The 64,307-nt window shown below is 36.1% G+C and overlaps 2 protein-coding genes across 3 annotated transcripts; one reads left to right on the plus strand and one right to left on the minus strand.

Moving 5' to 3' along the window:
- The first annotated feature begins 7,120 nt into the window (after positions 1-7,120).
- Positions 7,121-13,531, plus strand: LOC121736609. Its single transcript, XM_042127916.1, has 7 exons — positions 7,121-7,215; positions 8,291-8,504; positions 9,203-9,356; positions 11,097-11,317; positions 11,731-11,871; positions 12,429-12,625; positions 12,986-13,531. Exons 2-7 carry the CDS (start codon positions 8,296-8,298, stop codon positions 13,438-13,440), a joined length of 1,377 nt encoding a protein of 458 aa, XP_041983850.1. The 5' UTR covers positions 7,121-7,215; positions 8,291-8,295; the 3' UTR covers positions 13,441-13,531.
- A 2,610-nt stretch (positions 13,532-16,141) lies between these two features.
- On the minus strand, positions 16,142-44,038 carry LOC121736651 (M-phase inducer phosphatase-like). Of its 2 annotated transcripts, none has more exons than XM_042127976.1 (6): positions 43,832-44,038; positions 20,072-20,537; positions 19,037-19,922; positions 18,764-18,915; positions 18,238-18,419; positions 16,142-17,537 (listed from the first exon to the last, which is right to left on the minus strand). In XM_042127976.1, exons 1-6 carry the CDS (start codon positions 43,879-43,881, stop codon positions 17,291-17,293), a joined length of 1,983 nt encoding a protein of 660 aa, XP_041983910.1. In that variant the 5' UTR covers positions 43,882-44,038; the 3' UTR covers positions 16,142-17,290. The 2 variants fall into 2 exon arrangements, with proteins under 2 accessions (XP_041983910.1, XP_041983911.1); XM_042127977.1 differs by lacking the exon at positions 43,832-44,038 and adding an exon at positions 21,123-21,205.
- Between the last annotated feature and the right edge of the window lie 20,269 nt (positions 44,039-64,307).

Consider the following 64,307-nt stretch of genomic DNA (forward strand, 5'->3'; position numbering starts at 1 on the left):
TTTTTTTTGTTTTAATGTGTGCTCATTATACTCAGCTCATTAGTGTATTTTTCAAAGTGGTTTTTGGTATTCGAAACATTACATTCAAGATAAAATGCCGCTCAGTATAAAAAATACATTTGCCAAATATTGAAAAAACTGCAGGACGTAACGTTGACACTCAAACAGATATTAGGTCGCTCAAAAATTATAAAGCTGCTCATTTTGTATTTTATGTAACTCAAATAAATAATTTCTAAGTTGCTGTTCTGTTAATTTCTCGTCACTTACTCTCAGTCGCTCAAATAGTAATTCTATAACCCAAATTTAGTAATTTTGACACCTAAAACTGTAATTTACAGTCAGTCGATTAAATACTACCCTTTATTTTATCAAACCTTTGTTCATCGAGTAGAAAATGCGGAGACTTATCTTTATTAAGTTCAAATACACATACACATTTAAGGCTGCTAAATTAAATATGACATTTCCAATAACGGTAAAGATTTTACTATAATCATCCCATTAAAATAAGTTTGACGTCTGAATCGTCGCTGCCAAATATCGAATTGCCGGAAGATACTACCAAATAAGCCGGTAATGTCGGACAGCCGGAGACTCTCCTAAATCGGCCGATAGAGTCGAAATGGCCGGAAGACGGTTCCAAATAAGCCGGTAACGTCGAATTATCGGAAGACGCTACCAAATCGGCCGATAGTGTCGGCCTGCCGGAGACTCTCCCAAATGGGCTGATAACTTAGGAATCTGCCGGAAGATGGTTCCAAATCTACCTCTAATATCGGAATGTGAAAAGTTTTCCCATATCGGCCGAATTTGGAATTGCCGGATCATATTCTCAAATCGGAAATTACTCATCTTACGGATGTTACGACACGGATGTCGGCCGGCGCAGGAATCTGTGGCTTATGCAACACGGTCAATGCTACGGTGACCATGTTGTTATAATAAGTCTAACTTATTAAAAATCTATAGTATAAATAAAAATAAATCTTCAATTTTGTTACACTCGCTTAAGCTCGAGAACGGCTGAACCAGTTTGGCTAATTTTAGCAGTGAAATATATTTTGTAGATGTCAACTTTGTATCATTATTCGTTCCTCTCCTTTTTTATTAAGAGGGGAATGATACAAAGTTCATCAGGTCATGTAGTAAATAATAATTTTTTGACTTTTGTCTTTTACTAAATAAAGAATTAAAGAGTCTGATTATGTATGGAGTGTTTACTACAAGGAGAGGAACGAATAATGATTACTTTATTTAATGAATATTTTTTTAGTAATTTTAAAAGGTACTTTTTATTGTTCAATTGTTGTAATGCTGACGTTATTGAGAGTGGGTGTGATGCTATGTAGAGTGTACCATTGTATGGTAGACAAGCTAAACCAACCAAAGTCAATTGATTTCGACGCTTTAGAGAGTCTGTCGTTAAATAGAGTGACGTTACATGGAGTTTACACTGTATGTTTTATTCTATCAGCTCGGTGAAGGTCGTAAGTGCGGATCTTCAACTAATACTCCTGAGTCCCGGCCTGTCCTTAGTATGCCAGCATCATGGTGTCCGTACTACTCTCGGAGTGAAAGTGCGTGGCGCGCCCTTCGGCCTTGCGGTGAAAGTTCGCGCCTCACCTGCCACCGCACCGCGGCAGCTCGCCAACGAGCTGGCTCACCTGATTGTAAGTGACTCTGTACACATTGTTCACGCACACGCAACTTATCTCCACCGCACACCGTCAGGTCGATAACGAGCACGCTGATCACCTGATTGTGATCATTACTACCTACACCTATCTTGTGATCATTACTCACACACATGTAGACACTCATAATAATATGAAACTTTTCTTTGTGTTACCAACATAAAAGTGCTACCATATTGGAGCAGACAGATCACCTGATTGTAAGCTCATTGTTCACATACGTGTTCGTGTTATCAGTGAAACAGTATCTTTTTTTTTATGAAATAAGGGGGCAAACGAGCAAACGGGTCACCTGATGGAAAGCAACTCCGTCGCCCATGGACACTCGCAGCATCAGAAGAGCTGCAAGTGCGTTGCCGGCCTTTTAAGAGGGAATAGGGTAATAAGGGAGGGTAGGGAAGGGAAGGGAAGGGAATAGTTGAGGGTAGGGAAGGGAATAGGGTAGGGGTTAGGGGATTGGGCCTCCGGTAAACTCACTCACTCGGCGAAACACAGCGCAAGCGCTGTTTCACGTCGGTTTTCTGTGAGAACATGGTATTTATCCGGTCGAGCCGGCCCATTCGTGTCTCTCCCACGTATCTCTGACAAATCACCTGATTGTAAGCGACTCCCGCACGCTATAAAGTTCAGGTCTCGTTTCTTTCGAGGTTTTCAATGGGGATCGTTTTTCTGTATGGGCGTAGCTAGGTACGGACAGGGGGGGCAGCTGCCCCACTCTACAAGAGCGATCGGAGTTTTTGGGATAAAAATTATTCTATGTCCCTTCCAAGGAATTTAAGTATATCTCCATACAAAATTTCATAAAAATCGCTTCAGCAGTTTTGATGAAATATGATAAGGAGGTGACAGACAGACAGACACACCTACGCATTTATAATATTAATATAGGAACTCTTTATAAGGGACACATACACACCCTAAACTACAATTTCAAGTTGGCCCGCATTTAAAAAAAAAGTAGCCCTGACCTCACTGCGACCCGTAAGGATCTATTATGAGAGCGACCTATGAGAGCTCGCACATTTTTCCAACTAAATTGTACAACTAAATAATTGGACACTGTTTAAGAACCGCGATTCCTTTTCGATTACCCACAATTAAAAAGTTGTCAAAATAAATTGTGAAACTACGCAATTTAGTTGTACTATAGTCGGCCAACTTGAAATTGTAGGTATATCTGCGGTGACCCGTACTGTATGTCCCAAAGGATTAACCAATGTATATTTTAGGGAATCCTGTATAACATTAAAATACACGGGTGTAACAAAACTAAGTGATAATACTTTAGGGTGTGTACACGTGACCCTTATACAGTGTGTAACAAAAATAAGTGATAATACTTTAGGGTGTGTACACGTGACCCTTATACAGTGTGTAACAAAAATAAGTGATAATACTTTAGGGTGTGTACGTGTTCCTTGTAGAGAGTTCACTGTGAAAGTAGCAGCTCTGAAAGACGAAAAATTTTTTTCACTTTTGTATGGGCAACGGCCCGAGCGTCACGAGTTTCCCCATACAAAAGTGAAAAAAAATTTTGGTCTTTCAGCGCTGCTACTTTCACAGTGAACTCTCTACAAGGAACACGTACACACCCTAAAGTATTATCACTTATTTTTGTTACACACTGTATAGAGTTCACTGTAAAAGTAGCAGCGCTGAAAGAGCTATTTTTTGGAGATTTGTATGGGCAAGCGCCCTAGCGTCATGAATTTGCACATACAAAATTAAAAAAAGTTACTCTTTCGGCGCCGCAACTTTCACAGCGAATTCTATGTAAGGGTTGAACACCCTAAAGTATTATTACTTAGTTTCGTTACACCCTGTAGAATATAGATATAGTGCATAATATAGCGAATATGATATCCTGAATACTGAATGTTATTATGGATGAACCCCACCTTTTATTTTGCCCGTTCACGCCCGAGTTGATTCCACCAACCCTTCATTAGGGTTGAGGACATATTACATAAGCGAGCGACTCTATTTTGTATTGTTTTTACACAAATTCTTGTTAAAACTCGAGAACGGCTATACAGTCTAGACTTTGAAATATTAATGGAAGTCCAAGGAACGTTTAAACGGTTAAAAAAGAAAATATGAAAAAATAGTAAAGGACATCAGGGCATTCTGGTCTAAAAATAAATAAATGCGCGGCTACAACTAAGAATATTTCCAAAATACTTTAGAGTATCATGTATATTGTATGTTTGTGTTCCTTGTAGAGAATTCACTGTGAAAGTTGCAGCGCCGCAAGACCAATTTTTTTCACTTTTGTATGGGGAAGCGCCCCAAGGCCCAACGCGACGTCACGAGTTTCCCCATACAAAAGTGAAAAAAAATTTGGTCTTTCAGCGCTGCCATCTTCACACTGAACTCTCTACAAGGAACACGTACACACCCTAAAGTATTGTCACTTAATTTTGTTACATCCTGTATTTGCTAGTAACATTTAGGGTCTACACAGACGGACCGCATTTCAACTGCAAATTGCAGTTCAAGTGCAATTTGAATGCAGTTGACACGACTGCAATAAACGCGCAGTTGGATTGCAGTTTTGTTGCAGTCGTGTGAACTGTTTGGTTTGCAGTTCTATTGTAGTCGTATTGCAGTCGTGTCAACTGCATTCAAACTGCACTTGAACTGCAATTTGCGGTTGGATTGCAGTTGAAATGCGGTCCGTCTGTGTAGACCCTTAATTAAGTTTTTTTTTCTGCGAGTGTCCACTGTTGATGATGATGACGGTCTGTTATAATAACTTGAAATTCAACATAGTAATACAAGATTACTGTTTTTGCGACTTTCGACTTTCTTTTTATGTTCTTGAATATTGGGAAGATTATACGGAATCGCACCGTGCACCGTATCTAGTGAAAGGGGCATCTTATGAGTTATGACAAATACTACGCCCAGCTAATAATAGATAATATACTACAACTAAAACTGAAGACATGAAAGGATGAAGCGGGTAAGTAACAATTTGAAAATTTACGTTTTTTGCATAGATGGAGGCATTAGGACCAGGAAAGCTAGATGATCATGTAGTAGATACAAGGCTTGTTCAAATTATAATAGTATAAATGAGAAATTGTTTTCATGTTGTAAAATTTTAGTTACCCACTTCGTCCACTCGTGTTTTTAACTATGGGACTTACACCCGGTTTCTGAAAGGCTGATCAACACTAAAATTAACTAACCGCCTGTTAAATCTCTTGTCAAGTAACAATTGGGTTGCTAGAAGCACGGTTAGTTAGTTTAATTTGATCAGCGCGTCAGTTGACGGTAGCTGTTTAATTTGACTCGAGAATGATATGACAACCGCCATTTTGGGTTTCCGAAACGCTTGTCAAGCCGTGATAATAGATTGAGGTTTGTCAAAAGCTGTGTCAACTAATCGGTAATTGTGGGTGGGTGAATTTATTTTTTATGTGAATCTACATTTTCTCTTTGAAACTACGTTACTATAAGGTTCGGAAACACATTTATTATGAAGTTTTAATAAAAAATCGTAAGAAACACGTCGATTATGCAAATAAACTGTTTATTTGCAGTACTCGTTTTATTTGCAAAAAATGTATAATATTATAAAATCAATTTCATTTTTATAATGAAGAAGAATTTAGGATTCGATATCGTCTGAAAAGTTGAAATTCGGAATTCTGACAAATGAACGAAAATAAACAAATCGCATATGTCAAATCAAAATGAGCACAGATTAGTTAATTTTCGTCTGATCAATGTTTCAAAAAGTCTCAGATTTGAAATTCCCAGAACATTTTTGAAAGCAATGACAGTCTGCAATTCCTTCTTTTCACATTTAATTTGCATTTTTGATAATTCGTTAATCCGTTAATCGTTAATTAACGAAGTTAACATTTTGATTAACGGATGAACTTTCAAGTTAACTTTTAAAAATATTAACGGATTCGTTAACTTCCGTTAATATGCAGAAGTCCGTTAATCGTTAATCCAATGCCTACTATAAGCGGTAAACCGCACGGCCGCGGCACCGCGGCGCGGCGCGAAAAGCAGGTTCAGACAGTTCTAGTTAGTATGAAACGACAAGTGCCGGGCGGGCGGACAACTCGGCACCACGGCACGGCAGCGCGAGTGAAACAAAAACAATACTAGATACATTTTCAGGTACGTGCGAGTGAGAAGAAGAAGAGATTAATTGTTTCGTTTTAAATTACTGTCAGTGGTCATTTACATGTTGATAAAGAAGAATGCATTGTAATTTAGTTCTAGGTAGAATACAATAATAATAGAAGTATTTTGTTTTGTCCCTCACCTGTTAACTTCCAGAACCTAAACCAACAGGTTTTGTATGTACACTATACGCAATGATATAAGTTATAACAATTTATAACTTATATATTACTTATATATAAATTGCGGAAGACAGTGAACGAAACACTTTTGTTTCGCTCCTCCACGACTGCGCCTCTCTGTTCCCGCGTTCGATGACATTGCATATTGGCTATACAGAGTGTAACGAAACTAAGGGATACTACTCGTACTTTAAGGTTGGTATGAGTCCTCTATATAGAGTTCACTGCAAAAGTAGCATCGTTGAAAGAGTAACTTTTTTTTCACCTTTGTATGGATATAGGTGCGTCCGTCCGTATATTCTGCCCTGAGATTCTGCCTATGAATAAATTTCTTCAATGGTACCATCGACGAAGTTGATTCCTATGCAATTGACAGACCAACGTTATTTGGTCGAATATGTCAATGGGGATTGTCCATTTTTTTTTATACTTTGCTCATTACAAAAACATTTCGAGGAATAAGGTAAGTGATCGTTTTTCTGTATATAAAAGAAAAAAATATCCATTAGTTACATAAATTTTTGAACAAATATGATTAACCTTAAATGGCGTTAAATTAGCAATAAATTCGACCAACATTACGTTTCGAACTTTTGGTAAGCTTCTCGTATCAGCTTTCACATAATGAGAACTTGCATTTGACGAACCAGCCATTATAAATAAGATTGAAAGAAAATTTAAAACACTACAGAGGTCAATTAGCCGCCGATGATGACGTCAGAGCGAAACTTTAAAAATTTATTGAGAAAAAACTAGCCAATGAATTTCAAAATTATTTAATTTATATATTCTTGAAATACCCTATTTTAACGAAAAAAAATACAAAAAGTACATGTGATTTTTTTGGGCAATGCCCATTCAATGTTAATTGTGATCTGTCAGCTGGGTTTGACGTAACGCAACCAAACTACTTAGGTCCCCGATTTGCATAGGAATCAACTTCTCTGATAGTACATACAAATTAACTGATGGTGCAGCCACCAATTTAACATCTTTGTATCTAAGATAACATTACTATTTTGTGTATACATAAAAATTCTAATAGCGTTTCCGCTCCGCGCACCGCCCCGCTGCCCGCTCCGCTCGTCTCTGTCCCCAGGCTGGTGTAGTGGAGCGTGGCCCAGCGTTATGGGCCTGATGTCGCCCAGTCTGCCGTGCACCGCCGACGTCCTCGCTATATAGGTCACCAGGTGAGTCTGAGAACGCGTCCTAATCATGGACACCAACAGGATTAGCATTTTTTTTGTCCTAAAGGCAGGTCATTGGAACCCTGATGTCACTGCGACCCTTGAGGATCTATTGTGACTCCTTCACATAAGAGTACCGTCCCCAACCCAATGCTGCTAATAAATTTTCTCTAAATTACTAATATCCCAATAGAGTCGTAGCGACCAAGGTGCCTGTTTCTGCTCTGTAGTAGAGCAGGACAGTCAAGGAGGTGCATTACGTGCCTAGCATGGTCAATATAGCGGTTTCTTTCTACGGGATAACAAAGTGACAGTGTTCGATTTGATATTTTAAAATTTCAAAAATGTTCTGTGTTCAAAATTCGTGAGATCGACGTAGTAATGTGGGTAGTTAAAAAAAAGTTTCTCACGGAAAATTAACGTCCACCGTCCAACTGTACTTTTACAGTAAAATTAACGAAAATATCTTAGCGAAGAACCCAGAGTTACATAGATCTTATAGAAATTCCGAGGCTCTTACTTCGGGAAGGACCAGTAGGCCTTTTTTTAACATGGGGAAATGCTTTATGCACCCCGGCAAATTGGGGATATCGGCCGGGGTATGTGGGACTCCTGTCTACCCACTAAAACCCCATGGTGCTCCACTCATCGCTCTACCAGAAGGACCAGTAGGTCTACTACGAAACCGTTTTGAGACTCAAATAATCGGACGAGAATGCCGCGTCCTGCTCTAACAACGTCATTTCACGTTTGTTAGAGACGCAATATTCTCTTTCGATTGTTTGAGTCCCAAAACCGTTTAAGTGGTACGGGCCCTGACTCCGAATGGTTAGGTCGCGCTTTGATATCTTCTCCATTTTTTGCGTTTAACCTAATACTTACTAGGTTACTAGGGTTAAGTTATTTTAAATTGTTACAACCTCTCAACTACCGTAAGGCCCACTTGGGCCGCGCTATATGTACGTGCCATATATAAAATTTATGGTTATTTGGTCACTTAAGATAGCTACTAAAATTTAAACAATAAACAATAAGTAAAATTCTGGACATTTAAAAGTACAAGTGGTATGTTATTCAGGTACCATGCAAAAACATGACTGGGAAGAAGAGCCCAGAAGTCGGCCGTCTTCTAGAAGGAACTCTGCCTCGCTATCCAGAAGGGGCAGTTTAAACAAGGAGCCAGAGGGAAAGAAGATCAACGTCACACCAAGCTCTGCCAACTCCACACCGAAGAGAGTCTACAAACCACAGTATTTTGACTTCACAGTCACTGGAAAACAAATATCTGCCAGGTAAATGGTAATTGATGCAACTAAATTCAATTCAATACTTTACTTACAAACTTAGAACAAAGGAACAACATAAATTTGCCAGCTGTGATCGAAATTAAACCATCTTACTTACCTTCTTATATATAAAATTCTCGTGTCACAATGTTAGGCCGCGGACTCCTCCGAAACGGCTTTACTGATTTTAACCAAATTTTTATGCATATTCAGTGGGTCTGAGTATCGGCTACTGGGTAACTTTTTATATTGATAAGTGGATTTGTTGAATAAATAATAGTAAATTATTACAACTCGAGACTGACGGCGACCATTGTTTGTGCGACGGGATATCGATGGACGTTGCCATGGTGACATACTTATTTAGTCACTTCAATAAAATAATATGGGCGAATTACTTTATACGGCAAAGAAACGTTTGCCGGGACAGCTAGTAATAATATAAAATTATTGTAATTCATATATTAATGTCGGGTAAAATAAATCTTCTTTTCTTTCTACCATCATCATCATACATTTCAGCAGCTCTAGATTTATGCCTATGCATTAATTAAGTAATAAATAAAGGGGGGGGGGGGAGTTCAGCGTTCTAGGGTGGCGGCAGTGTTCGTACATAATATGAAACGAAAAATGGGTTCGCAAAATTAAAGTGGTGTGTTAAACTTTATACTCATAAAAAATATAAATCCGGCCCTGCATTTTAGGGGAGACCGCGCGAACTCCCTCCCCGGCTCCTACCATCGGCGGCCGTCAGTGGACTCCATGTTGAAGACCAAGCGAAGCCTGGACTCCGCGCGGAAGACCACACCCAAGAGCAGAGAGTCACTGGACGATGATATGTCGCTGGATTTGTCACAGGTTAGTACCTGGGTTAAGGAAATACAGCCAAGAGTAACTATTAAAAATGTTGTATGGGCAATTTCATGACGTTGGGCTTGGGGCATTCCTCATAGAAGCACAGAAATAAACAGTTTAAGCTGTAAAAGTTACAACGCTGAAAGACTTACTCTTTCAGAGCTGTAACTTTTACAGTAAACTGTATACCAATTACCAGAGACACATATACAGCCTAAACTCTAAAGTATTATTACTTTGTTTTGTTACACCTGTATAGGCTGCGTTCCAGATGACGTTAATTTTGACCAAAACGCTCAAAACGTCCCCTTCTGCCGTTCCCTTTGGCGACCGGGGTCGTTTTGATTGCGGCTATGACGTCACTCATGACGTCATCATTTTCGCTAAAAACGACCCTTGACGAAGATGGGTCAAAGTGGGCGATCTAGTTTTTTTTTTTAAATTTTAACGTAACTATATCGCGAAAGCCATGTACGGAAAGTTTTCAGGAGAGAGTAGAGACAAAAAAACTTTATATTATTTCAATACAAATAATATTTTAATTAAATTACATTTAATGAAATATTTTGATTGGAAAATAAATTGTTTTAAATGAAAGGTCAAATGATTTCTTATAAAATATAATAATTAATACTAATTTTCATCTCTCCTATACCTGTTCACTTACTCGTACTTGACTTAGCACTAAGCGGTATTGATACCTAACGTTTATATATTGTATATTGTGAAATAGTCAATATTCAAAGTATGTGGTTTTGTTATTAAAATATGATTCAATGTGAAAACTCAAATATAAGCAATAAAAGTTTAACTTTATTAAAATATGATTACTTAAGTAAAAAAAATGTAATACTAAAGACGAAACAAATATAATATTATGTATTTTATTTGTAAAATAAATGTAACTATGAACAATAAAATTACTTTTATTTATGACTTGAAGAAAAGGATCGTAATATCTAATCTCTATCGTAATATCGTTCAATGTACCTATGTATAAAAAAATTATACCTAGTTCTTTTTTTAAACTTTTCTCAAAACGCTCAAAACGATCCATAATCCGTTCCACTTGGGTTTGTATCACTGACGCTCACATGCTAGTGGAACGGAAAAACCACGGTCTTGATCGTGAGCGTTTCTAACGTCATCTGGAACGCGGGGATAGTTATACTATAGCGAAATTCCTACAAAATAAAACCTATAGAATTCGCTACGGTATCCTACTATAAGCAGTGCCGGTTTGAGCTCTACCAGGGCTTTGGGCAAAGTGGCTTCGCCGCCTAGGGTGCTGGTAGAGACCGTAGAGAGCTTAAAAAGAGACGCCCCAGGCGCTACTAACTCTATCAGCCGTGTCTTGGCACCAGTGCCGTAAATAGGGCGGTGCTACCGGTGCCCAGGCACAAGGCGTAGAATCTGGGGCTGGGGGGAAATTGCTCCCGATAAAGTACTTCCAGCGGCGCCCCAGAGATGTTTCCCTATGTAGTAAAAAAATATCCATAGCCGAACATATAGCCTTCTCCTTTTTGGAAGTCGGTTAAAAAACAAAGGTGCAGTATAAGCTCGCATACGCACAGAATACATAATATTAGTGGCACAGGGCGCAAAAAAGGTTATATTTTACGGCACTGCTTGGCACTCTCTTAGTTGATTTATTGATTTCGACCATGAAACTAACAGACGCAACTTCGCTACCCGATTAAAATAAGACATAATATATTATATTATTATTGCTTATTATTAAAGGTATCAGACTTCGAAGACATGAACGCGAAGTACGGTTTACGGGGGAAGATCGCCTCGATGTCCACGAAGAAGACCCAGAAGCCCCGAAGTAGCTCTCTGCAGAGCGTCCCCGTGCAGAGGGAGCCGAGAAGACTGCTGAAGTCCGCGGACTCCAAGCGTAGCAGGGAGAACACGCTGTCCTGTAGCCGAGATAGTCTTTACAAGACTTCTAGTACTTACAGGTACTATACGGCTTTTGTACGACTTCGTATTCCCAAAAAAAATGCCTAGGTATGTCATTCCTTGTAGTCTATCTATATCTGCGCCAAATTTCTTCAAAATCGACACATCCAATTCATTCAATTAATGCGTGTTGCCGTGACCGTAAAAAAATAAGTTTTTTTTTTTTTACAAAACTTTGTCCAAAATTTTTTAACCTAATGCAGTACGAGCTACTGCGCCTACATAACTGTTATATTTCATCGATTTACTTATTTCTACTAGAAATAAAATTACGGAATAATAATAAGCCTGTAACGAAGAATGAAACAGATAACAAGATAAGCGACAGTTAACTTTAACAAACATTATTTTGTCCTTCATATTATTTTTTGCAATAGTAGTCCCAATTATATACCATTGCTTTAAATTTCAGACAGGCGATGAGCTCAGAGTTGGAGTACTCGTCCATGTCCCCGGAATACTCGGCTCCATCTTCAGTGTCGGTGGACAGCGGACCAGGTGGCAGACAAGACACCCTAGTTTCTCCACCCAGCCAGGATCCACCGGATTATAGGTAGGTTGAGTCAACCCCGGATTCTTAACTAGGCCGTTAATATAGGCCACGGCCTAGGGGCGGCAGCGTCCATAGAGGCCCTACTACATATTATTACGTACATGGAGCGGCGGAACTGGGTTGAGTAGGTCCTGTAGTGTGGTGGAGTCAAAACATGTTATTCGTAAAATCGGTAGGTACTTTAATTTTTGGTCGGTTAAAACGCTTCCACTCTGAGGAAATTCAATAGCTAGTTTTAGATTATAATATTTATTATATTATCATAATGCAGAGATCATTTTTGGATAAATTTTATTTCAAAAACTTCTTTGAAACGTGATTCTAACTAAACTCAATAGTTTATTGCAATAGCAACGAATGAATTTCAAAATTGCTATTCGTAGTCATAAGGAGGACCTACAATTTTTTTTTTTAAATAACACGGGCAAGCGAGCAAACGGTTCACCTGATGGAAAGCAACTACCATCGCCCATGGACACTTGCAACATTAAACAGCTGCAGGCGCGTTGCTGGCCTTACTTAGTTGTTCTTAAAAAGCCAATAACTGGACGTTTCAGCTGTTGCGTGAGCACATGGCAGGAGGTGAGCGAGGCCGCGGGGGCTCCGGTGGTGGGGGCTGCGGGGGCGGACGAGGGGGAGTGGAGCCACTTCTGGGCGAACTACAACAACTCCCTGGCGCGCGTGCCCGTCAGCCGCTACTACGACCAGTGCCCCACGCCATACCGCACTGAGGATATCGAGCTGGCTGATCTAGGTAAGCTAATCCACTTGCTCTAAAAACGAGCTAAAGTTAAATCTGTGTTACCGTTTACTAGGATAAGCGCCAAAAATAGAAGGTTCCATGTTTGGCTCCAGCCTCTATAGTGTCAGCAACAGCTCCGGATTAGCGCTTAATATCACTCATGCCTTTATAACAACAACCCGGTTTAGCAATGTCATAAATTATAATATCTGTAAACGCTTAAAACCGCGTCAATTGGTCCCTGGCCGAGTTTTTAAAGAAGATATTCAATACCAAACAATAGCATTTCACATGAAACAAAAGTATCTCAGACTTTATGCCTTTACTTTAGTTATTATAACTATCAGTGATCACAAAAATTTATTTTTTTAGAATTTTCAGATATCTCCAAGAAGCGGTCTCCTGACAATTTGAACGCTATCAGCCACATCGTACGAAACGAGGGCCTGCGGCTGACCCCCCGGGAGACGCAGAACATCATCAAATGCGCACACATCCTCGGCAACGTCCTCTCCAAGGCCATAGACCGACAATCCCAAGACCGAAAAAGTCCAGAAAAAGTACAAGAACTAAGACCGGAGTCGGACCCCGCGTATGCAAGAAAAAAGTCGTTAACTCTAAACCTGAGAGAGACGGTCATGCCGCTCGAGGTGAAGGAGGAAAAGAGATGGGAGAGCGTGCCAACGCAAACTGACATTTCGTTGCCGAACACGAAAAGCGCGCCAAGAATTTTCGAAAGTATTCTTCGACAGCTGTCAAAGAGTTCGCTAGAAGATGCCCAAAATAAAGAAGTGAAGAAGGAGGAACCTCCAGTCAGTGAACCGTGAGTGATAGCCGATAGGAAATCGAACATTAACAAGTTTAGCGTTTACCTAATTATTTAGTTCTTTTTCTGGTACATACTCCATTTAATTTAAATCTCTCGACTCCTCTCTACTCTCAGCATGGACTTGGCATGGACAGCTATTATGCTGCCTGTTACGTAGTTTATTTACCATGATGCTAGCGTTTTAACAGCTCAATAAAATTTTGTGGAGTCTGAAATATACTTTGTAAAGACATTTTACGCTAGGGACTTTCCCATAAGTTAAAATATTCTATAAATCTAAAAATTATATATTATTATTAGTGCATTAATGCAAGTAGATTTATTAATGTGTAAATAAATTAATAATAAGTTGAATCTAATAAGAGTATTTTGTCAAAAATAAATGTTATTTGTGTCGTTATTAATTTTTTAATTTTTATAACCAAATTATAATATTCGGTAGATTTTCTAGCCAAAACAGTGTTCTTTCGTAGTTTGCCATCCGCTAGGGCCGGTCATGCCGGCGAAATGAAAAGAATTGAATTATTTTAAAATATTTCTTTATTGAATACCTTACGCTTAATCGACATTAAACTAATAAAATATTATAATTATCTGTACATAATAGTTTTCGGAATATACGATAAAACGCATATGAGGCAATTAGAGGTTATATTTCAGATGTTTTACATTAATTTTTATTTTCCGTATCACACTTACGTAAGTAAAATTACTTAAAGTTTAAATAAGTCTATTTAAAGCCTGAGCAGTTTAAAATTATTTTATTGCAAAATATTTCATATTTTCCAGTTATAATTATATTGACTTAAATATTACCAAGATATACTTGCAATAAAATAATTTTAAATGCAATTTTTACGCAGATAATAGATACACAGCACGATCGGTCACGAAACGTTATGAAACCTCTAAACCTCTATACAATCATAATTACTAAAAATGCTAACTAAGATATTGCCATATGATAAGAACACAAAACACCTAACTCTTGGAAAAACTCAAACAAAATCTTAAAAATAACTATTTTAAGACTTTTATAAGGACATTACCCTACAGTCTACACTACATGCAGCTGAAGAACTAAAATGTCTATCAAAAACCGCTAGATGGCGCCACTGAGATATTATTTTAAATAAAGAATGAGAGAAAGTCTCTTACTCCTTTTATTGTTAATTCCCTGATATCGTACAAGTAAATAATAACTCAGTTTTGCGCACATAATATTATATTATTAGGCTTCAATTTGCTGCCCCCTTAGACAAAGTATCTTTCGTTAAAAACGATGACGAAATTCGTTATCAAAATGTATGCGGTTTGACATAAGTCATCGCTAAATGACATTTCGCTTGCGAAGACTAATGTCAAATCCCATACATTTGAGAACGAATTTCGTCATCGTTTTTAACGAAAGGGACTTTGGCTACAGCCCCAGGCAAGTCTTCTATTTACGCGAAATGACGACATGTTGGTGGCAGTTGATTCGTATCGTCGTATTCACAGAAAGTAGTAGACTAGCCGCTTTTTAATAATTTATATTTTTACTCGATATTAAATGTTTTAATATGTGCCTTGTTTTGGCACTTACTCAAACACCCTTTATTTCTTAACTTTTCAAAATATTCGACAGAATCTCTGTCGATTTTTGTCAAGTCACGACGTATTTGGGTGACGACAGTAAGTTTTAAAATCAAGTGATAGTTGGTGACAAGGTTTGAAATTAACTACAATTTTATTGCTAACATAATTAAAATGTTAAAGTTTATTAGAATTTTTAAATAATTTTATCTAAAAATCAATCTGAACTCTTCATTCAATTTCAGTTAATCGAAATCAAAATCATTTTACTTTATACTTAAATGTTTTTAAAATCATTTACTTAGTTGTTATTTTCTTATTTGACATAATTATAATTAATAAGAGCTGATTTTTCAATCGTCAGCGAAAGATCGACCCTTAAAGTAATTAATAAATCTTATTAAAAGTAAAATACAATTTATTCCAATGGCATTTTGTTCCGCATAGGTTATGTCCACTTTGGTTTTTAGACCAAAATGATACAATTTATGAAAACAATACTATCTTCTCTTATATTTAATATAATCTCTGAATATTTACAATAAATTACAACTAATAAGCGTAAATATTCGGGCTTGTCCCGTCTGCACATCGTTCGAGTATAAAATGGCGAAAAAAGTTCATAATTATAGAAAATAAAACGTAGTTCAAAAAATAATTCCAAATATTTGTTACCAACTACCACTTTGAAATGTTGAATATCGAACACCACCATTGGGGCGGATCGAAATTTTAAATATCAAACGCCGATTTTTTAATTTGGAATTAAGCCATTTCATGTTTAAAATCTCAAACAATGTAACAGAACTTAAAGAAAACGTAACAAACATAATAATATATTAAATATAACTTTTATTACAAAGCGTATTATAATATTGCCATATATTTGAATTAGCAAATAGAAATTGCGATGGTATCCCCATATTAAAGCCATGTGTAAAAGTCATAAAATCTGCATCAGCTAAATTCCAAGGCGACAAGGGTATTGTCACAAGTATAGTCCGTCAAGAAAGTGAAGAAATTAAAAAGTGGCAACATCGTAGTGTCATCCCATTTTTCTTAGATTGATTTTAAAGGAATGACACTACGATGTTGCCACTTTTTAATTTCTTCCCTTTCTTGACAGACTATAATTAATAAGATTATAAAAATAAGATTTTGTAATTCTTTCTTCAAGTGTTCGTATTGGTAAAATTTAGAAAGATACCATCGCTACTTTAAACTTAGAACATAATTTATTTTTTTATATTACAATCTCGAATAAAACCTATGTTCTATAATATATCATTTTTTAAAAATCGGGAAAAATTCTGACGGTGACGTGAACGGAACCTTTTCTGAAGAAATGTACGGCAGTTAAGAATAAAACAATTTTCGTTTTCATTAAGATAAAAAACTAAGGGATTTATGGCACATTCAACTATTGTTCTAGTCGTTAGCTAAGATGAAAATAAAATAACAGTATTAACACTCCTGGTGGCAGAAAATGGAACTACATGATAAATGTTATAATAAAGGTAACACCCAAAAAGAACCAAAAATGTTTTTTTTTTTCAAAATACAAGTTAGTATGTTTTGTCCACCAGATAATGTTAGAAAGTCAAATGAAGAAAGTGTAACAAAACAGAAACTTCTGAAAAAAATCCTTCTTTATGGTTTCGGATAAACCGGTTTTAAAAACATAAGAAAAGTTTTAGTGCATTTGAATTTAGAATTTGGCTAAAATCGGCGTAACGCAGGCGCCGTATTAGTCATAAAATAATTTTTTGGTCATGTTCTAAAATTCTGTCGGTCAGACAGTCAAATAAATGCATGTCATACATAATCTGAGTGAAATTATATCTACAGGTGGGTAGTTCTTAAAACTATTTTGTACTAATAATTTAATATGGCATAATTCTTCTATTTACAATATTATCCTTATAACTTATTTTAAGCTCGGACATTATGGTCTTTTGAAAACCCTGCAGTCCAAGAATTGAGAAGACCGCAGTCTTTTCAAAAGACCACACCCACGTCAGTATGGCATTTGAACCTTCAATGTTAAGCAGCCTAACCTAAACTTAACTACTAATTTAAAAGATTGAAAATTGCCTAGTTGTTTAAAAACTTAAGGCCTTAGTAGTAAATTAAATCTTTTAAATCAGCTAGAGTTCATACTAAAATGTAACCTTAATAAAATAGAAGGCACCAAAATATGCAAAGTATCCTCATAATTAGCTACATTTCAGTGATAGGTTAGGCCATTTTCCAAAGATGGCGTTAGATTGCACTTATAGGAGGAGGCGGTTCCGTTTATGTTGGCCGGTCGCGCTCGGCAGTTGCACGGATCTGTGGCGCCTGAGCTGGTGTCTATGCTCCGGATCCAACATGGCGGTGTATCCGTTAGGCGAGCACATTTCCGGGTAGCGCTTGAAGAAGGCGCGGTAGCCCTCGTGGAGGAGGTAGACTTCAGGGTAGTCGAGGTTGGGGTACACCTCCTGGTTCTTTGCTCTGTCAGACGACCGGAGGAATCGAGACCTGAAATAGAAGGATAGCGTAAGTATACGGCCATAGACATTTTTTTTTATAATAGCTCTTGATTTATAATAGCTTTGACTATTAGATGTTTATTTTCATTAATAAAATAAGATGTGAGTTTGCCAATCTTTCATATTTTTGGCATGTTAAATACGGTCTCAGATCATACAGGATTTATAAAAAAATTGTCTGTCCATAATATATCCTAGTCCTAGTAATATTATAAATGCGTAGTAATAATATTAAAAGTGTGTCTGTCTGTCGGTCTGTCTGTCTATCTGTTACCTCTTCACGCCCAAGCCGATTTAGCTGAAATTTCAAATTTGGTATGGAGTTGGAGATACTTTGGGCCGCGCTACACCCGAATGGCAGCGGCGAGGCGAGCACTTTCAGTGTCATATGATTTTAAACTTTATCCTCATTATTGTAATTATTGATACACAGTAACGCTTGAAAAATCGCGGCCGCCGCTCATCAATCAGCCGGGGCGGCCGTAGACTTCTCAAGCGATACTATGTATTACAATAATGAAGATAAAGTTTAAAATCATATGACACTGAAAGTGCTCGCCTCGCCGCTGCCATTCCGGTGTAGCGCGGTCCTTTGAGTCCCAGGGAAGGACATAGGATACTTTTAATCCCGGAAAAATGTACGGTATTCGCGCGATAGTAATTTTGGCATCACGGAGTCATATACTTACATATTGGGACCTCTCTCGAGTGAGAATTCGCAGTGGAAGACGAGTATACTGCGGCGGCCGTCGCCCACGCGCGGCCGGCCCGGCTGGTTGACGAGACTGAGTATCTGCGACGTCGTATACATATTCACCGCGCCCGCTATGTGACCGCCCTCGTATTCGTACGGGTAACGGCAGTCTATCACCTGGAGAGGAAACATTCAGCATTTAGGACAATTCATGTTTTTGAAGGGTTTCAGAGGGCTGGTTCACGATTTCCGTTCGACTCGGATTCAGAAACTTTACGTGCGACCAGGGGGGTGAGCCAAAATCTTTTCGTTTTCGCTTCGTTATAGAATCGCCGATGAAAATGTATGGTATTGACATAAGCATTCGTTAATATGACGTTGACGTTCGATTATATTAACGAACGCTTGGTTGTTCAAAAATAAAAATTAGCTTTTTGGTATAAATCACCATCAGCATAAAATGTAGGCTGAATTTGGCTACAAGATATTAGAAATTCTACTAATATAAAATAATTAGGTACCTGAAAATCACTTATGCTATCTTCAAATTCCCCCCTCAACAAACTGGCCAATGTATCACAGGATATGGACTTGAGGTCTGCATGATCGCCCATAGTCAGCGGTAGGGCGAATGGTTGCGTGAAGTCACCAATCAAGTCCGGATTTAAATCAGCTGAAAGAAGAAATTAACATTGGTTAATATATTTTGATCTCTAGAACTTATATTTTTGGAGCATCTTGTAAAATGTTTGATAACATTTGAGCTATGTTATACACAAAATATATAAACTTACATCTAGACATAGCAGACATGATGGAGGCGTTGTTTTCAGAAAACGCTCTGTGCAGCACCGGCCTCTTCATTTGTGGACTGCAATTGGCTTTTCTTCTTTTACTGTCCCCGCTATTTAGCTGGTCCTCACTCCTCTTATTTGACCTTTTCAACGGACTCTCTTTTATTGAGAACAAAGAGGCCCTAGATTTTGACGCCTCCGGGTTGAAACTTAAACTCCTTTGAAACGGTTTCTTTACTTTGAGACTCCTCTCAGCAAAGTTTTCTTTGATCTGTCCCGACAGTAGATCATTGAAGTCAGGTAATTTTGGAGAATTGCTAACGTCTTCTATTTCCAAAAATGGTTCCTCGAATTCAGATACGAAACCACTTTCCATAGATGTTGTAGACTCGGATGGAAACCTCCGACTCGAGCAGGGGGAAATCATTGAACCAATACTCGAATCACTCTTCTCGTGCCTCAGAGGGTTTTTGGGTGGTGTTTCTGTGAATTTGAGTGATTTCTTCACTGACATATTACTGGTTACCCGTTTTGATGCAGGTGATGTGAACTCGAAATAGTCTTCATCAAAATTTAACATTCTAGTTGCGCTGTTTGGCTTGTTAAATGATGTCGAGGCCTCTGTGTCTGCTAACGGGGCTCCAAACTCGAAGTTTTTAGCGTTGATCTTCCTCGTCGTCGCTCGCCCGGTTGAAATAATGTTCGGACTGTCTGTAGAGATAATTTCATATTTGGTGCATTCGTCAAAGTTGTGTGAATCAAATTCATCCTCAAGATCATGCAACGTTTCAAACTCCGGCTCCTGCTCAATTTTCTTCTCGGGCACATAATTTTCCTTGTTCTCCTCATCTTGAAACGGTTTTGGAATGGCATTTGTGAAGTCCAACTGTAAGTTGAAAAGAGGATTATTGATAAAAATAACCTAATATACATAGGTAAAACTACTTCATTTGCATGCTTCAATGCAATATTTTTAAATGAGAATTTTTTGGCCGGTTAATCTTTACAAAATAATTAATTATTTGCTTAAATTACCTTTGGCATAGAGAACATAGAAAACTCAGATCTATGAAAGTTTCCAGCAAAGGAACAGTCTCTTGTCTCCTCCTCAAAGTCTAATTTCACCATTGTCTTGCTCATGTGGTCACTGCTCGTCGCAGACATCTTGAATCTTGTTCTTTCTTCAAAAACTCTAGTTATCCTTGTATTCCTTTGGGTGCTGTGTTTGAAGGTTTTCGGTGTCTTTGGTGAGTTTAAAGGAAGGGCTAGAGGCGACTGTTTTAATCTTGCTATTATTGGTGATTGTAATAATCTAGGAGAATTTTGAATTTCACCTAGAATTTTCCTTTTGGGTTGATCGGGTGAATCGTTTGGTGAGAATCTGCTGAAGTCCACAGTTTTGGGGATCATTTTAACCCTAAAGTTATTTGAGAGTGCATCCTCCTGCTTCCTTTTTGTTGCATTGTTGCCTGAATTTATTCTGAATTTCTCAGTGATCAACCTGTAAAGAAAGAAAAATTTAATTAAAAGGTTATAAATTTTAACATATTTATATTTATCGTAACTATTAGAAGACTTCATTTCTTATTACAAAACTAAGAATTACTTAGTATGTAGTAGGTACATATGGAATACTTAATATGTTTAATATTTTTCGAAGTATTTTTCTAACGTTATGTAAGTATAATGTTAATACTTTAAACGAGACAATTAATACAGGATTATAAACAATCAAAGTATGTGTTATCCCCGGAAAACTGCGCATGTTTGAGATATTTATGTTTTCCTCCCTGTAAACTTCTCCCAAAGCTTGGTCTACCAGGTACTCAATCTATTACTCAGTGGTTTATTTCAATTAAAAAAACAATTAACATTAGGGCAGAGTTTAGTAAACTCTAAAATCCCACGATCGATCGGCTTAATATCAAATATATTATAACAAAATGAGACACCCTTCAGGAGGGTTATCAAACACACAATGCACTTTTCTTTAGTCGGGACTCAGGGAAGCGAAATATCGAAAGTTAGTCGTCGAACGGGTTCCATTTGCCCTTTCCCGTGAACCTAAATCACTTTGTTTACCTACTTTTTATCAACCGATGTATTGAATTATAGGTTTTGTTCACTTTCAATAAAAAGCACATGCACGAAACTAATATTAATTATTGTAAAACAAAGTATGTAAAATGTACGGGTGAAAACGGTTAATGTAAGGTAGGTAAAAAAATTATTTGAATGGAGAAAAATAAATATAAGTAAGTAAGTACCTATACCGGTTATCTAATTTGGTTTTCCAAATTGGCGCCTATTCACCTATTGTCATTTGTCACTTGACGTTGACAATTTAATGACATTCGTAAGAATACGTTCAGAATTAAAATAGCGTTTTCGGCTACGAATAATAAAAACTAAGGAATCGTAAATCCCATACTATCATAAACTTATAATATGCATACTATTACATACCGTTTTAAAGGTTCCTTTTGATCTGTCATGTAACGTCAGCCTAGTACCGCTCAAGGTCACCTAAATATTGCAAATGTACACTTTTTTGACAAGTATTGTGGAGCATGTTTTTTGACGGAGTTACTTTTCCTTAGTTTTTATTATTCGTAGGTTTTCGTCATCTAGAACTGCCTCGGGGCAGTTCCCGTCAAAATGGATACGAAAATAGCCGAAGTTTAAATTACTTAAACTACGTGATTACTAGGTCGACTTATGTGTTTACCTACACTACTTCGTGGATCACCTGTTTTGTTCGGCTATTTCCGTATCCATTCGGCCTGTTTTCATAATAACATTTCTTTTTGTTTGTACCTATCAATGTTTCTGTGGCCATCTTTTGAGTACCCGCACGGGTAGCAGTGTTGAACTTATTGCATATTTATCAACGAGGGCGACATCGAAGTCAGTTAAACCTAATCATCAATATTCAGATCATTAGAATATTTTGGGGATGATTTCATGAATATTTGTAGTAACGGCTTAAAATTATTTATGAATCAGTTTCCAAACGGCCGGTAGTGCACTCATCACCCTCCTTAAGCAGATGGGTAAGATGTCGATATTTTTTGTACCTAAAATATGTTTCATGATAATTAGTTTAGCCCTTTTTTGTTCTCATCAGAGTATTTTAAACTAGATGTTGTCCGCTACTTCGTTGCGCTGAGATTCGTATTTCCTTTCCCAGAACTTCAAGTTCTTATATAGTCAATTTTATTCGGGAAGAGCTAGCAGCTAGAGTCTAGACTGATAAACAGCTGACAGACACATCCTATTACTAAGTATTAACCGACTTAAAAAAAGGAGGTTATTGTAAGTATAGTTTTGACTTTTGGTCACTACCTAAATCGTATAGAATTTTGTTATTTTTTATTTTAAGGTTTTTATATTACAGTTTAAAAATGTCTCAAGACGAAAAAAAAATTGCTGAAACCGTGATTTTTTTTGTTTGAGTTTTTTTGACGTTTCATAATGCATAACGGTCCCCTTCGCCGTTGAACACCCCAAGATAAGGAGTGCAATGCAAGCATTGTTCGCGACGAGGGTAAGTTGCACCGAGCTAACGGATAACCAACAAGTTTGATGAAAGAGCTCCTTGATTGAAACGCGGAATAGCTTGACGACCGCCGTTATTCCTGAGGTCATATTCTGCTGACCATCAATTTGTAAGTGATGGTTAGTGATGGTTGGTACTTGGTATATCACTGTTATTTGTATCTTAATGGTATTTATTCTGTACACAGATTCAACATTAATACAGCTTAGTTTCTTGTTCGATCCACTCTGTTTCCTATGAAACTACAAAATTCTCATGAAATGTCAAACCGAAACACGATGAAGGAACAGACGTTTGACATAAGTACATGAGATATTTTGCCATTAGACAGACAGACGGACAGACGGAACAATCACAATAGCACTTAGCTAATGTATGTGAACCGCTGACGTATCTTGTAGAAGTTGTAACTTGTAGTTGACTCTCACACATCGGTTAAAGTTATGCTCAAATGCAAATATGTCATCACTTGCTGTCACAAAAAAAACTGATAAAAATATCCTTGCAGGGCTGTAAAATTATTAAGAAAGTGATCTTAATAAAATGCAAATTTTTTGCTTCCCATTCTTTTAGCCTACTTTTAGCCCTAAAAACCTGTTGACGTTATGAAAAAACCGCTTTAATACAACACAGTAAGGTACCGTTTACAGTTTATACAATTGAAAGGGTTTGCAATATTCAAATTGAAGGTATTGTTGTACGGTGCATCTGAACATTCAAGTTTCTGAACGGTTATGTCAAAAGTCTTTAGTTTTTAATTTATATTAGTCAACGTCTTTAGTGCATTGTGCCAGTAACCAGAAGTTTTAACGGACGGTTTTTTATCAATTTATTTACTTTGACTATGCTTTGACTCGATGTTTCTTAGCATTTTTGGGGTCACTCATTTACTTACGGAGAAACGAAGTATGTCCAAAACTATAGTGAGTAATTAACTAATTACTATTTAGTACAATTGTATAGGTCTACCAGAATCTGATGGCAAAATGTGAGAAATTAAATTGACTGTAGCAATAAAACATTTTGATCCTTTTTTTTCTTATAGCGGCATTCTGTGTGTGAAACATCTCCAATGATCAAGGTTTGATTCAATGATTTTGATCTGCTGTCAAAATTTGGCATCAGATTCTGGTAGACCTATACCTACATTAGTTGGGAAGGAAAAACAGTTTTAACAAGATCTACATCCTCAACTTCCTAAAATATCTCAATTCTAATGTTACCCACGAATGGTTTTCAGATGGCAAAACAAAAACCACGAACCGCAAATCTTAATCCCTATAAAATTACGTTAATCAGCAAAAAGTGACGCATAACCGAACCATCTGTTGGAGTTTAAATTTAGTCAAGGTTGCCAGGATATCAGTTGTAACGGAGCGTTGCATCCTGTGACCAATACTGTAAACTTATTGGAGGTTACAGGAATTCGAATGTTTCAAAATTCAAATTTTTAAATTTAGAACGCAACGACATTTTCTGATTGTGTTTTCTGGTTTAACGGGAATTCGAATATGTCAAAATTTTTAAAAGAACGCAACGACATTTTTTTGTTTGCCAGTCAGTGAGATTAACGTGAGGTGTGTTCTGCTCCGTAGTTCGTTCACAACCAAATTGTTGTAAACATTTGTTGTTGAAAGATATTAACCGCTGTAAAGGGTCTGTTTAATACATTATGCTCAAAATGTATTTTTTTTGGACTAATTAGTAATTACTCAAAGTTAAAAAAAGTATAATGTATTTTGCTGTTAAGGTGCTTTTGTTTACTTAGTTACATAACAAAAAAGACAAATTAAGTGTCCAAAGTCTTTATAAACAAAAAAAAACAGCTATATCTCAGTAATACATTTTCGCACATACACCAAAAAGGGTAAAGGTGCGTAAAAACGCGCGATGCATTCAACTTCTTTTTAAGAGATCTTCGTTTTAAAAAATTAACATTTTCTACGCTAGGTATAACATCTGTAAAACTGAAGCCTTATCTACTTTATTATAAACTTATTACGTGCTTATGTTACAGACACATGACACAACGGACAACCGAACGGGGATAGTATCGATCGGGTAACGGTCATATTGCACTGGGGAGATAGTGTGCTTGGGGTTGCTATACCTAATTAAATTAGCAGCTGTGAAACAATACCATGACTCAATTTACATTCGCAACCTAGTATTAAAAAAAATATAGAATTTGAATTCCATTGTACGATCTGACCCAAACTCTTACCCACGGGAAGCTGTGACCGTTACATTACACAATATCATATCAATTTTGTCGTGGATCTTCAATGGTTATTTTGTTATTATCCCTCGCCCACCTACAATAGGATCATCAGTTCAAAGGTAACGTCTTGGCGCGTGCGCCGGCAGCTGCGGAACAAGTGAATTTAAATCTTGAACGCAGCTGCAGTGTTGCAACTTGCAAATATAAAAACTCCCCCGCAATGCAACGACAAGAAAGTAAATCGCTGGATGTTGAAGAAAGGAAGTAGACATAAAGTGACCAGAGTTCGTGAAGAACACAATATAATGTTGTAATAAACATGATAGATAAAATGAAAAGAATTACTGAATAGAATATCCTTAATGAAGTAAACCAAAATTCTGAAAATGTTTGAGAAACAAATTAAAAAAAAAGAAATAAGAAAGTGAGGGGAAAGGGCAAGAAACAACGATAATACCTTCTTATAACACTAATTTGATTTACGAAAGAAACTAATTTGATTTATAAAAAAAAAGATTAATAACGGCAAGAAATCGATAAGAAGACAAGTAACGGTAAGTTACAGCCACCCCAGCTCATCAGTTCATAATGTAACGTCTCGGCGCGTGCGCTTGCAGCTGCCTAGTACAATAGCGACAAGTGAATTTTAAATCTCGAACACAGCTGTAACGGATGCAGTATTGCCAAACTAAGAATACACCAAGGAGGTATACTTTTATAATAGAAATGAAATGTCAAATAAGTTTAGCTTAATTATTATTTCCTCCAAGATGATATTTTATATTAGGCAATATTAAGTGCGATTTTAGTGGTAGGAACAATAATATAGTTATTCAAAGTATAATCAGCTCTTAAAATAACAAAAGACCAGTCACATGAATATATGTAACATGATATTTAATCTAGATATTGGGCAATAAAATAGGTTTTAAAAGGAATGTCAGGAGAACTATAACTTGCATCAATTTTTTATGAGTAGCGTTTACTTCCTGTGTTACATTTTTTACGCCAAGGAGCGACAAGTGAATCTGTAGCGCAGCTGGGAGCGCAGATGTGGTATTGCACCTTTATGAATAAGGCGTTAGAGCGTATGCAATTACCTCAATTTTATATAAAAAAAGTATAAAAATCACGTAAATTATGAAATGTTTTTATTACCTTTGAGAGTAAAAATTTGATTAAAAAAAAGAAAATACGTAAATAGAAGGACCTTATGGTACCTATAATGTAATGAAATAAATTTAGATTAGGATAATTTTCGAGACAAGGTGAAAACTAAAATGTAAGCTAATCAACTTTTTGTTTGTTTAATGCATCTTACACGTCTAAATTGAATCGATAGATCGGAAATACTATTTATAGACCATAAATGCGATAAGATTTGACAAAAGCGAATCTTTATTGTTATTTATATCGTGGAAATCGCGAAGGAGCTTAAGGAAGTAAGGGGGAAGAAGGCAGATGTTCCCTACTTTGATAAGCAATAGGCTATTGCGCGATCAAATGGCTTGAGACCACATTGCAATCATAATTTTTAAGTTTTGAAGAAAAAAATTTATAAGTCCAACTGGATAAAACATTAGGTATTCCAATTTTAAAAATAGATTTAAAAAATCCACCATCAATGAATATTAAAATAGGTCCGGATGCGGAAGCACGTGTACGATCATCCAATTCACTTTTATCCGTATTATCCGTTTGGCGTTTGTTTTCACTTAACGCAAAACTTGTCAATAGACAAACGGAACGGGTATAGAACCGTTCGAAATTGGAACTATTTTGTTTCATTTCCGGGAATTTTACATTTTTTTAACCAAATTAATTAATGTCGTAATAATAATGTCTTTACAATTGTGAATATAAAAAACCTTACGTAAACCTAATGTGAGTAAATCAAATGGACAAGTAAATTAAAAAAAATAGGTTTATCTCTTCATTTTATTATTTTGAAAAACCTCCCTCGACGTCCAAATAATGGGCCAAATCAAAACCGTTACCGATCGATATGGTGGCCCATTGTACATTGTTCGTTATTCAAATTCGAGGGTGGATTCGTATCACCCCTAATTGGGCATTGTTTATTTAATCTTGAACATAGATAACGGAGTCATGGTTTCATCATCCGAAGTTTGAAAGACTTCCGAACTACCTACTAATAATCAGCCACTAAGATTCTATCAGGTAGAATAAGGGTATTTAGGGCTAGTTACTCAGGGTATTGCACGGTGCACCATTATCCATATAAAAGTGGAGGATGCAAGTCATAACGAATGGTACGTAATGATTCTGAAACTCGATACACGTGGAAGTCGATACAAGTCCTGCACAAGAAAAATCAATAAAACAACTATAAAAGTGCGGTAGCTTGCACTTTAAATTATAATTAAATGTTTAGTTTATGCAGTTCCCGCGTCTTATGTAAGGATAATCGTAAATTTGCTTCAATTTGTGATTGTAGTTGCTTCCACAGCGGCTTGTACTATTGCATTAATAATACACTTTATGTTTGATAAAATAAAAGAAATAGAAGAGTCCTAGGATTCAAATTTATAGGATCGTTAAGTTGCAAAACGGCTGGAAACTAGTAGGCAGTATCAACAGAACCGTTGAAGCTTTGAGCCTAATTTCACAACATTGCCTCAGCCTTACACTACTGTGCATAAAAAATATAATATCCTTTTAATTGTGGAACGTTATTCACTGTAAACAAAGACCCTCACAATTTCCTCCGAGCGTCTTGCGCCGGAAGCCGCGACCACCAGGATTCAAGCTCCACTTGTCTGTGCCCTCCTCATGTTACGTGAAATCACAACGTACTTTACTAACCATAAATTATAGACACACTCCTATAGTGCTTCGTTCTAACCTGTGAAATATTTGATTAGAGAACTTTTTTTGCTCGATTTTATTGAAATTTAAGAAGCGCTGGCAAAATTTTTGAAATAAGAACAAAATAGTGTCGTGAGGCATATGGTGCGCCAACATTCAAGTTAGAATCATTGAACAAATTTCATGTGTGAGTGCACGCGCAGACCATCTGGTAGCGAAGCGGGAGGGAGATACGGGAGGTCAAATTATATAAATAAATATGAGCTGCCTATTAACACAGGGGTGGGAAAAGGAATCTCCCATACAACTTCATCGCATCAAAACAAACGCGGATATCCAGACGTATCAATTAAGCAATTGAGTTTAGACCTTGTATTTGTAGTAAAAAATTCCACCAGATCAGCAAAATTTAATTTTTTAGCTCTTATGTCGTTTGCACAGCCCACTTGAGAATAAAAAAGTGCAGCTATTAAAGGCAGAAGTCATTTAAATGTTCAAAAGCGGTAAACTTGAATGAAACGTGTCATTGAAAAACTAATCTGTTGAACCTTTTTGGCTAAAAGAGTGCAAGTGCACGTGTTCTAACGGAACGGATTTGAATTTCAAAGTGTCGTGTGTAAAAAATTGGAACACACTTGCGTCGTCCTGCTTCATTACACGGTCCTAAACGATTTTCCGTTAAATGTTTTAGCTGGAAAGGGTAGAACTGTGTGATGCCAGGACGAGACGGTCGAAAGCGATATAAATACCCAAGCAATATAATACGAACATTATTTATGTTCTACAGTCGTTTTAGTGAGTAGAACATTCAATTTGTTATGTAAAACCAATGATGAAATACTCAAACCAGATATGTTACTACCGCACGCGTTGTAAAGCTTCAAATACGGCCCAATTGGGCTGTCTGTTGTTTAGTCTGCATCGAGCGTAGTCACAAACGTGCCGCGTCTTGTCTTACCTAAATAAGAAAGTAAACAAAACACATGGAATCTCTTACCACATGTCTTGATTGCAATAAATACCTCGATTATTTACATTTTCAATTATTTTTTCAAACAATCTGGAAAAATCGAATTTTCGTCATAGCTCAGGCGAAGAAAGAGACAGCGATACGATACGACGTTTAAAAATAGAACTGTCTCTTTTATGTAAATGGTTTTTCGTATCTTTTGTTTCACTTATCTGTCAACTTTGTCAATGTCTGCAATTTTGAATTTGAAAATTGTTCGGACGAGATTTAAGCCGGAAAATAGTATGGACGTAACATATCTGTATAAGTAGAATATCATTGTGTAAAACACAAATTCACTTTCTTGTAAATTTGTGCGACCATAGACAATAAAAAAATAATAATTTCAAATTTAGAACAATGCCGAGCGTGTTATTTATTTTCATTGCACGGATCCTTGGCCCCTTTAACTGAATTGGTCCACTTGTTACATCTGTCCGCTTCCTCTTAATAAACAAAGGCATTTTGTTCATTTTACTTTAAGTAACGATTATACAGTGTGGCGTTGGACTCTAAATTGCTCATGTGTGAAAACTAGTGTTCCATGTTTCTTTAGAGCAGACAAAGCTTCCTTTTATGATCAGCGTGGTCTATAGCTAATGAAACTGTGTAATAAAAAAGCCTTTATCATCAGACATACATAACAAATCATTACGAACGACCCAAATAAAACAGTAACAAACATCTAATTGACCTGCTTAGATTATTAATATCAACGCGTTCTTATTCCGCTTAAATTGAGTGATTGATCATACTATTACAACGACTGCTTTAAGCATTGCCTAACCTACTGATCGTGATGAAATTATTTGTCAAGTAAATGATGGAAGATTGGAAGATTCTAAAGTGGTGGATGATGAAGCTTTTGTAGATGAAGATGTAGATACATCAATAGATGTAACAAGAAACATTCCAACTCATAAGCTTAAAGAGGGTAAAGCGCAGCCGTCTCGTATTATTATAATTAAACCAATAAGTTTATTGACGCTAAGCACCCATTCGAGCATTCGTAGAATTGTCCGCGCACAACGGGTGCAGTGTATAAAATCCGTTAAACTTACGTCATCCGAACAATACAGGCGTTAGACTGTGGCAGTGTGGTCAGGCGCCTTGTTTTAATATATTTAGAACTTTTCAGCGACAGTTTCAAAATTTTTCAGTTTTATTTTTTTAATCAGAATTAATTTAGGCAATGATCTTGCGTAAAACAATATAGTGACATATTATATTATAATTAATTGTACAGCATATTCATAATTATCATTTCTTCGGTTACAAATGATGCTAAGTTAATTTTATCTACAAAAAAGACCGAAACATAAAAAGCAAGTAACCATTTTGCGTAGACCGGTTTAGTTTTATAGCGAAATTTATTATAATTCTGAATGAATTTTTTATTAATCATTCTCCCGATATACACTCGGTTCTCTTGGTTCTCACGGATTTTTTGTATATCATCGAAATAACTAAATTACTTATTGGCAGTGGAGTTGATTATATCGTGCTGAATAACACACTAATTTTCGTGTTGTTTCTAAGCATGTTCGTAATTATGCAGATTTTTTTTATTTTCCTGTTGTGCATTGCTAATGAGTAACTAACATAATATTGTGTGTTATACATTTAAATTTCCGTTACATTATTATCAACGTCGCACCATGTTTCTTTGATAAGGTTTTGTGCCAATCGCGCCTCACTGAAACGGTTTGTTTGTGGTACATAATATTATTATACATACATATTATATTGTTCTCGATCGAACATTATAAAATTTATATCGCTAAATAATTTACTGTTTCTTTAGTAGTTTTGTTACTTATGTTTAGTACTTTGATTGCCATAAATTTTTAATTTTCAAAAATTTTAAATAAAATATTTTTTCCTTTCTAATTCCACCGCGCGAAATCTTTAATTTACAAGCCGTAGCCCTCGGGGTCACGACCTGTCAAACAAAAGGTACGCCATTTCCCGTGCGAATTTGGATCATCTGATTGTCTATTGTTATTTTTTTTTCTATGCTTCCGTAAGATGGGTTTGAGGGTGCTCCGAGATGAGATCTGCGAGGTTTTAGTGGCGGAAGTATAAGGATCAAAGTCGAATAGCAATTTGTAAACTGCCGTGAAATTATTATTTATAATGAGAGTAATGTTACATTGCGTTCCCAGGATGTCGGGAAAGGCTTTGTCAGATGGACATCTCGGTCCTCGGCCCTTATATTGTTACAAATCTTAAGCTCTGAGATATTCAATATACCGATATCTAGGGTTGCCATCACCCAAATTGCCTTCGCCGGTCAGGCACGACAAAATTCCCGGACATTTGGTCGAAATGTGGTTATTTCTCGGGACACCTCTTAAACAGTAATTACGATAACGTCGTGCCAATTTTTGTTTTTCCAACAAGAATTTGTAAAAAAATGACTAACTCAAGTCCATGCAAGAAACCGTGTGTATGCTTAGCGAGTTTTTATCTTTCGTTTATTGCTGCATGACTTAGAAGTTAAATTTCTCTCATCAAAAGTGTCTGGATTTCACCCGGACGCTTTTCAAAAAACCGGCCGGACGCACCCCGGACGCCCTTCAAACTAGGACAAATCCGGGGAAATCCGGACGGATGGCAACCCTAAATATCGCCAACCTTTCGATTGATTTTGAACAGCTGATTTGTAATCATTTTTTGATATTAGGGAAGCCAACAGTAATTCCCCAATGTCCAACAACCTCATATCTTTTAAACGAGCGCCGTAACTGACTATACCAACAAACTTTTCTTATCTCGCTGTAAGAGCAAGATCTTGTTTGAAAATTAGATGTAAAATGTTTGTCTATGGCTTAAAATTTAAATGCCACAGGTTCTGGGACGTTAAGAAGTAACTAATGTACCGACACAAACAACATATTACACAAAACATAAGTCCCGGTACAACAAAAGCCTTAAACTTTTTTTAATGTATTTGGGAAATATTTATATTCTATTTTAATTGTACAATTTTTAGACAGGCTGTCTGATGGAGCTGTCCGGAATATAAAGCGAACAATTTACATAAAAATATGTTTTAAACTTCCTTTCGCCTATGCTTTACCGAATTCCTCGTGGTATCTTCTATAAGTTTCGCATATTAAATAATTAAAAAGAAATAGAAAAGGGTTGAAACAAAAAATATTTTTGATTTTGAACTGCTGTTGCACAAATTGAATGCTGCTAATAATGATGCAGTCTAAGCACTGGTCCGCTTAGAGATTGTTCAATATTACTAACATCCTGCTCAGATAAACGACCACCATGTAAACAACGCATAAGGAAAGTCACAGGAAATATTTATGTCTATTTTACCTATTAGTAATTGTAGTATACCTACATTTGTGATTAGATAAATATAGGAATTACTATTGCTAATAACAATATCCATAAATAATACTTAAATGATCCTGAACTGAAAATGACATTAAATCTATAAATATTACAGTTGAATAACTAAGAAAAACTTCGTAAGTTAAAACTTATAACAAACTAGAAAATATAAATGTAACGTAGAGCTTCGTATAAGTTACTCTTTTACTATGACTCTACGGATTTAGAGCAGAGTAATTATAAGTGTAGCGTCTATAAAGTAAATCTTTTTAAAAAAGGAACTTGTTCTATTGTTAAAAAAAAGAAGCTGAACAGGCTCCAACGGCCGACAGCTATCTTTTTCTAATGCGTCTCTCCCACGCATGTATGATCCGGAATGCTAGCTTTTTACCGCGGCGCCGCTCGGAAAATCTCCATTCTCAGTATCCGTCCATATCAACTTTTTCTACCAACTAGAACAGAAATACACGACAATTTTATATTGAGTTATGTTAAAACGACGACGTAACGACGTACCGTACGTCTCACTTATTTAACAGGGTAATGACCTTCGAAAACTGGCTTCAGAGTCGATATATCGCTTCAAGCATGTCACTTGTATAACGTCGTTGTAGGTAACATCACTGCAACCGAAAATTTTTAATCAAATTTTAAATTAGAATAACAACCTTTTTAAGAATAAAGAAACAAAGCTGTTGCACTTTGTTTCTTCATTCTTAAAAAATTGTTAAAATTTAAATCGTATTATTTTTTAACACGTCTTGTTAACATTTAAATTATAGGTCTACCAGAATCTGATGGCAAATTTTGATGGCAGATTTTCAAAAAGTATCCTTGATCATTGGATAAATTTTTATATTTGCACTAGCTGTCCCGGCAAACGTTGTTTTGCCATAAAATGATTTTCCCTGTTTCCTGTTTTTTTCTATAGACCTCATGGAGCCCGAGACCTTTCCAACAAATGCAAAACCGTGGAAATCGGTTCGTGCGTTCTGGAGTTATAGCGTCAGGAAGGAAAACCCGACTTATTTTTATATATTAGATGTTTCACACACAGAACAAGCCGCTATAAGGAAAAAAAAGGATCAAAATGTTTTATTCCAATTACTCCGGTATTGCTGGTCAATTTATTTTCTCACTTTTTGCCATCAGATTCTGGTACTATACAAGATGGGATTCCTAAGGAATCGGAAATAAAAAATGTTTATAGTCTATGGTACGGATATGACGTATCAGGCCATAGCGCTGTTGGCTATGGTTTTATATTGCAAATTAATACTAGTAGGAATCTAGAACCAGAATGTTTTTGTGATGATAAAAAGAGATTAATGACACTTAATGGTTGCTATTTGAAAGCATTGCTTGTTTATGTTCGAAAAAACTTGCATTTTCGCAATACGCGCAAGTATTCCGAGATTTAATTTGCAATCTAGAAATACATCAATTTAATGATTTTACAAGTCACTAAGATAAAACAGTACGAGGTTACTCGTTGCATGTAAGAAAAAAAAACAAAAAAAGTAAAAATATCTAAGTTGTTATTAAAAATGCCGTTAGCGTTATTTTCAATATCAACGAACAAGTTCATTACCAGTTGCATAATAACCGTCACTATTTGAACTTGGAACTTTCTATTTACACATTCAAATTACGAAACAATCCGTTTCCAAATTTGAATCTTAACCGTTACTAGCACTGTACCGCACGTATGCTGCATTATTTTCTAATCTTCCTGGAACCAAAAAATGTTGAATTGTCTCTTATAGTGAATCTTATTTTTAAAGAAGAAGGTAACGAACTATTACGACACTTTCGCGTTGGTGCAGAGGAAGTGGTCAATTGAAAGTAGTTAACACTTGAAGAAGACATAATGAGTTAAGAGGAAATGTTGCAATGACGCTACAGGATAAAAATAAAAATATAGATGGTAATAATAATGTTCAAAGACACGTTACAGACGACATGTTATGACTTAATACTTAATTCACCCTCTAAAGAACCTTCTGAAGAACTGTTACTGATTGAATGATTAATTGGTGATCATCAGTGTTATGATGTGGTTGACAAGTGTATTACTGATCAGATCAAATAATAAATGAATGCACCGCCCCGGATTCCGGAAAGGAGTCATTTGTTTGAATTAGATAAGGGGTTATTTTCGAAATGCTTAAAGCGAACAAATTAATCCTAAATTGAAATACATATGAAACGTAATTTAAATTTAGGATTAATACTGGTCCAGAAACTAGTTTTTATTTTTTTATCAGATTTATTAGTTTCTGTGATTATGATTGCCGATGTTTCGACTTTTCTTAGCTGGTCTGACCTGCCGAAAAATATCTAAAATTAAAATAGCAGTTTGCGAGTCGTGACACCGTACTTCCTATTCGCCATATTTTTGTCGTGATAAGCTCAAGAATTTGTGGCAGTTGGCTGGTCGGGAACGGAAATTACGTCATAAGCTTAAGAGAGAATACTAATGCAAAATATACTAATGTCTCTTATCCTGATATATTAAAAAACAAGTTTTAAACGTAATGTTCCAAAGATGAAATCTGTACTGGTTTGGAAGCGTTTTGAATCATTTTTGGGATCGATGAAATTGTTAAACGATTAAGTTCTTGTAACTTACAACTTTAATTAAGATTCCTTTAACCTAGCAATAACCTTAAGTTGTAGAAAGGATTACTCTAACTCAGTACAAGGTTCAAGATTTCTAAATCTTAGATCAACCCCAAGAAAAGCGGCTACTTTCAAAATCATAACTCGCGGGCAATTAGATTATCTCTTTTTTCTTTTATCTGGCAATGGCTAAGCGTCTCCACTCTTCACATATTTTTTATGATCCCGGTATGACTTGAATATATTATTCGTACGAGACGACGCTATTTGTTAGAAAGAGATATGAGATAACGGCCGCGCGTGTTTTGGACGGGATTTGGTTTTTTTATTGGGCCTCTTGTGTGTGGTTCCGGCGGAGGCTGTAGAAGTTGAAATGATAAGTACCTACTGAGGCGTTCATTCGAGTTCATGGTAAAAAATGGTTGCTTCGCTTGTCTTGAAATGTTCGAAAAGAAGGAATAAAAGTGAGTCAAGTTTAGAAAAAAATATAAGCTTTTAGTGACATAATTTGCTTTATAGTTCTAATATCCAAAAGCTGTTACTATTAAAGTCTACAATAGCTATTTTGACTATCCCAGTAACATGGTAGAAACCATTACTGAGTATAGTTCCCAGGACACTTTCTGAAGATTTGTGTATCGGGAAACACTAGAGCAAATCATAGCTAACTCAGTACGCGCAGATGAAAACGAAAGTAGAAAGTGAATTACCACTAGTCACGGTACAGTTACCTATAAAATGAGCTCATTATCCACTTTTTTTTGTCAACAGACTCACTTTCAATGACTGCAATTGACGTCTTTATCTCCACACTATAAACTTAACTAGTCTTGCTCTTGATGCTAACGTCTACTAATTAAGCTTATCTTAATGCCTATTACGAATGCAAAAACGCTTGAAGTCTATTTAGGCGATTTCTGACATTGAACAGATTATAATTAATTATTTATTCCTTTGTCCCTATGAAAAAAAAAGAACCTTCCAACCAAGAACCTACCAAGGGCCCTAGTTTACCATGTTGTGCAACTATGTTTACTAAATACATAGATATAATATTTAGACGAAGCCAAGACGGCATCAAGAAATCCGATAAATCAATTGAAACCTGCACTCACTCGCACTGTGTGAGCTACTCCTTATCCTGAGACACTAAAAAACATAGACAATATAAACCGGGTTGGAAGAATGTCGAGTAATAGCGGTGTGTAAAAAACGGGGTGAGACCATAATGAACTCTATGATTTTTCATGGATACGTCTTGAGCTTCGGAGATTTGTTTTTTGTGGACCATCAGGGTTACTCTAGTTCTTTAGATTTTATCGACGGTGAACTCGAAGAAAGGGTTTTGACTTTTGATGTCCTTACGTGACGTCACGTAGTCAAGTCGATTTGTTTTAGGATGTTGGAACGTCTCGAATTTTATTAGAAACCAATTCATACGAGTTCTTTTGCGATTGATAGAAACGATATTTAAAACCACATTTAAAATTTTGTCTTCAATAAACATGTAGGTATGTATTTCTTTCTTGAAATCGTCTTTGTGCACAGCCAATAAATACTTCGGCCGGAAATTTTAATGTGCCTAATAGGAACGTTCCAATCGATTTACAAAAACTATAATATTGAGGCGTTAAAACTTTTTGCTGACGTCGAAATGATATCATCGACATCGAAATCAAGTTCACATGAACTAGAAAAACCTATCGGTCGCATGTGTGGTGAGGGCCTTCGCCTTACAAGCTTTTTTTATCGGCAATGGCTTTATTTCAAGGCTGGAGGAAACCACAGATTACACTGCATCAAAGCGGTCGTTCGTCCTTTGTGATACTACCTAATGGACCCGACTGCGTCTGTGTTAGTTTTATCGCCTCCAGATAACATTACGCCAATCATCTTAGTCACTCCATAATCTTGATTCCTGATCCGCTAATGCTTTGTAGATGGGTAGTCTGAGTTTTAATAACTTCACAACTTACCCTCTTACTAATAAACGCTGTATAAGCTTTGAATAGTTAAACAGTGTTTTGTCTTCTTCAATCCAATTAAAAATTTCACTTGTGTGACAGGAACAAAACACTGTATAACTATTCAAAGCTTATACAACGTTTATTAGTAAGGGGGTTAGTAAATAAATTCTAAAAAAGTTATAATTATTACATGTATATATCGCCTTGCAACCTCTTGACGATTTACTAAAAAGAATTTAATCGATTGTGACGTAATGAATTCATTTTATTCGTCAAAGTGCTGCAGATTAGCAAAACATAAAAAAATAAATGGCAACACTCGATTAGGGTAAACCGCCACCTGCGGTACACTTAGTGCTCCCACTTGGCGAATTAAAGCGTATTGCGTTGTAATAAAGTTTATATTCTATTGTTTAATTTATTCCTATTGTTATTTTTATGGCGTTTGATATCGATCCAATGAGTTCCCTAACTTTATTGATAGAGCAATATGTACGCATATTTTCTGAAATTGCAGCCGACTTCCTCGTTTCTGTTTTTCATCAGCTTTCGACTTTATGGAGTCATTCTAAAATACTTCAGTAATCGTTTTACGAGTTGAATAAAAAAGACCACAGTTCACAAATCACAATACAGTAGTTTTAGTGATGAGTGCAAAATTACTTAAACATTCATCAGCATCACAAAGTGAATGGACACTGGCGACTGGCAAGTTCCGAATTTAAATATTGTAATCGAAATCTTTTTGAATTTCGAACAATACATTTCTCTGAAGTAAACACGCAATGTTACCATATTGCGAAGCCAAAATTACTAATGACAATATAATATGAGATATTAAGATACTAAAAGGTTTTTGGGAAAAGTAAATTATCTCTATTGTTATATTCCTCTGAAAGATAATTAGGTGAAGACAGCCAGTGAGGAGATGAATGCATTCGTGCGGAACAATTTTGGCAACTGGATTTAAATATTTGATGAGATGATGAAAAATTAAAAAAAATGTTGGTATGTATTTATTTATTTGAATTTTATATTTGGGCTTAGGTATTAACTCCAAAACTATGAAAATTGAAACTGAAATGGATTTTCTAATAGCACCAAGTGTAACAGTCCGTGTCGCGCACACGCCACCCTCTATGGGGTGCGCATCTGGTGGGTTGAACGAACTGGGGGTAGGTATTGATTGCGCCCGCGCACCGCGGGTGTACCGTTAATGCGGATTTGAGGGTTAATTCCCTCTTGCACTTGGATAAGTACACGCCATCTATTGGGTAATTTAAAAATAGTTTAGAATATTTTGCTACTTATAAAATATTATATTTTATAAGTAGCAAAATATTTTAAAATAATAATATTGTCAACGAACCTTAAAGGGCAATTTTATAGTTAGTTAAATCTTAAAAGTCAATAGAAATGTTTAGTACAAGTTATAGGCTTTTTCGTCATAATGTGTATTTTTTTTATTAAACATGAATATTGAATTCATGTTTAATAAAAAAATAGGAAAATTCTTAATACTTACAAAAAAAAAACAATAAATAACTGGACATTATATTTTATGCCCTATTAGGAAAAATAATAATTTAGGAGCACGCTGTACCTACCAAGTTCAGCGAGGCTATAATGGTCGCTTTGGAAAATCATATTATGAATCATAATATGATTCATTTTTTAAAAATCGCAAAATTGACGTTTGCAATTCAGATATCTAAATTCGTACTAATTTGACATTCATGAGTTTGACAGTTTTGACAATTCATTTTGTGAATTGATTGAGAGGAATTGCTAAATGTGACCATTTTGCTGCCCCGCTGAAAACTGCCACCAAGGAACGAAGAAACGACATGGCGTGTCTAAAACTCTAAACACACTATGCCGAATTTCCGCGGCGGAAGTTCGGCTTGATTTCGCCTGCAATGTATTAAATTACCCATGACACACCATGCCGAAATTCCGTCCTGTTATATTGTATGCGTTTGACATTGCTGACGTAATCATGGGGAATTTCCGTCGCGGAAATTCGGCATAGTGTGGTTAGACACTTACAATCAAAATACACAAACGACTTATTTAATTTTTCTCCACAGTAGATATTTCAAACGAAACAAAGAAATAATACTTCCCCGTTTTTTTTAATCTGTATAAGCTTAGCGTATCAAATGGTAGTCGGCTCCAGCAACGTACATGGCCGGCCACCGTGACGCGCCGTTAAAGTACGTTAGTAGTTAGTACGTTACCCCAACGTAGCTAACGCTTCTATGACATATGCTCATATTTACATAACTGTGTAAAGTGTCTTCCGGGATCTTGTCGTAGTGCTAGGTTCGATGACCTTCTCAAAATGGTGGAATGATCCTCTTTGCCGGATACAATGATTTTTCGTAATTCGACCCCTTTTCAACTATTTCAGAACTAATGCTGACTGCAGATTCTTCAACTGACTGCAACTGATCAAGATAAGAGAAAATCCCTTAGTTAATTTGATTTCCCCATTATTGCAAAACGTCAAAATCGAAGACGAAATTATGCCTGAGCAGTAAGCAATGGTATAACAATTTAAAACTACATATTATGTAAAACGGGAATGTTTTAGTCTTTTAGATAACCTGCGGTCTATGAACAATGGACCCGTATAGTTTTTATCTGCACTCCTTTTTTTGGTGGTAGAAAATAAGTCACTAAGCTTTTACACAAAAAATGTCTACAAAATGGTGTCTACCACAGGTTGCAAGCAAGTGATTGCCTTTAAGCTAGTCTATACTAATATTATTAATGCGAAAGTGTGTCTGTCTGTTCATTTATTTTTGTGTCCATCTGTACCTCTTACTTAGCACCTACATCTCAAAATCAATTTTATAAATTCGGTATGAAGATACTTTGAAGTCCCTTTTTAAAGACGTATGAAAATGAACGGTTACCGCGAAATTAATTTCGGTCTACCAAAGTTCCGCGCAATATCTAGTACTATTATCTATACTAACTTAATATTATAAAGCGGAAGAGTTTGTTAGTTAGTTTGTTTGTTTGTTTGAACGCGCTAATCTCAGGAAGTACTGGTTTGATTTTAAAATTATTTCAGTGTTAGATAGCTCAGTTATTGAGAAAGGCTATAGGTTATATTTTATTACGCTAAGACTAAATGGAGCGGAGAAATAGAGGAAAATGTGGAAAAAACGGGGGAAATTATTTGAAAGGGCTTATCTCACGAACTACTAGAGCATTTTTTCTGTTATTTGGATCAAATAAGAAGTAGAACACGTAAAGGATCATAGGCTTTTTTGTGGGCAATTTTTTTGTGAAATATCTAATTTACGCGGGCGAAGCCGCGCGGAACGTCTAGTATTATATAAAGTGCGAAAAGGCTTTAAATGAACGTGGGCGGGGGCGCTGCTTGTAAAGGAGAACTGTCAAAAATGTCATTTTTGTATGATAGAAGCGTTAGTTCCTTTTTTTTGCCACGTTCATTTAAAGCCTTGCCGAGCTCTACAGTACAACTGACTAGTGAGGCTTTAAGATAACTCCTATTAAGGCGATAATAAACGCGGCACCTAAAGGGACAGGGATTTTACGACTGTTACAAGTTACAACTTTAACGTTTATATTGCCCTAAAAATACCTACCGGATACTGCATTCTTGATAGTCATCTAAGTGTCTTACCATTAATATTTACAAAGCCATAAACCCAATAGTTTTATAGTATTTCTTGTAACTCCAAAGGTGTCCTTTTTAACATTCAAACCAGTGCCATGCGACATGCCGATTTATTTGGAAGATACCTATTAAGTATCTGCTTGTATTTATTACAATGAAAGATTATCATAAGTTATTATAATAAAACTACACGTATATTTATAGGACCACCATGATCGCGGGCCGAAATGGTTGAGCCAAATTTTATTTTTGACAATAATTTTAGTATCTCCCAATTTATTATACGTCCAGACAAAACAAGGTGTGTTATAAGACGTGTCTGTCTGTCTTTATGTTTTTTTTAATAAAATAAGGCGGCAAACGGGTCACCTGATGGAAAGCAACTTCCGTCGCCCATGGACACTCGCAGCATCAGAAGAGCTGCAGGTGCGTTGCCGGCCTATTAAGAGGGAATAGGGTAATAGGGGAGGGTAGGGATGAGAAGGGAAGGGAATAGGGGAGGGTAGGGAAGGGAATAGCGTATAGGGGATTGGGCCTCCGGTGGCGGTAAACTCACTCCGTCGGCGAAACACAACGCAAGCGCTGTTTCACGCCGCTTTTGTGAGAACGTGGTATTTCTCTGGTCGAGCCGGCCCATTCGTGCCGAAGCATGGCTCTCCACGTCTAACGTGTGTGTGTACGTATGTATCTGCCCGTGGCATCGTAGTTTCCAAACTGGTGGACCGATTTTATTCTATTTTTGTTTGTCTGAAAGCTGATATGATCAAGAGAGTTCTTAGCAATTATTGAGTTCACCATGATTATCCCGCGACCCGCTCAGTGTTAAACTATCTAATATATAAAATTCTCGTGTCACAGTTTTCGTTGCCATACTCCTCCGAAACGGCTTGACCGATTCTCATAAAATTTTGTGAGCATATTGAGTAGGTCTGAGAATCGGCCAACATCTATTTTTCATACCTAAAATTACACAGCATACAGCTAGTAATTTATAAATATTATGGGTTTATCTACGTCAGGTAAGCAACTTACTGGAAGTTGCTTACTTGACGTAGTTATAATTGGTTCAAAATAAGGCATTTCTGATACTTATTAGAATTTTGAATTGGTTTTTTTTTAATTTCTCAATTTCATTCATTACCAAATCCGGATAGTATCTAATATAACTTCTAAGGTTGGGTTGCACCAACTAACTTTAAGTCTTTAACTATAACTTTATCTACAATGTAAACGCCAAATCTTTGGTTAAAATTAAAAATGGATGCCATCAAGACGCCATATTTAACCATAGAGCTCGACAAGGTTTTAAATGCACGTGGCGAAAAAGGGAACTAACGCTGTCATACAAAAACGCCATTTTTGACAGTTCACCTTTACCAGCAGCGCCCTCGCCCACGTTCATTTATAACCTTGTTGGACCAGCTGTCATCTGTCAATTTCTCCGGTCAAAGTTAAGGTTAAAGTTAAATTTACCCTTAACTATAACCATAACTTTAACTCTAACCACTCCTCTGGTGCAACCCAACCTCAGTGGCCTTCTTTCTCATTTGTAATTTTTTTAATGCTGAAGCAAAATTATTGCCCAATTCTCGGCTCTCGCCCGCCCTCAAAAATAAAGGATCGGTCCTTCTAAAAAGCTCATTAAAATTATTAATAAGATACCCAAATTATGATTTAATACTTGCTATCGGTATCTCGCTACCCGACTGAGATTACGATTTACGTGTACTCTGTCAGTTATAACTTATAACTTTAAGGGCCTGTTTCACCACTTTCTGACAAAGTGTTAAACTAATATTGTATTCTGTGTTAACAGGCTGTTCACAACTTTTTTGACAGATTCTCCATACTTGACCTACCAAGTTAATTGGTGGATAGCCTTATCAGGAAGTGGTGTAACACGTCCTTAAAATATGAATTTACGATATTGTCAAATCTAAAAAATGGTAAGTAATTAATAATTATTGACATGTCAGTTGAATCTATGAAGAAAGAATTTGTCTCAAATGAGGTTAAAAACGGTCGCTTTGGAGAATCATATTAAATATTATGAATCATAATATTATTATGATTCATTTTTTTTTAATCGCAAAGTGGTCACTTTGCTTGCAATTCATGTCTAGTAGCCGTGTTCGTTTCATTTTTTCGCAGTTTGGTAGCTGACTGTCAACTTCATAATGGAGTGTCATGTTCTAACAATTTCTGTCAGATTTTAGAACATGACACTCACACTGACACTAATTTTTAACTTTGCGCATGCGCAATGTACATTGAAAAACGAAACGAACACGACTGTTAATTCGTACTAAGTTGACATTCGTCTGTTTGTCAGTTTTGACAATTCATTTGCTGAATTGATTGAGATGAATTGCTAAATGTGACCATTTTAGCCCCGCAGTATGTTAAACTATCTTCAAACTCGATGGCAAAAAATGTAATATATTGATGTCAAAGTACAGGATTCGAGGCCAAATGACGTAATCCAGACGGTACATTCGTTCGTTTGGGTTTTTTAGGTTATTTTCGAGTATCAGCCTGGCCCACTTGCGCTAGTCGGGGTTAAACTTGTGGATAAGATATTATGCTATCTCACAAGTTTTCGTAGTTGTGAAAGAGAGGCAAAGTTTTTTTCTCGCTAAATGTCTTGCTAATCTCATAAATACATTGTTAAATTATGGAAACCCTTGTAAGTTAAGGATACAAAAAGTAAATATTGCATTCACATCTAAATCCATACAGGATTATGCAAAATTATGGTACAACTTCTTAAGTCATAACCTCGCTGACACTTAACTTCCCGCCAATAAATTATCTGTCCTGCTCTTGTGCGAGCAAAAAATATCGTGCACGAGTGAGACAGAAATATAAACATAAATCTTTGTAATGATAACGTTCATGTTACGTCCGCAAAGATAAGATGTAACGTTCATTCATAAATTGCTATTTTTTTATCTGAATGACCCATAACAGTAATAAATAATAATATTATAAATACATACATCACAGATTAAACATTGTACTAAAAGTCCAAGACATTACACTTTAGATACTATAGCATAAAATTGAACAATATTAATTAATATAGGCTATAGAAAGACATTAATATGTACGTAATTACTAAATAATATACATAATATGAAGCACCCCTAGGGTTAATAAACTATTTCAAACTACAAGGTTAAGCAGGTCGGTAACCATAGGCAATTTTAATTTTTAATTCATTGTAAATTGTCAAACCGGTCACTAAATAATACACTAGAAATAGTTATTAATGGATATTAAATATTAATTAAAGCTTTTGTTATAGTTATTGCAGCCTACCTAGTAGGTACCTACTATAGAATAGAAGCACTCTTTTTTGTTTTGGAATCGCAAGTCCAAATTCAAATTTTGAAGAACTTGTTTTATTTCAAGTAGGTATAATATTTCATATTATGTAGCAAAGACATAAAATTACCATTGAATTATAATTATTACGATTAAATCTATTCAGCCCTGTTCTTCCATGTCTTTAGTGTTTATGTTCCGAGTCGCCCCTTTCTCACCCCATAAACACATATAAACATAGGAAAAAATACATACCCGGAGCATTGACAATCATTTTCGCAGTTTTCACTGTTTTCGCCAAACATTTTGATCACAATAGTTCAATTTATCACTCGGTAAACACAGGCGAAGGCTTTTAATTTACAAGTCCATGATGAGGTTATGTTTTTAAGTTTTACAGTGACAGAGCGCGAACCAACGACGTGTCCCCGATCGCGGTCTGGCAGCGACTGAATGAAATACAAAATGTTGATTGTTGAGTTGGGCTGCGGGCCAGTGCGGGGATCTGTCCTTTGCCTCCCGTGCCCTTCCCGCCTTTTACCAAGTTTTAGGGTTGTCATCATTATAAATTTTACTAATGTGACAGAAAAAAAAGTTATAAGTACTTATATTATTTTTATTCCATAATTAATGACCTGTGAACTTTGTTTATCATAATTTCGAAATTTTTTCACCGCATTAACTTTCCCTGGACTTCTACGAATACTTCATGGCTGAAATTTAAAAAAATGGTTCAGGGATTCTCAAGTTTTAGCGAGACTAACAAAATTAAATGTCATTGATATAGGTACATAGTTATGAAATAAGTTAATCTCGAGCCTCTAAGGTGAAGAGTGACAGACCTTCTCCACCAACCAATACCAAAAATAAACATTCGACCTGAGATTGCCTAGGAATAATTCGCATAGAGCTGAAAATTGGTAGAGAGTAGAGACGTTATTTATACCTACTATTCTAAACAAAACTTTTAAAGTCCTCGTCCTTCTCGTTTGTGCATACATTTTTATTCGATGTCAATTGTATGAAATTAAGGTTTTTCACGTTTTTCCCGAAAGTGGTACGTATTATTGGTAATAAATGAATAAATAGTTAGGCAAAGTTGTAGTACATAATGACGTATTTGGCAGAAACCTGTCAATTTTGGTAAAACTAAATTTATATTATGGCAACAAAATTCAGACGCCCAACCAACCCGTCTGACCCCACCTAAATAGACCAATAATCATCAATATCGACTAATGATTTCTAACCGTAACCCAATGCGTTAAGTTTCAATATTACAAAGCACAGTTTGGAAAAGGAATGTCATACAAATATCATATGGGAAACGAATCCTGTTTCAGCGCCACAAGTAAAATGTGTAATTAAAAGAATACCTTATTGCATGAGCAATAGAAGTTAATGTCCCATGTATGAAGAATCCCAATGGTATTTACTCACACAAACATAATAATTCAAGTAAAAACAGGTATATAAAACAGTTTAAACTTTAATACTATTACTTAAGTTATATTTCAGCTTAGCCAAAACATTTCAAATTTCGATATTTTTATATTATAAAATTCTATCTGATTGTGCTGTTTTGTAATTTCTTTATAATATAGATATTAGATAAGTACTAGTCAAAACAAAATAAGTGTATCACGTTTTTTAAGTGCCCTCAAGAATTTTAAATGCAATTACAGGATAAATTAATGAATAAATTAGATAAGGCGGTACATATTAATTAATTTAAAATTAATTAATCTTAAAATAATGAAAAACATAATTTAAAAAATGCTTTAAAACATCTTAAATTATATACTTAGCAAAAAATCAAATATTGAGGAAAAATATACTCTAGAGAAAAAAATAACTGAATGTAACTAAAAAACAAAAAGATGTTGAATTAAGTATGTATTTTTATTTTTTTAAATAATATTATCTGATATGGCCTCCTCGTTTTCCAGTCTGGTAGGTACACTCTCCACAAGATGAACAATTGTTTCTTGAGGAATTTCTTCCCAACTTCTTGAGCTTCGGACTTCGGAGATGTCCCAGTTCCCACCCATGTGGGGTCCTTCCCGTTTCTTACCACATATTTTTCATACCGCGGTATGAAACAGCGAAGTACTGTTTTTGAATTGTCTGTTTCGTACCGCGGTGCTTGGAGTGAGTGATATAAAACGACGAATTCTTTTTTGGAATGGTGGTGGGTGGAAATGGAATGGGGATTCGTACCATGAATTTTATTAAATATTTTTAGTCTAAACACACTGGCGTACAGAAAAGTGGTTAACAAGAGGAAATAAAAATATATTTTGTATAAAGAAATGTCATTTATGTATTTCAAAATAAAATAATATATGTACTATCAGATTTCTAACAATAGAATCACAGCTTGATTTAAATTACACATAGAACTTTAAAATTAACCTAACACTACATAATTAATTTTAAATTATCAAAAAGAATATAAATGTACCTACTTATGGTCCGGGAGCTGTCAATCTCAAAAGTCCACATAGTGTGCATTGATTTTTTTGATGAGAATAGATAGTTTAGAAAATACAAATAAAAAAACCGGCCAAGTGCGTGTCGGGCCACGCGCATTATAGGTAGGATTCCGTAGTACCGCTAGTTTTTTTTAAATTTTTGTATGGATGTGACGTAGGAGAGCCATGCTTTGGCACGAATGGGCAGGCTCGATCGGAGAAATATCACGGGCTCACAGAAAACCGGCGTGAAACAGCGCTTACGCTGTGTTTCGCCGAGTGAGTGAGTTATCCGGAGGCCCACCGCCCAATCCCCAATCCTATTCTCTACCCTACCCTCCCCTGCCCTATTACCTTATTCCCTCTTAAAAGGCCATCCTTTTTGACGCAATTGCGTTGCCATAAACGCAACTGCAGCTCTTCTGATGTTGCGAGTGTCCATGGGCGACGGAAGTTGCTTTCCATCAGGTGACCCATTTGCTCGTTTCATGTTCTTTGGTTTATTTCAATTGATTGTGTTGATCTTTTTGATATTTTTACATCGTCAGGTTTTTTTAATAAAGCACAATTATAATACTTAGTCTTTTCGTATACCACCAATAAATTGCTTAATATTATGTATTTGGTTTCTCTGAGATGAAATTAATTAATTTATTATTTTATTGTATATGTAATAACTAATATGTATAGATATTTTGAGTACGAATCGACTAATTCAAAAAAGGTCTTCGCTGTTTCGGACGCCCGCGCCGCCGGTATTCAGAAACAGGCAATTCAAAAACAGCGGGGCTAAAATGGTCGCTTTGAAAAATCATGATATGAATCATAATATGATTCATTTTTCTAAAATCGCAAAATGCAACTCTGCTTGCAATAATTCATTTCTATATTTTTGTACTGATTTGACATTTGTCAGTTTGACAGTTTTTACAATTCATTTGATGAATTGATTGAGAGGAATTGCTAAATGTGACCATTTTATCCCGCAGTAATTCGCTGTTTCATACCGCAGTATGAAAAATATTTGGTATGAAACGGGAAGGACCCATGTGCTTGATGGGATTCAGGTACGGACTGTTCGCAGGCCACTGCAAGACCTGTATACCAGCTGACTCTAGGGCTTCCCTGCTGGCTCTAGCTGTGTGTGTGCGAGCATTGTCGTTCATCAGGTGGAATCCGGCGCCAACTCTGTGTGCATATGGGGCCATATGGGGTCCTATGACCTCCTCGATGTATCGTTGAGCTGTAATTATGGTACCTCCACTGAGAATGACTAGCTCGGTTCTGCGGTCTGCTAGACATAGAGATTCCTCCCCACACCAAATCGCTCTCCTTCACGTCTCCAGAGTCGACTCTAACGGTCTCACGGCTTACCACAAAAGATGTTTAATCTGTTGAACAGCTGTTTTGAGACCATTTTGTACTGTTTTTTTCTCTAATCAACTGTTCAACGGGTGTTTAAATATTTTGTAGTAACTTGACCGTAATTTGTGAGTTGTGAGTCGCAGAATTTCGGCTGGCAGAAATTCTGCTGCATTCAGTTTCATACGTCCTATTTGATTCACACGAGCGTAATTTTGTGAGTCATGATTTGTATAAAAATAATTTACGCGACCGAAATTGTGCGACTCACGAGTCACGACTCACAAAATTACGCTCGTTTGACTTCACTTTGCAGTCAGTGAACAATACTCTGCTCCAACTACTCATATTCCATACGAGATGCTGCCTGGCGAACGACAATCGGTTTGCCCCATGAGTAGGTACTCCGTACTCGTTAAGGGAATTCGTACTAATTGTCTTCTGGAGAACTGTTGGTCCTCGTGTAACCTATTTTTAATTGTTAGGTTACTGACGCTGGTTCCCGTCGCCAGTCGCCCGCCGCAGACGGTTTAAAGAGCGGGCTGTGATGGCGCGCTCTGTACGGGCCGTCAAGCGCACGTAGCGGTCCTCCTGTGCGGTGGTTGCTCGTACTCTACCAGATGCCCGTCTTCTAGCTAGTGCCCCAGTCTCTTGAAATCCAAGCATTTTGAATCGCTCGCCGAGAAAAACCGACCTGCAACGCCTCAGAATCACAGAGCCTTTTTCAAAATTCGACTAAACATCAACCAATTCTGTTCTCAATTTTCAGTCATTTGAAGTCGGTACCAGCCCAGAACATTACTATACTTGACATAGAACATAGCCAGTACCGACTTCAAAAGAATGAAAATTAAGAACAGAATTGGTTGAGGTTTAGTCGAATTTTGAAAAAGGCGCTAATGAAGAATAAGAATTATTTCATACTTTTTACATCATATTTTTAAGAATATTGTTTTTACCTTGGAAGAATATATTGGCTTACGCTTTCAGTGGTTTAAAAAACGCCAAAATCCCCGAACCTGTATCTATAAGGTTTCAAAAGTTCTGTTGGGTACCTTCGGATCCAGGGTTTAACCTGGTGCGAAATCTTCTTTTTTGGTAGCATTTACTTCGAATGCTTTAGAAAAAATCGAAACCACTTTATTATGTTTCCACACAAATTTCAAAGAGTCCCCTTGATTCCTCATGGATCCCATCATCAGGTCACCACTTTTGTGAACATGGTACAAAATTCGAGCTAAACCCTATACAACACAAAAAGAATTTTGAAAATTGGATCATAAACGGCTGAGTAATCGTTGAACATACAAAAAAAATGATACTCGTATATACAGCCGAACGTACCTATTACCTCCTCCTTTTTAGAAGTCTTTCAAAAAAGCTTTGTATTGACAAAGCTTTTTTACAAACACACGTATTAACGTGTGCTATATAACACCATCATAAACCGTCAGCCACTTAATAATTATTTCATCATCATCATCATCATCATCATCATCATCATATCAGCCTATAGTCGTCCACTGCTGGACATAGGCCTCTCTCAATGGACGCCAAGATGACCGATCTCCTGCTACTCGCATCCAAATGGGCCTGCAACTAAGCGGAGATCGTCGACCCACCTAGTAAAATAATTATTTACAATGCATTAAAAGAAAGTATAATCACTTCCAAAGACAAGAAAGACGAGTGGCCGTTATTTTATTTTGACTAGGTATACTTAGCTTATAATTGACAATTTTATGTAGGTACCTATAAATTTAAAAAGTTGCTGGTATCACGCTGGTATCAATGATCTTGTACGTATATGTGATTGTGGCCTTAGTCCTAACTCAGTCCGAGTCCCGACTCCAACTCAACATAATCAAAATATTATGAGAACTCATACCGAGTTCTCATAATACTTATATGTATATATTTTGTGATATCAGGGCACAGGATATATTATAATAGTACATCAGGGACAGAAATCACAATTTACACCCATTAAAAGTTTTTTTTTTTAAATAAGGGGGCAAACGAGCAAACGGGTCACCTGATGGTAAGCAACTACCATCGTCCATGGACACTCGCAAATCAGAAGAGCTGCAGGTTCGTTGCCGGCCTTTTAAGAGGGAATACGCTCTTTATTACTTACGCTTTACGGAATACGCTTATTATTTACACTTTGTTTTGCTATATTCTCTACTGACTACAGTCTGTACTCTGTACTTAAAACAAAATTGATTCTAGAACAAAGTCCTCAACAGGATAATTTGTTGGAAACATCTGGACTTTATATTAGTGCCAAAATCGAAATGACGTAGACTTTAGGTCAAGCATATCTAAGATACACGACCCATTTAGAATAAGATACATAAAAACCGTTATTCGTTATCTACTGTATTGTATACTTACAAGAATAATAAACAGACAAAGTATTTACATTCAAAAGTTTCGACAGCGAAGTTAGAAATCAATCTTATCTTATATCTTTAAACGAGCAATTCTTGTATATATTTATTAGTTTCTTACTAGATTATAGTGATACCTATAATGTTGCGCGTGGTGAACTTTCTTAGCTGTACCAGACAAACCTTGCAGGTTTATGGTACACTCGCAATTAGACAAGTTATAATTTGTATTACTTAAATAAATAAATAAATAAAAGATTAACAAGAATTGCTCGTTTAAAGATATAAGATATATATTTAATATATTTATATACTCAACTATACTAAATTATAATGTGGCATTTGACAAATCGGAAGCACCATGTCACTATATAATAGGGTTGCGACATGCGTAAAGTTAAATCTCAAACCCGGCAACGCACTTGCTGCGTTCTGGGGTTGCGAGTGCCCCAAGGCGACGAAAGTTCCATCAGGTGAACCGTTTGCTCGTTGCCCCCTAATTTAATAAAAAAACTAGCGACCCACCCCGGCTTCGCACGGGTATAAAATATATAATATTATAGCCTATGTCACTCACTGAAGAAATGATTATTATAATTAATTAAGGCGACGCCTTGATAATTTTGCTGTAGCGATATCGATTTTACTCAGCAATGACTAAAGCTAATAAATTATTAAAGTTCATTGTCAGTATTCATCATGTCTTTGTCTTTGAATTACCCATAGCATAACACGATTGGTTAACATTTATAACACAGAATAATTATTCAAAAAGACCTCCGTAAAAAAAGGGATTCTAATTTTGCCAACAGAGGAGAGTGATTTAAGCTTCCAAAATTTGTACATAGATTGGTTCAAGCATACACTTTAATTTGCCCGTAGCTTATATGAAATATATTTATGGTTTTTAAATTACGCGACAAAAACCATTTTGTCGCTTACGCTCTCTCCATTTCTTGCTGTTCCACCGTTTTCTACGAGAGGCCGGGCCGGGGTCTCATAGGAAACAAGCAATCTGAAACATATTCAACACGGTTTTTTACTTAAACGCGGCGGCACTTTAATTATATTCATTACTACCCGTGGCCCGCATTAGTCGGTACCGCCGCAAAAGCTACGTCTCGCAATTTTTAAATCTGTAATAAATATCTTCGAAAATATTCATTTAAATCATAATATGATTCAAATGAATATTTTCGAATATAGATATATAGATCTATATTCAATCAATAATGTATTTAATAAATACTAATTGAATAAGGATTATTGCCGTATTGGTTAAAATCGCTTCGAAAATTAGCCATTATTTGAAGTTAAAAGTAAATGACAAAAAAATGTTATTGTTATACGATATCTATCCATAAGAGATAGACATAATATATTACCATATATTTTTTACGTGGTTTTCCTATTTATATATATTTCCTTTCCTACCCTCCCCTATTCCCTTCCCTACCCTCCCCTATTACCCTATTTCCTCTTAAAAGGCCGGCAACGCACCTGCTGCTCTTCTGATGCTGCGAGTGTCCATGGGCGACGGAAGTTGCTTTCTATCAGGTGACCCGTTTGCTCGTTTGCCCCTTATTTCATAAAAAAAAATACCATCGCGGAGTTTTCTGTATCGCGGACCTTCTCATAGTGTACAATACTTAGTACATTATTGTAATTATTTAGGACATCACATTAGAAACCCCAAAATTAACAGTATTTCTCCACTATTTAATGAATGTAATTATACTTATAAACCTTTCTCTTTAATCACTCTATCTATTAAAGAAAACCGCATGAAAATTCGTTGCGTAGTTTTAAAGATTAAAGGGAACAAAGGGGCATGAGGGAAAAAAGCGACTTTGTTTTATAATATGCAGTGATATTTGATATCAAATATAACGATTAACGCCATAACGATTTAAACCTATGCATAACGCCCATAAAATGCAATTCGCCATTAAGCCCCAAACAACACCAAAGCCTTTTATGTGCCCTCACTATAATAATAGTCTCGACTCTCGAGTCTCGTCTCTCGACAATCGACATGCTCATACGCCTAATGCCATGTCTAACCTAAATGTGCTTCTGAGGATGCTGAGGGGCATACGGCATACCGCATAATATTCGACTATGACATCTTATGGTCGACATCGATTGCGCATGCTACAGACCGTTTCGTGATCATCTTTGGGGCACTTTCTAAGGATATCTCTTCAGATGGCCTTAGAAAGAGGAACCATCAGGCATCAGGTGAACTATCTGCTCATTACCAGGTTCATGTCATAAAGTTTTAGAAACAGAGGAAGGTTCGGCACTAATGGGCCGGCTCGACCGGAGAAATACCACGTTCTCAGAGAAAACCGGCGTGAAACAGCGCTAGCGTTGTGTTTCGCCGAGTGAGTGAGTTTACCGGAGGCCCAATCCCCTACTTTATTTCCTTCCCTACCCTCCCCTAATTCTTTCTCATCCCTACCCTCCCCAATTACCCTATTCCCTCTTAAAAGGCCGGCAACGCACCTGCAGCTCTTCTGATGCTGCGAGTGCCCATGGGCGACGGAAGTTGCTTACCATCAGGTGACCCGTTTGCTCGTTTGCCCCCTTATTTCATAAAAAAAAAAGGTACAAATTAAAAAGTATGGACGGTGGTTCATTTTTTGTCACGAAATATTCGAGGGACAATAGACATGTTCACTTGGCGCGGACACGTCCGCTACGCAGGAAATGGTAAATGTTGTAACTCCTCGCATAGATGTATCATAAAATATTCAAACTTTAATAAAATTAAATTAAGAAATTAAAAAAAAACCCCCGCCAAACAACTTTAAAAAGTAATGAAATAATATATTTTACTGACTTTAAGTTTAAATAATTCCTAAGTGTAAAGTGATATTTTAGTCCATAATTGTTGTCACGGTGTGTCGGGGGACCGCCAACAGTGTCTTTTGCATTTTGTATCGCCATGTCACGATACTTGTCTCGATACTATAATGTTTTGTGAAATCAAACATCTACATTAGCGGTCCTCCGACATACCGTGACAACAATAATTATGGACTAAAATATCACTTTACACTTAGGAATTATTTGAACTTAAAGTCAGTAAAATATATTATTTCATTACTTTTTAAAGTTGTTTGGCGGGGGTTTTTTTTTAATTTCTTAATTTAATTTTATTTCATGCTTTTTAAACTTGTGTTGGTTATAGTGCAAAATAATTCCTATCAACAGGATCATATTATATCCCAATGAATACCATCTAGGAATGTCCTTTTGGATGAGGCCGTCACGCGTCAATGAGTCCAAAACATAAAACCTCTACTTTGGGTACATATGGAGCTCGGCTCCTATAGAACCCAGGTGATGCTGCAGCAGCAGCATGCAAAAATTTATTGGTTATCTACGTCTTGCTAGTTCTTGCAATTAAAATGAGCCCAAACACGAAACCATTGCTCTAAGTTGGTGAGGAGTTGGGTACCCTATTGATTACCAGGTGATGCTGCAGCACCAGGTCAACTTTCCATTAATGTGTAAATATTCATGAATGTCACGACCTAGAATACAATAAAGCCCACCAAACGACTGCAAGTTGCTAATCGGCTCTTCACGAACCAGATGAACTGCGATTTTTCAGCACGGAGCAGGCTGATTATAATGAACTATAGCTAAAAACACTCTCAATTAAGTTCGCTTTCAAACAAAAAAAACTAGATCAAAATCGGTCCACCCGTTTGGATGATACGATGCCACAGACAGACAGACAGACAGACAGACAGACAGACAGACAGACAGACAGACAGACAGACAGACAGACAGACAGACAGACCGACAGACAGACACGTCAAACTTATAACACCCCTCTTTTTTGTCGGGGGTTTAAAAGAAATCGCAGCTAAATATAATACTTACGGTACTTCCTCACTGATAAAAATACTATCGTAACTATGTACAAGTATACGATAAAGCTAAATTTTAAAGATTACCTATAAAATTTACAATAGCTTTGTCCACATTGTGCCTTTTTCTGTACGTCAAGGGCATGCGTTATAGCGCAGCGAACGTGAGGCATGCCCGCGACGCATACCCTCTGACCGTATCCAAAACTTCAAAAATGACAATATTGGCGTGACGTTCCTTGACGCATTCAATTATTGAATGCGCCAATATGAAAGTTGATGACGAAAATTGAAGATGAAAGTGCACAGTGTGGACATAACTAATGTTTTGTTCTTGTCCGATTCGTCAGAAAAGTGACTTCTAACTTCTAAGCAAAATTGAAATACTTTTTTTTCACAGCTTTTATTCGCTAAATTTTAAATTTTGGAGAATAGAATATGAATACATAGTTCTTACCTATTAAATATTTAAATTTTCATAAAAAACTAATGCCGAAGCCCGAAGGCTAACAATTAGGTAGTAATGGCCGCACAGCGCGCAGCGCATTCACCGCCATACTCAGAGACATTAAACTTCAATTATTTCATTATGAGTTTGACAGATAATGTATGGGGATTTTGTCAAAATCTTTTAATTATAATTTTTATGTAGGTAAGTAACTAAAATTCGACTCAGAGTTCGGCAGTAATGTGTATCTAGTTAGTATAACACATCTACGGGTGTCCACTATGATTCCTATTGTGTTCAGTCAAAATACATGTGTAAATACCAACTAGGGACTACCATGAATCGAATACCGTTGTTAATTTTAACTTAAGAGTTGCCACTTTACTTATTCTTGTCAAACAATACAAACAGCTGAGAGCTAACATTGGCTAAGGACTTTATTCAAATAGGATTAAGAATAAAGATTTTTGGCAATGATGATATTATTAGTTTCTATTTTATTTTTATATTAATTATACAGGGTGTAACAAAAATAAGTGATAATACTTTAGGGTGGGTACGTGTTCCTTGTAGAGAGTTCATTGTGAAAGTAGCAGCGCTGAAAGACGAAAAATATTTTTCACTTTTGTATGGGCAAGGGCCCGAGCGTCACGAGTTTCCCCATACAAAAGTGAAAAAAAATTTTGGTTTTTCAGCGCTGCTACTTTCACAGTGAGCTCTCTACAAGGAACACGTGCCCACCCTAAAGTATTATCACTTATTTTTGTTACACCCTGTATAGGTACTGTAAGTACCTATATAATTAATTTCTATTCCTCAATAAATTAATACGAGTAAAAAAAATCAAAATGTCAAAAACTTCATACATCACTCAAACAATCTTGAGACTTGATGTAATAAACTTTTACGAGTACGAGAAATTACTTTTTGTATAATATTTCATTAGTATTCACTTTGTATTTAAGAACTATGTTATGTAAAAACTGTCAAAATGGATAAATCAGAAGATAGTTACAATTTTAGGTTATTTTATATTAATCATAGATTAATTATTGGTCTCGCGTGCCACCAATCATTAATCTAAGATATTAATATGTATTTGTCATGATTTTGTTTTAATATTCTGTTGTAAAACTGGCGTAAAATAACCACTCGTACTGTTTTTGAGGTTTGCTATTCTAATCTTTATTGGGCTTCTCTTTTACCTCTTTGAAATTGTGTTCCTTAAATTTTAAGAGCCAATTTTGAATTAAAATTTATTTTTGGTTTTGAGTGTAACGAATGGTCGTTGCATTTTCACTAGGTAGAAACAATAATGTTAAATGACAAAGCAACATGTGTTATAATTTGCAATTTTTTGCATACGATCCCTTAAATATTTCGGTTCGGAAATGATTGTCTAGATTTTTTTATCTGTACACTTGACAGATAAGAAATTACTGAATGAAACGTTTCGGTTCGTTATGCCGCTTTTTAAAATAATATTTACTCTATGTCGCTAAAAATTGGGTTTAGTTTACATGAAACTGTCAGGAAATTTTGTTATTCGTTTCCTTTTAAGTAACTTATGCACGTATTACATTACCATAAGGATCTTTTTCCTTTAGCCGTATATTCGTATTTCTTAGAAGTCGGGTAGGCATGTTCGAGAATTCCACTTTATGATATGAATTGAATGATTTAATCTCTTTTACCAGTTTTGTTATCTCGCCGACAGCACTGTTAAGCCACTGAAGTTGTGCTAAAGGGACAAGCGGATTTCCAACGTTCTTAAATTAAATACAAACATTCTTATACGATTTGCTATCGTGGTACAATATAACCCGATCTCTATTTCAAAACATTCGCCAACGGTTAGCTTTTACTTTCGTTGTAACGACTAAGGCTGGACTGTGGTTCTAACTAGTGATTTAAACGTTTGATTTGAAATTCAAATGGAATGAGTAAAAAATGTTATTAAAAATTTAATTGTGCTATCTCACTTCCATTTTTGGCACAATATTTCTTTTTGGGAAGTCTCACGTATAAAAAAGAGAAAAATAACCTATCTAAGAGCATGTCAGGAGTTCAGGATATTGTGTTTAAGACTCTAGGGAGGGTTCCGTATTTACTTATTTCAAAATTATCTCAAAAATATTGACATTCCAGCACAGAAAATTGCAAGTTTGCTCTGTACCTTAGAAATATAACGTGAGGGACAACTTGCCCGTACCTACTTATTTAAAATATTATGACGTATTCGACGATACTTAACATGAACAAAGATAATGTCTGTAAAAGTGTATAGCTACAAACCTATTTGATTACATACTTTCTAATCACGAATACTGGAGTTATCAAGAAAGGATAGTGCTAGATATACAGAACGAAACTATTAGGATTCCTATTAGTTGCAACGGAATCCTAAAAAAACTGGCTCTAATCGCAACAATTAACAATCCATAGAATAGCCGCCACAATACGTGGGATCGTGGCTTCATTCCACGATTTATTGCGTTTTTCAATCCAACCTCCTTTTCCATTATGACGTTGACTTGTTATTTGGTACCTGTTATATCAAACGCAGCGCAGTTCCGAAATAATGACGACCTCAAGGCTCAAACAAGTGGTCAAAGCCGATCATAGAAATATCTTTCATGTGTGGGCTGATTATAAACCCCGAAAAAAAAACTCTTTTCTTTGCGTTGTAGCCTGTAATATTATTACTATTTTTAGCATATTTCTAGCTGGATGAGGATTGAGGCCTGTTGAATATTCTTCCCTAAGTTCCCTAAACCTAAATTTCTTATCTTAATCATTATCTCTTTATGCTAACCCGCTTCTTATCTCATCCGCTCTGGTCCTTGAGGTCAAAGACCCATATTTTAAAAATATTACTAGATTTAAAAAAAAATCTTCTTAATTCTAAAAAAGGCAAATTTAACCACAATAGAATTGTGATATTAAAATTATCTGTTTTGTTACCTAATTTATCAACATTAATAAAATAAGTATTAAGTTTCATTGGCTGTTTTAGCATTCCTGGATTTTAATAAGGTTCCGCCTTTATTAATAAGTTGAAATTACTGTTATGATAAATTATAATAATCTTAAGTGGGTTATGAACTTAAGATACCACACACGTCTTTCGTATCAATTTATCAACATGCCGGTCGATCTAAATTCGAATCAGCTGAGTCCCCGTCAGATGGGAAAAGCGCGCGAAATCACCGCGCGTCGGTTATGGTACCGTTGCGGGCGTTAACTTTTTAAATCTGGAATGCTATTCCTCTTGACTCCCGCCAAGTATCAAGACCACTTCGGTTTGTGTAAACATCGACAAAGTCATTGGACACCTCTCGTAAGTTAGTAATAAGGTTTAGTTTAGAATAAGTTAGAGACGTTAACTTTGCTTAAGAATTATTGCTACAGCATGTGTGGTGAGATAAAATAGTAAGCTTTATTGCAATAGCTTTAAGATCGAACAAATTAATATATCGATTTATGTGTTCTATAAGCAATAACAAACCTATCCAAAACACCTCCGAGGACTTGCGGCCACACCGTGGGAGATTAAATAATAATTTAAAATATTAAATAATAATAAATAATTGAAAAACATCGATCCGAAAAATAAATGATTAATTAAAAAGTTTAGTGTACTTATAGTGGGAAAAAAATCATAAAAATATATTGCAAGATCATTTCTACATCTAAATGCTAGAGAAAAGATCTTGTAAGGAAAGGGCCGCAAATATGGTAGAGGCATATTAAAACAGAGAAACTGCTCAGTAAACATTATGATTTATAATATTGAATTGTCTGAGTAAGTATTCAAACTCTTATTTTTTATTTGTTTTTCGGTTTATGACAGGCGAGGCGGCTCGTCAGCTGTTCGGACTTCGGATCAAGACTATTCCGACGGGGTATTTAACATTGTTTCAAATTTGAATTGTTCTAGAAAGGTTTAGTTTGTTTAATATTAAAAAAAAAGGCCAAGTGCGAGTCGGACTCGCGCACGAACGGTTCCGTAGTCCGTACCGTTATAGAGCAAAAAATAGTCCAAAAATTGTGTTTTTTGTATGGAAGCCACCCTTAGCGTTTTATTTTAAGTAATATTATTTTTAATTATTAAAATACAGATATAATTAAGGCATTTTTGAAAATTTCAAGTGCCTACCTGTTTCCATTATTGATAACGAGCAAAAAAAGCAAAAAGAAACACGTTTGTTGTATGGGAGCCCTTAAATATTAATTTTGTTTATAGTAAGTATTGCGGCAACAGATATACTTACAAAATCTATGAAAATTTCAGAAGTCTAGCTTTAGCGGTTTTTGAGATACAGCCTGGAGACACACAGACAGACGGACGGACGGACAACGAAGTCTTATTAATGGGTCCCATTTTTACCCTTTGGGTACGGAACCCTAAAAATAACAATAACTTTAATAATGAAACACAAAATATGTTTGCTTATAGTTGCTGCGTTATCCGAATTTTGCACACTTTTTCTATCAGCCACGTTGGGTTCTGAGAAGGTAGGCGCCAATCGCCATCGTGGCGAATATAAAGGATCCAGTAACATCAGTCATGGTTGAAACCATCTGGTTTCAATTTTCAATGAAGCCAGCAGGAGTCGTTACTCTGCACTCTGTAAAGTTCTACCTAAAATAGTTATGTAGAGTTCTAATTTAAGTATACAGGGTGTAACAAAAACAAATGATTATACTTTAGGGTGTGTACGTGTTCCTTGTAGAGAGTTCACTGTGAAAGTAGCAGCGAAATTTTGAACTCTCTACAAGGAACACATACACACCCTAAAGTATAATCACTTATTTTTGTTACACACAGCATACTAACTTATATTATTGTAACTATAGACCGTACTAATATGGTACTAATAAGTACGTAGTAAGTATGTAGGGCAGTTCCATGTAAAAGTCTACCATAAACTAAAAAAATAAATACCTGATTTTGGTATTAAAAATACTTAATTATAGTCACAACATTATGGCACTATTAAGATTTTATAGAAGCAACAATTTCTAAGCATTACTTTTCTGCCAAAGCTGCCATTTATGAGATGATGTCGTGAGCTCGGCTGAGTGTGGTTTTGTGTGATGAAGTTCTGACTTAGTTTTCACGTTATGTATTTTAAATTCTTGTCATATTTTGTTACACACTGATTGTTCAAACAATTAAATACCGATATAGCTTTTGAGATTCGAGAAAATTCATTTTTATAAAGATATAATAGGCTTGTAAGATCAGTGTCGAGTTGTAGTGTCGGTCACATAAAAATCATTACTTTTGTCTATATCTACAGTAAAATTACTTTTACATCAACAAAATTAGAAACTTTCCTACGTGACGGCGTTACTCAAATGATACCGGCATTAAACATTTGTCATCTTTTTTTATAACACCTAAACTCTAAAAGATCACGCCCAAAAGTAGCGTTTTGTTTGTTATTTTTGCTGATAGATGGCGAAAACAGCTATAGAAAGCAGAGAGAGAAGCAGAAAGCTAAATTATTATTTTAAGAACCTGCCAGACCACCTCAAAGTCAAATAAAATCCAAAATTTTGCGATGTCTGGAAATGGGAAGCAATTGTCACAAAAATCTGGCAGTAGGATATGAGATTATTACAGATATCGCAAGAAAATAAGATAAAATTATTGATTTTTAAACTTTATTGAACGTAAGATAGAACTGCAGAACTGGAAACCTTCTAAAGTAATAGCGACCGAAACTCCATAGTGTCTGGTCGTTCTTACCTCCATAGGGCTCATATATTGGAAAATTTTTAGCTTAAAAAATGACGAAAGTCTGCCTATCGCTGCCTCTTGGGTTATTATGTTAATAGTTTTTGACAAGATTTCGTGTTGAGTTATTTTTTGACTAATTATTAGTGATTTCGTTTTTGTTACGTTTAAGTTCAAAAAAAGCATTTTAATGAATTAACTAATTACTGATTAGCTTTTATATACTTTTAGAGTTCGTACTGTACGTGCTGAGATACATAATTTTTAAAGTTTAATGTAAAACTACCGACTTTTACCTGCACAAAGTGAGTGTAGTGTCGGTCACGTTTTGGGCTGTAGTGTCGGTCACAATTTCTTTTACTAATAAATATTTTTTAAAGAACTTACAGGTTATAGGTAACCATTTTATAATAGTTTGTTTCATGCGCTTTCGATAAAAATACAAAGTAGAGTTATATAGCACACAGAGAGGAAGATTATTGGTGTTTACAAACACTCTCGTAAACGAATTCCTTTTGCATGTAGTGTCGGTCACGTTTATGTTTGACTAAATAAATGCTATTTGAAAACAACAGTGTATACCATTTTTTCTACATAAGTTAACTTGTTTTATCTGCTACAAAGCCATCTTAAAATTGATACTAACAACATGATAGTAACCACAATATATGACAAAATAAAACGCAAGTCGTATCAAATGTAGAGTCAGTCACATATGGAATTGCCCTGTATAATAATTTTTAGACTAAAATATACGTAAGTATGGGAACCGTAAATTTTTCAGTGGTAAAATTGTGAAATATTTATTTTCCTTTTCCAGAGATTGAAATTAGTAAGTATCTTCAGTGTCCTTGATTTTCATCAAAATTTTGTATTTATAGTGTTTATGTTTCACCACTTACTGATAAGTGCCGGATAGGCTATCCACAACTTATCTAACAGATAGATTAGGTACTGAGTATGGAGTATCTGTCTGATAAGTTGTGGCTAGCTTATTCGGCATGATCTACATGCTCGTGAATAGTCAGTAGAATACCACGTAGAACGTGAGTAGATCATACTTAAAACATAAGTAAGTATACTACGACTTTCATAATATAGTATCTGTTATAAATTATAATGTTTCCTTGGAAGACATGGCAAATTTTCCCAAGAGCAAAAGCGGTATTTGCGAAGGAAGTTAGCAAGTTATTTGCACATTGGTCTTTGTTTAGAATTTCTGCGGATGTTAGTTCTCCGATGTTTGTGGACGCTTAGAACCGCGAGCCCCTCATGGACGTACTATTCATGGACGTCGCCCGCAACTCGCCAAAATTCGTTCATAGCCCGCGAAATGTATATTTTTCCGGGATAAAAAGTATCCTATCCCGGAGCTCAAAATATCTCCATACCAAATTTCAGCAAAATTGGTTCAGGGGTTTAGGCGTGAAGAGGTACAGAGTACAGACAGACACACTTTCGCATATTTATAACAATGGTATAGAATATAGATGAACTGGATGCCTACAAGCCAGGCTGGCCTGTGGTGGCACTAGAACGTGACAGATGGAAGCTTTTGCCCATCCGTGGAATCTATATATATATAGATATCCATTCCAATCTATATATAGATATAGATTCACAGAAAAAAAGCGACTTTGTTTTATAATAATATGTATAGACATATTATTATAAAACAAAGTCGCTTTTTTTCTCTCATGTCCCTTTGTTCCCTTTAATCTTTAATTAAAACTTCGCAACGGATTTTGCTAATTCTTTCAGTGTTAGTTTGCCCATTTATCGAGGAAGGTTATAGGCTATATTTTATCACACTAAGACTAATAGAAGCGAAGAAATAGAGGAAAATGTGGAAGAAACGGGGAAAATTATTTGAAAGGGCTAACTTGAACGCGCCAATCTCAGGAACTACTGGTCCGATTCGAAAAATTCTTTCAGTGTTATATAGCCCATTTATTAAGAAAGGCTATAGGCTATATTATTTTATCACGCTAAGACTAATAGGACAATGTGGAAAAAACGGGGGAAATTATTTGAAAGGGCCTATCTCGCGAATTAGTGGAGCAATTTTTATGTTATTTGGCATAGATAAGAAGTAGACCACGTGAAGGATCATAGGCTTTCGATTTTAAACATTTTTTCAATGGCTATATATTTTATACCCGTTCGACGACGAGGCGGGTCGCTAGTCGTAGATATAAGCTTTTTAAAAAAACATACATTGAAAAATACAATGGGTATCACTCCGGACTCCGGAGTTCGGAAATGCCGGCATAATTAAAACCGAAACAGCAGAGGCATTTATTTTATTGCTACGCCGCCGAGCCAGCGGATGACTCTCCCTTCGCGAATTTTCGAACCTAAATTGAATGTAATCGCGTGTGCGACCGATTAAGGGTCAATTTATACTAGGGCAGAGTCGAAGCGCATCGAAGCGAATTATTAAAACTGAATATAACAAATTCAACCTTAATTCTAAAGCGTTAACGCACTTTATTACTTCTGAGAATTTAAAAAGGCGCGCGCATCTGCGCGAATTCTCGTCGATGCGCCCGACCAACGCTGATTGGCCAAGCAGAAGTAATGTATGCGTTACGCTCTGGAGTTAAGGTTGAATTTTCTGTGTTCAGTTTTTGGAAATCCGCTTCGCTTCGACTCTGCGCTAGTATAAATTGTTAATTGACCCTTAATTATGTGCTCATTGCCCATTGTACTTCTTTATTACACTCTGTAACACTGACCTATTTTTTATGACATTATTTCTTATTTAGTTAGAATTTAGATCAAAATTAAACGAAACGGAGTGTTACACTTTTGTCTCGTCTGCCAAGTGCCAACTTTTCCAATCTGCAAGACAAAGAAGCGGATCTTGTACAATAATTAGCTGGATAAATATTTTTTGTGAGGGGTATAAGTAAATCAAAAATAAGAATAATTGTATGAACAACATAAAACATTGCATCTGTTACATAATTTACAATACAAAATTATTATGCGTAGATTGTAAGATACTTAACAGATTTTTTCAGGAATTCCGACACTGGCGCGCGGGCGCCGCGCCGCGAGAGTTCTAAAGATTTGACGTCAATGTATAACCAGCTACAAGAGAGCTTTTCGCCATAACTGTAGTCTGTGTGCTAATGAACATGGCTGGGATTTACTGACAGAAATTCTACACTCAATACATACAATTACATAATAATATTATTATGATTTATGTGAATAAAATGCTATATACTTACCTAGTACCTGGCTTCAGCACGTTAAAAATATTTATCTTTATCGCGGTTTCAGCTAAAGCAACTTTTGCAGGCTTTGCTTTTGAAGGTTAGGTGGGTTATGTTCAGTTATGTTAGGTAGGTTTGGAAAGGTTTTAACGTTTTTAAATTAAGTGCCGTATGTAAGTACATACTTAAATATTACCCCGTTCCGACTTCGGCCTCTAGGGAAAGTAACATTATATTGTAAAATGTCAAAAAAACTAGTAAAGTAACCAACTTTCCAATCAATTGTAGGTTTTAGTGAATAATATGCCCTTATAAAATATGAGTTTACTATGTATTTAAATATCAAAGTAGAAAGTTTAGTAAGTATAATAGTATCCATACTAATATTATAAATGCGAAAGTGTGTCTGTCTGTCACTACTTCACGCCCAAACTTTCCCGAGACACAAGTACGCAGTACCCATGGGCGTACCCTCCTCCCAGGTAGAGGCAGGGGGGGGGGGGGGGCAGCCCCCTGAGTGGGAATAAAAAACACGTTACCTACTCTGCGTCAAATGAAGTGTTGAAAACAAAATATTTTTCAGTCAGATTAATAAAAGTTCATGATTTTTTATTTAAACATACGAGAATAACCATATTCATCTCGAAACAGATATGAGCTGCCCCCTAGGCCCTAGCTGAAATATCTATACCAAGACAGAATGGTTAATGAGTGTGTAGAGGTTACAGACAGACAGACACTTACACTTTTCGCTGTACGGATATGCAAGAAACAGACTTGCCGTTCGCGTTGTTCTCCCCGCTACTTATAAATTCCAATTTGGAATGGCTCATTGAAAATTCGTGGCATCGCGGCATCGTCTCGACACGTTGCATTATTATTGCAATTTGCAATGTACACTCAACACTGGACCTTGACTGGACCCTAAACTGCAATTTTTTTTAAGGCTCCGATTTTGGCCACGAGTCGAAAGTCTGTCAGAAAAGTATCACAATATTCAGAAAGCAGTGTTTAGGCGGGAAGCAGCAGCTACGGAGCTATTTACGGAAGTGTGCGAAAACGATCCTTGTGCCCTTGCTATTAAGAGTCATATAAGACCAGACAGATAATAATAATAATAATATCTATGATTCTATGGACGCTTCACACCACGTCAGTCTGGCCCCGTGCTAAGTACCTAAAGGACTTGTGTTACAGGTA

Source organism: Aricia agestis, chromosome 19 (assembly GCF_905147365.1).
Source record: "Aricia agestis chromosome 19, ilAriAges1.1, whole genome shotgun sequence".
In the NCBI taxonomy this organism is placed as follows: Eukaryota; Metazoa; Arthropoda; class Insecta; order Lepidoptera; family Lycaenidae; genus Aricia; species Aricia agestis.

Bases quoted from the DNA above. Each gene is read 5' to 3' on its own strand.
- LOC121736651 (XM_042127976.1), bottom strand. From the start codon at position 43,881: ATGTTTGGCGAAAACAGTGAAAACTGCGAAAATGATTGTCAATGCTCC. The intron at 20,538-43,831 runs GTATGTATTTTT...CTTTCTTTACAG, and splicing joins AATGATTGTCAATGCTCCGG to GTTGATCACTGAGAAATTCA. The intron at 18,916-19,036 runs GTAAGTTTATAT...TTCTTCTTTCAG, and splicing joins CATGTCTGCTATGTCTAGAT to CTGATTTAAATCCGGACTTG.
- LOC121736609 (XM_042127916.1), top strand. From the start codon at position 8,296: ATGCAAAAACATGACTGGGAAGAAGAGCCCAGAAGTCGGCCGTCTTCT. The intron at 11,318-11,730 runs GTACTATACGGC...TTTAAATTTCAG, and splicing joins AAGACTTCTAGTACTTACAG to ACAGGCGATGAGCTCAGAGT. The intron at 12,626-12,985 runs GTAAGCTAATCC...TTATTTTTTTAG, and splicing joins TATCGAGCTGGCTGATCTAG to AATTTTCAGATATCTCCAAG.